This window comes from Antechinus flavipes, chromosome 5 (genome assembly GCF_016432865.1).
Source record: "Antechinus flavipes isolate AdamAnt ecotype Samford, QLD, Australia chromosome 5, AdamAnt_v2, whole genome shotgun sequence".
Classification (NCBI taxonomy): domain Eukaryota; kingdom Metazoa; phylum Chordata; class Mammalia; order Dasyuromorphia; family Dasyuridae; genus Antechinus; species Antechinus flavipes.
The window spans coordinates 283675485-283745861 of record NC_067402.1 but is presented as its reverse complement, the minus strand read 5'-3'; the positions used below and the strand labels follow the sequence as shown (position 1 = coordinate 283745861).

Below are 70377 nucleotides of genomic sequence, written 5' to 3'. Positions count from 1 at the left end.
CCACCTTTTGGGACCTCCAGCTGGAGAGGTACTCGGCCGCCGTGAACTTCTTGGCGTTGGCAGTTAAGCGAGGGTTGGCTTTGGCCAAGCGGAAGGCCCGGATGTTCCTGTTGATTTCCTCCATGACTTGGTTGCCCACAGTAACACACTTCTGCGCAGCAGAAACCAGGTGGGGCGCCTCCTTGCACAAGACCGCCAGGGCCGCCCGAGCCTTGGCCCCCTCCTGGTTGCTCACTCGCTCTCTCGCCGCCAGATTGCTGGCGCGTTCGATGACAGTTGAGGACAGGCTGGTGACGGTGGCCAGGGCCCCCAAGCCGATCCCAGAAGCCGAGAGGATCAGGCTTCCTCCCACCGTCACGGGCGCTAGCGCCAGCCCCAGGATGGTCATCACGCCCGAGACGACGCTGGTGGAGCCGGCCACCACGTTGGTGATGGCGCATTTCTTGTGGGTCTTCTCGACTTGGTCCGCCACGGCGTGCAGGCCTTGGATGCGCTCCTCTAGCTGCATCCTCCTCTCGGGAAACTCTTTCAGAAAAACGATGATGTCCTCCAGCGAGAGGCCGTCATCTTGCAGGTCGGGGTCAGCGTCAGACAGCTTGTCCCTGTACAGGCCGTACAGGGCCTCGTGGAGCTCGAGGGCCTCTTTCCTGTGAACAAGGGGAGTTAAATGATTGAGGAGAACAATAATGACATTATATATGTCATCATTTATCATTATGTTCTAGAATTGAAAACCAATAATATTTTATTAATTTACAGTTGTATATGATAATTAGTATATTTTATCATTTTCTAATTATGTACTATAATTGAAAACCAATATTTTATTAATTCACAGTTATATATTATTATAATTAATATAGTTTATAATTTTCTAATTATGTGCTAGAATTGAAAACCAATATTTTACTAATTTACATTTACATATTATTATAACTAATATATTTTATAATTTTACAATTATGTACTATAGTTGAAAGCTAATATTTTATTGATTTACATTTATATATTGTTATAATTAATAAATTTTATCATTTATAATTATGTACTGTAATAGAAACCAATATTTTATTAATGTATAATTATATATAATTAATCTATATTCTATGTCATTATATACTATAATTATATATAATTAATCTATATTCTGTTATTATATACTATATATAATTTATATAATATATTATATTATGCAATAAATAATATTGTATTAATTTACAATTATATATAATTAATCTATATTCTATGTTATTATATACTATAAATATTATATAAATTATATAATATATTATATTATGCAATAAATAATATAACAATATAGATTATATAGTTATAATTGATAATAATTAATAACAATAGCGTGCATTTATATAGCATCTCCCATGTGTCAGGTGTTATGCTAAGCACTTGGCTATTATTTTCTCATTTTATACTCACTACAACCCAGAGGGATAAAATGTGATCCCCATTTTACAGATATGGAAACTGAGACAAATAGTAACTAAGTGGCTTGCCCAGCTGGTAAGTATCTGAGCTTGAAGGTCTTCCACTTTCAGGCCTGGCCCATTACCTACCGGGAGCTGCCTCGCTGCCCAAATACTAAAAACATTGGTTTTCTTTACCCAGATCTCGGAATTTCCGAGTCTGAAAGAAGTCTCTCAGAAGTGGGGATCTTCCCGAGTGCTTGGAGGCACCATGGAACAAGGGAAAGGACACTGGATTCAGGTTCTGAAGATCCAATTTTGACCTCTTCAGTAACTGGGCCGAGCCTTAACGAAGCACCAAACATGTGTCAGGTTTGGGTGCCCGGTCAGTATTATTCATTACAATCAGAGGACTCATTCATTCTACCTACAATGTATGTGCACAGTCCTAGGTCTCAAGGAAGCTCTAAAAGTGAATGTCACAGTCCCTCCTGCCGGCTGTAAGACCTAGTGCTGAAGGAACTTTAACAGTCCTCCGGTCCATCCCCCCCTTTTCACAAATGAGGCAATTGAGTAACCAGTCCCTAGGAAGCAGGGAGTCCTGTGACTAGAGCCAGTGTGCTTCCCATGGGGATCTCTGTCTAACAGGAGAAGGGAGCCCCCCAGGGAGGGGTCCCCGTCACGGACGCCAGTGCCCTGGGCCAGTCACCTCTCTGAGGCAGGATTCGCCAAGAACTTCTCCAGAGCCTCATCTTCAGAGCTCTCCTTCAGGCTCGGTTCTCTCACGCTTTGGGAGTCTGCCGGATCCTCAGGGGTCGCAGATGGAAGGTAGTTGTTTTCTAGTGGAGGAGGAAAGCGATGGTTAGCGTTCTCCTTCCTCCATCTCTCCTCTCGGTGACTTTAGCTAACATCTGTCTGAACCTGTGTCTCCAGCTGTGAAACGGGACAACGTACTCCCAATAACTGCTTGTATCTCCCCGCAATGTTGTGAGGAAAGAGCTCAGTGAACCCTAGGGAGCTAGAGCAGTTTAAGCTGTTCTTACCATCCCTCATTTAATCCTGCAGGACCTCAGTTACCCACACTGAATGAGGGAGTTGGACTGAATGGTCTCCAAAGCCCATTCCACTTCTGACATTCCATGTTCTAAGGGTTCCTCCCCCCTCTGACGTTCCATATTCTAAAGGTCCCTCCCACTTCTGACATTTCCTGTTTTAAAGATCCCTCCCACTTCTGACATTCCATGTTCTAAGGGTCCCTCTCAGCTCTAACATTTTCAGTACTAAGATCCCTCCCAACTCTAACACCCCCTGTTCTAAGATTTCCTTCCAGCTCTAACATTCCATGTTCTAAAGATCCCTCCCACTTCTAACATTCCATGTTCTAAGAGACCTTCCCACCTCTGATATTCTATGTTCTAAGGATCTTTCCCACTTCTAATATTCCGTGTTCTAAGGGTCCCTCCCACCTCTGACGGTCCATGTTCTAAGGGTCCCTCCCACCTCTGACATTCTATGTTCTAAGGATCTCTCCCACTTCTAATATTCCATGTTTTAAGAGTCCCTCCCAATTTTAACATTCCATGTTCTGCCATTGTGACATTTCCTGTTCTAAGATCCCTCCTAGCTCTAACGTTCCTTGTTCTAAGGATCACTCCCCTTTGTAACATTCCCTGTTCTGACTCCCTTTCAGCTCTACATTCCCTGTTCTAAGATTTTCTCCCAGTTCTAAAATTCCATGTTCTGAGGGTCCCTCCCACCTCCGACATTCTGTAATTCTGTGACTCTGCATCCAGAGTGGTACCTCTCAGGGTGGGTACTCTGCACTCTCTAAAAAATGCAGGAAACATGGATTTGAATCCTAGCTCTGACACCTGCCAGCCACGTGGCTCTGGAACAGTCACTGTACGCGCCCAGATCGGGCTTTCCTAATGTGTAAACCAGGGGAAATGTTTGCTCTTTCTCCGCGATGTTGTGAGGCAAGAGTTTTGGAACTTGAAGCTCTAAGAAATGAGATCACAGTCTCCAGGGGACACTCAGAATAATAGCTCTCATTCCTCTAATGTCCCAAGGTTCACAAAACAATTGCCTCACAACTCTGGGAAGGAGAGAGAACAAACATTATTTCCCCTGGTTTTACATTAGGAAAGCTCGATCTGGACACGTGCAGTGACTATTCCAGGACCACGAGGCTGGCAGGCGTCAGAGCTAGGATTCAAATCCACGTTCCCAGAGTTCTTTCTGCCACTTTGATATCTATTGAGTGATGGTGATATTGGGGTCCAGGAGGACCACTTGTGGGATCTTTGTGACTTGACGTCTCTGGGGCTCATCAGACGAGAAATTTAAATGATAATTTTAAGGCCCTAAAACCCTTGTTAATATAGAAAAAGGAAGTATTGGGGGCTTGAGGATTTTGTTTGAGTGAAGAGTGAAGGTAGCTAGCAGAGTTGACATCCGTCCATCGCATAACACCTGGGCTTTAGTGTGCCCGTCGTAAAAATGAGGTTGGCTAAGATGGCCTCGGATGTGAAGCTGGTCTTTGGACAGCTCCTTCTCCATCCTCCTGGTACCTCCACTGGCCTCCCTCGGGGCACTGGCTCTGCCGAGTGCTCGCCCCAGGACCTTGCCTCGGCACTGCTTACTGGCCTGATGTGTTGGAGCTTCACACATCCTGAGCTCGTAGGAGACTCTTACCTAGACATCTTCCATCCTTGAGTGTGTATGTATGTATATATGTGTATATACACAAATATATATGTTTTATATATACGCGCACATTTATATATATTATATATGTTATATATCATAGTATATAGTATATACTATAATATATAAATTATGCAAAATATATAATATAATATAAAACTATATTATGTATAAATATAAATGTAAATATATTATATATAAATTATATATTTTGAAGTCTTGATCTCACAGATCCTACCATTCTGAGACCCTTAAGGAGAGGATCTGTGAGACTTTTAAAAGTCTTTTTTTTAAAGACTTTTTAAGTCTTTTAAGACTTTAAAAAAACATATATATATATATGTATGTGTGTGTATATATATATACATATAGTGTATACACACACACACACACACACACACACACACACAAAGGTGTTACAGTTTCCAACACAGCAAATATCTATAGTTAAAACTCACATAAAAAAATCTGAGCCAGAGTTCTCAATAATTTTTGAGAGTGTAAAAGGGTCCTGAGATCAAAAAGTTTGAGAACCATTGTACTAAGTTTTCTCATGGGTGAGAGAGGCCATATGGACAGACTAGCCCATTTCTGACTAAGAAAGATGGACAAACTAGCCCATTTCTGACTAAGAAAGATGGACAAACTAGCCCATTTCTGACTAAGAAAGATGGACAAACTAGCCCATTTCTGACTAAGAAAGATGGACAAACTACCCCATTTCTGACTAAAAAAGATGGATAAACTAGCCCATTTCTGACTATGATAGACACTCCTCCGATCCAGGAAAAGGGACAGGAAGAGAACTTTGATAAATAGGTTGAGAATTCTATTTTTTGTCTGGGACTGGATACATATTGCATCTCCAAAGAAAATTACAAGACTCTTGAGGGCAGGAAATAATTCGTTTTTTTTTTTTTTTTTGTAACCTCAGCATCTTGCACAGGACCTTATTTAAGCTGTTTATCACATGCCCGTTGAATTAAATTAAGTTGAAATGAATACGGGTTCAACACTGCTGTTCAGACACCATTCCCCCCCCCCTTCCCGAGTCCAAACCCTCTTGCCAGTTTTTCAGTTCATTGGGGTCCTGCTTTCACAAAAACAGATAAACCCAGGATTAAAGGGTGATAGCCTTCATTTCTAGGACTCGATAATGTCAAATCATTCTAGATTTGGATAATGATGAACTATTCCAAGTCTAGATGGTATTGAATTATCTTGAGTCCGAGAAATGCTGAGTTATTTCAAATCTGGATGATGTTGAACTATCTCAGCTCTGGATAACGTGGAATCAAACCAGGTCTGAATAATATTAAATTACTCCAGATCTGGAGAAGACTGAATCATTCCAGGTCTGGATAATGTTGAATCGTCTCAATTATGGATAATGTTAAATTATTTCAAGTCTGAATAATGTTCAACTATTCATGTTCCGATAATGCTGAATTATCCCTGCTCTGGATAATGTTGTGCAAACGGAGGGAAAAGGAAAATGATACCTTGTTTGCATTTCCAGAACTTTGGAATAATGGCGTCAAGAAAACGTTCCATCATTTTTTTTTTTTTTCCTGATGAGGCTTGACTAGGGAAGTTGAGGGTGGAAGATATATTTCTCCCTTAAAAAAAGAAGACATATTTTAAATCAGCAAATTCTCTAATTTATGAGCAGGGATGTCACAAAAATTGATTTGTAAGGCAGTTGTTTGGAATTTTTGAAGGACATTTTCCTTTAGAAGCAATATTACAATGGTTAGATTCCCAGGCTAGACCCACTCCCAAATCCAAATAACCGGTCCTTTTCCAATATATCATCGTAGTTTATAGGCGACATTGGGTTAACAAAGATTCTTCCAATGGAACGTAAAATCAGGTCTGGTCCAGTTACTGATTTGACAGAAAGTAGATATTGCCATCATTCTCTGAACAGCCTAAATGTGCAGAGGCTCATGGTCAGGTTAGCCCCCTTCCATCCCAGTAACTCATGAAGAAGGAATAATGCTACGCTAAGGAATTATGTTCTATTCCATAGAAAGAATACTCTAACAAAATCTAGTTAAAAAGCAGAGTACACAGATGTACAGAAACATAACACCTAGGTGATGTAGTGGTTAGAGTGCTAGACTGAGTGAAAAGGGGTTGTGACTGAGAAAAGTTTAAGAAGCCCTGCAATTTCCAGTCCACATATTTCATTTGATTTTATTTTAAACTACTTTATTGATGCCTCTTGTTTTGAAAACCCAGTCATTTCTGAAATACTTCCCTCCACCCTAGCCCCAAAACAAACCCTCTGTTGCAACAAAGATAAGACAGTTGCCCTAGTTGTAACTGAGCCTCCGAGTCTTATTTTCCCAATTAAAATGTAAGCTCTATAAGAGAAGGATTCAAGGCTAGGTCTTATATCTCCAAAGCAGGCACTCAAGTCACTGCACACTCTAGATGCTAGAGATTATTATCTACATTTTACAGTGGAGGAAGACGGAGATGAAGTAACAGAAAAATGGAGAGAGACAGAGATGGAGAGAGAGAGAAAAAAGAGAGAGAGAGAGAGAGAGAGAGAGAGAGAGAGAGAGAGAGAGAGAGAGAGAGAGAGAGAAGGGGAAAGGAGGGAGAAGGGAAAGGAGGGAAAAGGGAAGGGAGGGAAAAGGGAAGGGAGGGGAGAGACAGAGACAGAGAGAGAAAGAGGCAGAAACAGAAATAGAGAGAGACACAGAGACAGACACAGAGAGATGGACAGAGACAGAGATAGAAAGAAAGATAAACAGAGATAGAGAAATAGAGAAAGACAGAGAAGAGAGAGACACAGAGACAGAGAAAGGAAGAGAGAGAGAGAGAGACAGAGACAGAGACAGACAGAAAAAGAGACAGAGAAACAGATAAGAGGCAGAAAGACAGACAGAGATGCAGAGAAAGAGAGACAGAGAGAGGGATGGAGAGATACAGAGACAGAAAGAGAAACAGAGACAGACAGGCAGAGCCTCAGCCCCCTGGAGATGCCTCTGGAATGTATCTGGGGCTGGGGCTGACCCAGGAAGCCCAGATGGTTTGTGTTCAGGCACCAGGATAAATTGCATCTGAAATGGTAAGCCCCATAAGCTCTCCTCCCCACCGCAGCAGCAGTTTCTGCCCTTCCTGATTTCCAAGGGCCTTCCACAGTCTGCTAACATCTGGCTTCCCACAGGGCTCTGAGCTCAAGGTCACCAACATTCTAAGAGATTGGGCTAGACAGCATCTGAGCCCTAGCAGCTCTATGTCTATAATCCAATCAATTAGCAAGCACTGAATAAGCACCTACTGTGTGCACCCAGCACTGTGCTCCACACTGGGGACACAAAGACAGAAACTCAACAATCTCTGCCTTCAAGGAGCTTTCATGCCCCTGGGAGAGACAACAGGCCCATCTATAAGTAAATAGGAATCGGGAGTGGGACACAACCATGCTTTCATTGGTATAGTAGTAGTAATAATAGCTAACAATTATCTTCTGATTTAAAGTCAGCAAAGTGCTTTCATCATGTTCATATCTGAGTCTCCCAATACTCCTGGCTATTATCCCCATTTTATAGCGAGGAAATAGGCTGAGAAAGGAAGCGTGACCCACCTAGGAACTCGGTTTGTGTAATGTCTGGGCTAGCTCTCTGGAGGATCTCGGGACCAGCCCTGGTCTTAGTGGAGGAGGACAGGAGGCAGGAGAGCCACCAGGAGGATGGTCGAAGATGGAATGACTCATTTCTAGTCCTCCCAGCCCTTATATACCTTCTTGTAATTACATCATTACGGCACACTGAGTACGTGGGAACTAGAGAACCGTGACATCACCATACTGAGTACTAAGTACATATGGGAACTAGAGAATCATCATCTCATCAGTTCCACTGAGTTAACACCTTGTTTCAAGTATACGTCTCCAAGTTCTGGCTCTCTACAAGTTTGAACCCAGTCTTCCTGACTGCCAGGCTGCCCACTATGCCAGAGTGCCTATCTTCAGCCGTTGATTGAGATAATGACATAATGACAATAAATTATTCTGAATCCAGGATTCTAGGTGTTTTGTGGTTAGTTTTGGGTTCGGTTTTAGCGTCAGAGAGTTGTCTGGCCCACTAAAGGGTCAAGCACTTGCCTGAGGTCACTCAGACAGTAAATGTCAGAGTCGGGACTTACACACACACACACACACGCCATGCCCAGGGGATTCAGACTTCATTCTGCTCCTGCGCAGGTGTTGTTAGTTCCATGTTATTTGTGAGTATATTTGAGAGAGTGATTGGCCCAGGATCGCAAAGCTAGTAGAATTTGAACCCAAGACTTCCTGACCACAAATCCAGAGTTCTATCCATTCTCCCTTGCCTCTATTGGTATTAAAGGGAGCTCTGGAAGCCCTCCAGGGAAGCCCCCCACAGCCAATTGCTTTTAGCTCTGCCCCTCCTTAGAGCCTTCTAAATATATTTGGATTCAAGTGGCAGCTGCCTGGAATGCTGTCTCCAAGGAACCGGCAGGCCGACGGGCAGGTGGTCAGGCGGGCAGGCTGGGTCCTTTCTAAATATAACTGCAGCAGAACAAGGCCAGAGTTCATCGGGACCCAAGAGCCAGTTACTTTCTCTGTCCCCACGAAAAAGCCAGCTCAGGCCCTGAGTGGCTGAGAGAGCTAGACCCTGAGCCTTCTTCTGAAGGGGACAATGGGGAGCAGTGAGAGGATTCCCCAGCATGGGAGGGACGGGGCTCAGATTCTGAATCCAGTGCTATCATCCTTGACTTGGAGCAAATAATTCTCATCTCAGCCTCTTTATCTATGAGGAGGAGGGGTTGGTAGGAACAGAATCTCCCGGAAAAAGCACCGAATCCAGACAGAGGATCCAGGATTGAATCCTGTGTGACTTCAGGCAAGTGACTCTCCCTGCCTGAGTTCCAGCTTTCTCATTTTAGAATGAGATACTTGGGCCAGACATCTCTTTCAGTTCAAAATCGACACTCCTTTACAACAGGGGTCCCTTAATCCAGAATCCCCCCGCCCTCCGAGGAATCCTTGGATAGATTTCAGGGATCTTAAATGGGAGGGAAATGACATCTTTATGGTCACTGATCTCTATGTCAGATGAACACGTTCTTCAAAAATGTGACCTGAGAAGTCTTTGTAAAAATCCTCAGTTTATTGAGTATGACAAATATGAATGACATTTTTATATCTAAACATTTAATGCTTTTTCTCAGTAAAGTTTAGACTTTACATCAACCTTTCATTATTAAATTAGATTGGGAACTTGCTTTATGTTTTATTTAAAAGGAAAGAAACCACATTTATCTGTAAGCTAATTATTTGCAAACTAAAATTAAGAACTAGTATATTTTGAGAATGTTACAATCTTAAGTGTCTGCTCTAAATATTAATGTTATAATTAATAGTTTTAATAAGGATATTAATTATATAAATATATAATTGTATCAGGCCAAATGATTGTACATCATTATTATCAAGAGTATTGTTATAATTCATTATTTATATTAGTATTATCTTCATGTTATAAATCTTATTAATTATAAATCAAAATTTTTTCTTTTTATTTTCAAAACATATGCATAGTTTCCAACATTCACCCTTGCAAAACCTTGCATTCCTAGTTTTTCTCCCTCCTTTCCTCCCACCCCCTTCTTTAGATAGCAAATAATCCAATATATGTTAAATATTTCTTCTATATATATTTCCACAATTACCATGCTATACAAGAAAATGCCAAGAAAAAAGTTTATTCCTTTCAGTCTCTATTCACTTTTCTCCAAAGGTCTATCACACCTGACTTTTCTAAAATTCTATTTACCCCCTTCTTTCTTATTTATTCTTGTTGTTTGATTTATCTAGTTCTGATAGAGCAAGGTTGAGATCTTCCACTATTATAGTTTTACAGTTTATTTCTTCTTGCAGATCTTTTAACTTCTCCTCTAGGAATTTGGATGCTATTCCACTCGGTGCATATATGTTTAGTATTGATATTACTTTATGACATATGGCACCCTTTTTTAGCAAGATGTAATTTCCCTCCTTATCTCTTTTAATTAGGATGAATCAAATTTCAATGTTCCTTTTCACTCAGCAGCTTTCCTAGATTGAGTGCTGGAGGTCAGTCCTAGGTCCAGTCAAGCTTTCTCAAGATAGGATGGCCCCTTCATCATCCTCTTGTATTTGTGTTTTCCTCTATTCTCTATTACATACAGCCTTCTCTCCCCCCCATTGGATTGATTGGATATAACTGAGAACTCTAAACCCCCATTCTACAAATGAAGAAACTGAGACCCATGATTAAATACCTAGTAAGTGACAGGAGTAGGAACTTTGGATTTCCAGAGATACTTAATTTTGTGTCTCAAGCATCTCCCAAGGGCTACTCTACGAAGTGATTGGAGGGTTGTAATCAGTACTAGTGAAAGGACTTTCCACATCCAGAATTCTTAGATTAAAAATCTCAATTGTTTGTCCTTATTTATATTATTTTTTATCATCGTTATCATGACAGACAAACCCTTGTATCCTGGAAGATAGTTTCTCCTTTATTAGATACTTTTTAAATTGAGGACTCCTTTTCTAGAATAAAAGCCAAAAAAAGCTAGGTTGTAGCTTCCAAAGGAGTCTCTAGGGAGCACCGTGGCCCATCGAGGTCTGGGCCTCGAGTTAGGAAAACCTGAGTTCAAACTTGACCACAGACACTCATTAGCCAGGTCACTTACTTTCTGTCTGCCTCAGTTTCCTCAGCTGTCAAACAGCATTAATAATAGTGCCTATTTCCCAGTGTTGTGAAGATCAAATGAAATAACATTTGTAAGGTACTTAGCATGGTGCTGGGCACATAGTAGGGCCTTAAAAAATGCTTCTTCTCTTCCCATTCCTGAACTGAAAAAAGTGACTTAAACACTTAGCTGTATGACCCTGCAAGTTACTTCACCCTGTCTGCCTCAGTTCCCTCATCTGCAAAATGAACTGGAGTAAGAAACAGCCAATCACCCAGCATCTCTGCCAAGAAAACCCCAAATGGCGGAGCAAAGAATCATTCCTGACTGAACAACAATAGCTCAACCTCTCTTGATTGTTATGAAAAACAAATGAGATAATACTTGTAAAGAGCTTTGCAGGCCTTAAAGGAGCTATGTAAAAAAATTAGTTATTACAAATAATATTAATTTTGTCCAAAAAAGTAAATATAGAGAGTGGGGATTGACTCCTAAGCTCACATAACGCAATGGACCTGTCTTTCCCCGTGACTCCGACCTTACTATCTCACATTTCACTGGACCATTGTACAGTGTGACTTGTATTAACAAGTAACCCAAAAATGGACTTTTCCCTCTCTGTTAATGGTTTACTAAAATGCAATATTAATTACATCTTTGGGAACCAAAAATATTTTCCAGCCTCTGTAGCTTTCCAATTTACCAACATTTTCAATAAAGAGCACATCTGTTCCGAAAAGTGAGATACGCTGTAAAACTTTTCCAGAGGGAGGAAGGTATTCTTAGCCAGGGGAGAAGACAGAAATGGAAAGAGCGTTTACCAGTCACCAACTGGCTCCCGTACTGGGCTAACCAAGCCCCGACTCCCATAAATTTGTTTCCCTCTAGCTGGGGATGTAGCTTGGGTGCTATCCAACTTTCTTAGAAACTCTTAGGGCTGAGTAGTTTTCTTAACTCACTCCCCTAGAGCAGCCTCTCACTGCTTTACTAGCCACCCCCCTCCCTCTTGCTCATACTTTCCCCACAGACCCCTGCTAATACTAGGCGGTAGGGGGTCCAGGCTTCCCAGTTAACAAACCCAAGGACCCCTGGTATCAGACACATGTTCTTACCTCTTCAGGGGCTGCTCACCAGTCAGTGGGAGAGGTTACAGATCTGGGACTGCCTCAGAAAAAGGGACGAAGAGCAAACAAAGAATATCAGTTTTCTTTTCGTTTTTTCCCCGGTCCACAGGGAACTGCAATGTTTGTGCAGTCACACCCGGCGGGGTCAGTTGGTGCTCTCGGAGAGAGATTTTGCTCATTTCTGGGATGGCCTTAAGACTACTTGCCCAGTGGTTATAAAGATCTGGCTTTGTGAACAAGGAAATGTGTCATGGTAACCTTCAAGAAAAAATAGGTATTGGTCAGTAAAGTGAGCTCCGATCTTATCTCACGCTCCCTTTCTCGAGTCTTCCTCTCCAGGCTCCCGGGCAGCCCACACATATGGAGCTATAAACAGTGTCTGCCGGAGAGGTACTTAGACTGTTGGTGGTCAGTGCTGTGAGCCCCCGCAGCAGAGGGGAATAAACAGCCGGCAGAACTGTAATAACGACTCGGTTCTTTTGCCTGGCAATGGACACACGCTTAAGTCTTGGCTACTCTTCCCATTCTGGGAACCTCAGAATCGGGCACCGAACTTGAGCACACATTTGGTCCGTGCAGCAGAGCTGACTTTGGATGAAGGGTGGAATATGGTGTGGAGGGAACACTGGGAATAATTTCCAATGGCTTTTCCAGCTCTAGGTCATATTTGAGTAGCTCTGTCTATCTTTCCCCCTAAAAACTCGAAATTCACAATTTGTAATTTATTCCACTGGCAAAAGATCCTGTTTCAAAAGCAGGGAACCAGGAGACAGAGCAAATAAAATAATAATTATTTTTTAATAATAGCTTTTAATTTTTCCAAATACATGCAAAGATAACTTGGTAAAATAATTTTATTATATATATTCATATATATGATCATATAAAATAATATTTATATAATATGTATATATATATATAATATCACACAATAGAGTGTGATATTTGTGTACTTGAGATTTGTATCTCTCACATGTAGGCCCCAGATCTGAGGTTCTCTATGGGTCAGTCCCCACTTAACTCACAAGCCCTCAGAGATGTATATACTTTTTACCTGCTACCTGAAGAACAAAAGCAGCTAGATGGCTCAGTGGATAGAGCAATGGTCCTAGGACAGGGAAGTTCAAATGGACTCAGCTAGTAAGCTGTATGAGCCCGACCAAGACATTCGATCCATTGAAGAAGGAAACGGCGAACCAGTCCAGTATTCTTTGCCAAGAAAACCCCATATGGGTTACGAAGAATCATACATGACCGAACAACAACAATTAGGGGAATATATACGTTCGAAACAGAAGAAACAGATACAAATAACATATAATAAACTAGAAGAAATCAAATAGGTATTGATGAAAGTGACAGTAAAACATCCGAGGTAGCGGTCTATCCGTCCTACGGTTTATCTCACCACAGTTGAAGGAGGGCACTCACATCGAGAACTTTTCTAACTGGGGAACACGTGTGAAGGAGCTCTCACTTAAGGGTCCGTGTATGGCCAAGATGACGCAGACTCTAACGAACTTTAAAATCTGCTGATGGCTCAGGCTGCTGGCAGTGCCCTGCTGCTCCCCGGTGAGCGGCTCACCTTACCCTCTGTGAGTCACATTGATGGGTGGGGCCTCTTTGTGAAAGGTTCCATCTCTGTCAGGTGTCAGGTACCTGTTCCCTACAGACTATTGTATTTCTTCTTTCTTTCTTATTGTCTCTGCTTAGCACGCGGAGGCTAAAGTTCTCTCTGCTACCATCTTCTGGGCTTGAATTCTTCTAAGTTTACAAGTCACACCACCTAGAATAGGGCGGCTGAAAAAACCCCAAATGCCAGCCAGAACTCCCCAGCAGTTGAGTAAATCTGTTGCTTTGATTCTGGTTTGAATTCAGAATCAGTGGTCCCAGCTATCTATCTGATGTAGAGTTAGAAATTCCTTGTATTTGGAATTATGCAAATAAAGGGACTAAAATGTCCTTAACTTTTGTCCCATAGATTTCACTTATAAATATATCCACTATCACTGCCCCCCATGAAGTCATTGTCCAAAAGAAAACCCCTTATACAGCAAAATATTTATATAACACCTTTCCCACTCTGTGTGATAGCAGAGAATGGGAAACAAAGTCAATGACCATCGACTAGGGAATGGTAAACAAGTTGTGGTGTGTGATTGTTATGGAAATCTTACTGTGCTGTAAGAAAATAGAGAAACCTGGGAAGATTTAACATGAACTGATGCAAAGTTAAGTAGAGCCAGGAAAACAAAATACAAAATGACTACCGCCACCCCTGAAATAAAAAAAATGAAAAAGTCATGAAGAGCAATTTGGAATTTTCAATATATCAGTTAGTTTTGCTAGACTCTTTTCTTCCTCCTTTAAAAATTTTTTTTTCCCTATAAAGATTGACTCTGAAAGGGGACAAAGAGAGGAAATGTCTTATAGGGGCAAATTGAGGTGATTTAAAAACAATAATGAAAAATCCATGGGAATCGATTTGTAAAAAGAAATTTCTTGTGAATTTCATTTAACCTCTTATGGTGATCTTGTGTCCCACCCCCAAACCAGTTTAAGGTTTTTTTGCCCCCAGAAACATGGGAAAGGCTATGAAGTCCACTTTGCTCAGATGACTCCAGAGGTTCATTTGGAAAGGAAATTGAGTAAGAACCAATACTAAACAGAAGAGCTCATTGGCTTTCCTTCTTTGATCCACTTTCTTGCCTGTTTCATAGTTTAGAGAATGACTGACAATCAAACCCATGACATTGGTATTTTATTCTCATAGAATAAAACCTCTCTTGCTCCCAGAAACATAATAGAGGCTGAGGCTATGAGGTCCACTTTGCTCAGATGATCTTTTAAGTTTGCTTGGAAAGGAAATTGAGTAAGAACCAATACTAAACAGAAGAGATCATTGGCTTTCCTTCTTTGATCCACTTTCTTGCCTGTTTCATAATTTAAAGAATGACTAATAATCAAACTTTGATATTTTATTCTCATAGTATAAAACCTCTCTCTCTTTATACAGAATATTATTTTAAATTCTATTTGATAATTTGTTTCTTTGTTGGTGGACAATTTTTTTTTAGATTATACATGTACATTCATTTTTTAAAATGTATTTCCATATGAATCATGTTGAGAGAAAAAAAATCAGAACAAAAGGGAAAAGCCATAAGAAAGGAAACAAATTGGAAGGGAAAAAACAGTAAAACAATATATTTCAACCGACATTCAGTCTCCATAGTTCTCTCACTGAAATCCAGATGGCATTTTCCGTCCAAAGTTTATTGGAATTGCTTTGAATTACTGAATTGCTGAGAAGACCTATTCCATGGTTGATCATCACACACTTTGCTGTTGTTGTGTGCGATGTTTTCCTGGTTCTGCATCATTTCTTATAGAACAGTAATATTCCATTATGTCCATATGCCATAACTGGTTCAGCCAGTCCCCAACTGATGGGCATCTACTCATTTTCAATTCTTTGCCACCACAAAAAGGGCTGCTACAAACATTTTTGCCTCTTTTTTTTCTGATTTCTATGGGATACAGATCCAGTAATGACCCTGCTGGATCAAAGGGTATGCACAATTTTATAGCCCTTTGGGTATAGTTTCAAATTGCTCTCCAGAATGCTTGGATCCGTTCCCAAGTTGGTAGACAATTATTAAGTTTATAATTTAGACATTACAATTCAATGGCAGAGAACTCTGGACAGAGAAAGATCTCAGTAATAGAACAATCTCAATAACAATAGAAGAATCAGACAGTCCCTGCCTCAATGAGTTTAGGAACGACTTTGGGAGGTTTTAGGGCAAGTCTGTTGGTCCTTAAGATGGGAATGAGGCTTCATTAATATAATTTCCACTGATAAAATTCTATCAGATTAAGTTTTTTAGTCATTTGACAGAGCCAAGGACTTTAGTGATAGGAAGTTTCTTTCTGTGTCTTCAGAGCTGTGGCCATAATGGTTACAGGAGCAATGGCGGTTACTACTCTGGGAAACAGGAGAGGGGCTGTTTCCTCTAACAGCCTGGACTGGAAGCAAGACCATTAATTTGGCACTGCCCCTCCCTAGGGCTCTTGCCCTTGTCCATTATCCATTGGTGGGTAAGTGTTAGGGATGGGGTGGGATTTTTTTTCTTAGTGATTGCTCTTCTTAGTGATGGCTGCAGGGCCTGGGCTGGAAGTAGGACTGGTAGTCTGGAATTTGTTATTCCCAAAGTTCTGGAATTGAAGGGCTTGAGTTATATCCCCTTGGGTCTTAGGGGAAGGTGGTTTGACTTGCCTGGTACAAGCTCCTTCCTGTCTTTCCCTCAAGATGTTTTGATGTCATCCTTGACATTTCAGAGTGTGTAAATTTACCAGATGCTTTTCTTTCTTTCTTAAAAAAAATCGCAATCTGTTGAAATTATTTATTTGTTTTTTAACATTTTTGAAATTTTATTTCATTTTTAATATTTAAAAAAATTGAGTTCCAAATTATCTCCCTTCTTTCCATTCTCCCCCACTCACTGAGAAAGCAATTACACACATGAAAACAAGCAAAACATATTTCCATATTTTAAGAAAGAAAGCCAAAAAAAAAAAAAAACCTGAGAATACTAGACTGACATTTTCATCTAGAGCTCATCTGTTCTCTTTTTCATGAGTTCTTTGAAATTGTCTTGGATGACAGAATGTATTGATCAGAGTTACAAAGTCTTTTTAAAATAGTATTTTATTTTCCAAATACATGTATAGATAGTTTTTAACATTCACCTTTGCAAAACCTTATGTTCCAAACTTGTTTCCCTCTTTCCGCCCCCTCTCCCAAGCAATCTGATATAGGTTAAACATCTGCAATTCTTCTAAACATATTTCCATATTCATCATGCTGTGCAAGAAAAACCAGATCAAAAAGAAAAAAAAAAAGACACAAGAAAGGAAAAAAACCCAAACAACAATAACAAAAGAAGGGTGAGAATATTAAGTTTTGATCCACATTCAGTCTCCATGGTTCTCTTTCTTGGTGTGGACGGCATTTTCCACCACAATTCTACTGAAATTGCCTTGAATCACTGCATTGTTGAAAAGAGCCAAGTCCATCACAGTTGACCATCATATGATCTTGTTGTTACTGTGTACAATGTTCTTTTGATTTTGCTCATTTTACTTAGCATCAGTTCATTTAAATTTTTCTAGGACTCTCTGAAATCAGCCTGGTCATCATTTCTTATGGAACAATAATATTTCATCACAGCCATAAACCACAGCTTGTTCATCCATACCCCAATTAACGGGCAACCCCTCGATTCCCAATTCATTGACATCAGAAAAAGCTGCTATAAATATTTTTGTACTTCTAGGTTTTCTTCCTTTTTTTCTTTTATCTCTTTAGGATACATGCCAAGTAGTATTTTAGGGTCAAAAGGCATAGTTTTTGGATAAATATGTATACATATATTGTATTTAACATATACTTTAACATATTTAACATGTATTAGACTACCTGCCATCTAGGGGAGGGGGGGAAAGAGGGGAAAAGTTGGAACAAAAGTCTTTGCAAGGGTCAATGTTGAAAAATTACCCACGCATATGTTTTGTCAATAAAAAGCTATAATAAAAAAGGAATAGTGTTATAATCATTTGGGCAGAGTTTCTAATTGGTCTCCAGAATGATTGGACTAGGGTTATCACTTCACAACAGTGAATTAGTGTCCCTATTTCTCCATATATCCCCCAGCATTTATCATTTCTAATAAGTATGTGGTGAAGTTTTAATTTTCATTTCTCTAATCACTAGTCATTTAGTGTATTTTTCTATATAACTATTGATAGCTTTGATTTCTTCTTCTGAAAACTGTTTATTTCCTTTGACTATTTATCAGTTGGGAAATGGCTCTTATTTTTATAAATTTGATTCAGTTCCCTATTTATTTGAGAAATGAGGACTTTATCAGAAACATTTTCTATAATTTTCAAATATTATTTCATTGTTCTATTGTACCAGTTAGAAAATACATCACTCTCATTTCCTTTCTCAATTTTCCCTCTACCCCTCTTTATTTATTTATTTTTTTAAGCTCTCCAGGAATTCTCATTTCCGGTTAACAGTTAGCTTTGAAGCTTTGGTTGTAGTTATTTTCACATTGCTGTCTTTTTTCGGAGTTTGTGTCTTGATCTTTCCTACCACGTTGTAGTTTTTTTTAAATTTGTTTAGTTATTATTGTCATTGTTTCTTCATTTTTTTAGCCTATGTTAAAGGTTAGGCTCTGCTCACCTTGGGTAGAGGAGACATTGTCCCAAGCTTCAGACTTTCTGTTATGTGGTTTTCAGAGCTAATTCAGAGGCTGCGGGAAGTTTTCAGGGCTTCCGTGATCAGGATCATTCCATTGACCCAGGATCAATCATACTGGGACAGATGTGGTCACTGCTGTCTGGTTTATGCTCTGGACTTTATCCAGGAACAGTCCCTGTTCCCCTAGAGCTTTAAGCATTAGCACTCCTCTTGATCCTGGAACTGTGACCAGTCCCAGCCAGGTCAGAGCTGGGAGGGGGCTTAGAAAAGGGATGTCAGAGCTGGGAGGGAGCTTAGAACAGGGGATGTCAGGGCCGGGAGGGGGCTTAGAACAGGGGATGTCAGAACTGGGAGGGGGCTTAGAACAGGGGATGTCAGAGCTGGGAGGGAGCTTAGAACAGGAGGTGTCAGGGCTGGGAGGGGACTTAGAACAGGGGATGTCAAAGCTGGGAGGGGGCTTAGAACAGGGGGTGTCAGAGCTGGGAGGGAGCTTAGAACAGGGGATGTCAGAGCTGGGAGGGAGCTTAGAACAGGGGATGTCAGTGGGGAATACATTTTACAGATTAAGAAGATGAGGACCTTGAGAAAGGGAGCAGGTTGGCTGAGTCACAGAGAGGTAATTTCAGAGCTAGGATTGGAACGGGGATTTCTGGATTCCCAGACTAGTATTTTTCCACTCTAGGGGGCTGCTTCTCTGACAGAAAGAACAGCCAGAGGCACAGTGGGTGCCTGATTAGAAGGAGGTGCTAAAAAGTTGGGAGAGGGCCCAGAAAGAGGAGTTTGGGGGCCAAAAGCACTTGGCCCATTTCAGGCATCGCCCAGGGCTGGCCCGGGATGGCAGGTTAAGAAGTGACTGTAGGAAGTGGGGAGGGCAGAGGGGGGCCAGGACTTAAGAAGCTTTTGTGTTCCCTCTGAATACCATCCTGGGCGCAGGGCAGGTTCCAGCGAGAGCTTATTTCTGTGGGACAAAGAGAAATCCTAAGCCAGATGAAGACTAGAGGCAAGGAGTCAGCTGAGCGACCCCCTAATGTTGTAGCTTCATTGCCTGAGAAGAAACCTCCTTTGTTCTCATTGGGAAACACTGTTCAGGAAAGCTGGCTGGCCTCCCGGGCCTAGGACTGAAGGTCAACTGAGCATTCAGCACTGAATTTGGAATCACCTGTGTGAGTGTGGGCAGGCCATCTTCCTGTCTAAGCCTCCATTTGTTCATTTGTAAAATAAGAGAGAGAGCCTAAATCAGACCATCTTAACCTGAGATCTGTGAAATTCAAATGAATTATAGCGATTTCAATATAAACTTATTCTTCTTTTAAAAGCTCTAATATTGCTAATTCAGTTTCAATTGATCAAGGATGGACAGAAGCAGCTACACCCAAAGAAAGAACATGGGAAATGAATGTGAACTATCTGCATTTTTGTTTTTCTTCCGGGTTAGTTATACCTTCTGAATCCAATTCTCCCTGTGCAACAAGAGAACTGTTCGGTTCTGCACACAGATATTGTATCTAGGATATACTGTAACCTATTTAACATGTAAAGGACTGCTTGCCATCTGGGGGAGGGGGTGAAGGGAGGGAGGGGGAAAATCGGAACAGAAGTGAGCGCAAGAGATAATGCTGTAAAAAATTACCCTGGCATGGGTTCTGTCAATAAAAAGTTATTTTAAAAAAAAGCTCTAATATTACTTCCAGCTCTAAATCAATTATCCTTGTACCAGCCATTCTAAGAATATAACCAAGTAATCAGCCTGAGGTAACAGCTTCCATGAAGTTTTAGATTCTCAGAGTTGGAATAAAAATAATCTAGTCTATTTCTCTTCTTTCTTTCTTTCTCTCTCTCTCTCTTCCTTCCTTCCTTCTTTTCTTTCTTTCTTTTTCTTCCATCCTTCCTTCCTTCCTTTCTTTCTTTCTTCCTTCCTTCCTTCCTTCCTTCCTTCCTTCCTTCCTTCCTTCCTTCCTTCCTTCTTTTCTTTCTTTCTTTCTTTCTTTCTTTCTTTCTTTCTTTCTTTCTTTCTTTCTTTCTTTCTTTCTTTCTTTCTTTCTTCCTTCCTTTCTAAAATAATAGCTTTTTATTTTCAAAATACATGCAAAGAGAGCTAAACTTATTCTATATGCATTAACAAACAAAATTCTAAGAAGGGGTTCGTAGGCTTTCTCAAGCCACCCAAGGAGGTTATGTCCCCAAAGAAGCTAAAAGCCCTTAGTCTAGCCTACCCCTTCCCCAATCTGGAGGGGCGGGTCAGCATGGCCTTCAGGTGCTGTTCTGTCCTTAGCTTGGCACCCCAGGTGACCCCTGTCTACAAAAGGGAGACAGGAATGAACAATGACTCACATCACTTCAGGCAATTCAGAACAACTACCAAGTAAGGACTGGGACCTGAAGCAGGGAAGGTGCTTGCCAGGGGCACCTTGGTGATGCATCAAAACAGACCCAAGAGTTCCCAGCCTTGGCTCGGGAAGAGAAACTGTATCCTGCTCAGAGTAGGTGGCCAGGCTTTCCACCTGTACCTGAGCTCGAAGTCTGCTTGGGAAGATTGTTCTGACTTGGACATCCCCCAGCCAATGAGAAAGGGATTTCCAAATTGATTTCTTTGCTGAGTTGGGAAGATCAATCCCTCCTAGGAAAGGGAGCTTAAGTGTATTGCAAAGATCCTCGGGATATGGAATCACTAGAACGAGGTTCCCTTGGCAAGACCCTTCGGAGTCTAATTTCTTATGTGTAAAGTGAAGATCACTCTATTTATATATGGAAAGTTAGAGCTGGTAAATCAATTAACCCATTCCCCTCGAAGTAAGCATATAAACGCTCTGCCCCTTTCCATTTATCTGGTAAAAAGCTTCTCCTTTGTCTGCTAAGGGTGAAAGAAGCTGGGGCACAAGCTTGGGTGTCCCGAGAAATCTGTTTGAATTGGCTAAAGACTGATAAATTGATAAATAAAAAAAATTTATTTAAAAATAAAAAAAAATGGTTAAATTGGTCATGCCCTCTGAGTCCTGTAGAAAACTGCAAGCTGGTTGGAATGAGATTTGGTGACGGAGAAGGGAGCCCCAAACTTCTCCCCTTGGGAGGGAAGGGCTTCCGTCTCAGGCTCCTTCTCACCACTAACGGCACCGTGAAGCTGGTGAACTTTGGAGATCCGGAGGGTTTTGGCTTTTGTCCTAGCAGCGGCCCCAGAATAGCTAATTGCACTGTCTGCATCAGAGGCCAAGGACAGGTTTTTTTTTTTTTTAATAACTTTTTATTGACAGAACCCATGCCAGGGTAATTTTTTACAGCATTATCCCTTGCACTCACTTCTGTTCCGATCTTTCTCCTCCCTCCCTCCACCCCCTCCCCAGATGGCAAGCAGTCCTTTACATGTTAAATAGGTTGCAGTATATCCTAGATACAATATACATGTGCAGAACCGAACAGTTTTCTTGTTGCACAGGGAGAATTGGATTCAGAAGGTAGAAATAACCCGGGAAGAAAAACCAAAATGCAAGCAGTTGATATTCATCTCCCAGTGTTCTTTCTTTAGGTGTAGCTGCTTCTGTCCATCCTTGATCCATTGAAACTGAATTAGCTCTCCTTATCGAAGAGATCCACTTCCATCAGAATACATCCTCAAACAGTATCGTTGTTGAGGTATATAATGATCTCCTGGTTCTGCTCATCTCACTTAGCACCAAGGACAGATTTAATGGAAATTCAAGACTACAAATAGCCCAGCAGGAAAAAAAAAAAAAAAAAAAAAAGGGACAACCTGCCTAAGGGGAAAAATCTTGAGAACTCCAGCAGAGACTCCCAGCATCTGTGAGTTACCGCTTTACCACTTGTACTTGAGTCCACTCTTATGTCTTTCTGACAGAGTTTATTCACAGGAGAGTGTTCCCTGACTTAAGGATTTAAAAAAAAAAAAAGCAACCATAGAGACGTAATAAAATACTTCTTTCTAAAACTTAATGAAGCCTGGCTGACCGGGAGCAACTGAAAGTCACAGCGCATCGATGGGGGCTCATGAGCTATATGACAGCAGAGAAAGATGCCCTAATGCTTCAGGGCTGCCCCTGGGCCCCGGGGGAGAAGAAGGAGCCCAATGTGCGAGTGTGGGAGGGATTGCATAAGAAGAGAAGTTTCACAGAATTTGAGGGACTTGTCCAAGACCTGACCGCAGCTACTTCAGCTGCTTACTTCGTGACTCCATTTTGGAGTTTTCTTGGCAGAGATACTGGAAGGGTTGGCCGTTGTACAGATGAGGAAACTGAGGCAAATATGATAAAATGACTTACCCAGGATCACACAGCTGGCTAAGTGTCTGAGGTCAGATCTGAAATAAAAAAGATGAGTCCTGATGCGTCCTCCTGACTCCAGATCAGTGTTCTATCCACTGCACCTCTCTCTCTCTCTCTCTCTCTCTGTCTCTCTCTCTCTCTCTCTCTCTCTCTCTCTCTCTCTCTCTCTCTATGTCTCTGTGTCTCTGTCTCTCTCTCTCTCTCTCTCTCTCTGTCTCTCTCTCTCTATGTCTCTGTGTCTCTGTCTCTGTCTCTGTGTCTCTGTCTCTCTCTCTGTCTCTCTCTCTCTCTCTCTCTCTATGTCTCTGTGTCTCTGTCTCTGTGTCTCTGTCTCTGTCTCTCTCTCTCTCTCTGTCTCTCTCTCTCTATGTCTCTGTGTCTCTGTCTCTGTCTCTGTGTCTCTGTCTCTGTCTCTGTCTCTCTCTCTCTCTCTCTCTCTATGTCTCTGTGTCTCTGTCTCTGTGTCTCTGTCTCTGTCTCTCTCTCTCTCTCTGTCTCTCTCTCTCTATGTCTCTGTGTCTCTGTCTCTGTCTCTGTGTCTCTGTCTCTGTCTCTCTCTCTCTCTCTGTCTCTCTCTCTCTCTCTCTCTCTGTCTCTCCTGGGGGCTCTGGACAAACTGATTCTTTCTTCGTCTACAAAATGGACCCGACTAACCCCCTGGCTCCTCTAGGGAGAGAGAAGCATTTAACAAGCCAGAGAATGTTACACAGATAAGAACCTTTACCCTAGAGCGGCTGGGAAGTTTAGTGAGAGAAGTCGGACCTCCTTCATTGGCAGCTGCCTCGGAGCCTTTCCCCAGCTCAGATCCGCGATAGTTGTTCAACTTTAGCCCCCGAAGGTGCAGGTTTGTCAAGGTCACACAACCAGCGGGGGCCGGGGTTCGCCAACTCTGAGGTAAGCGCTTCCCTCTCCCGTCCTCCTGCTGCCTGTGGGACAAAACTCACGTTTCTTTGGTGGGCCCCCCCTCCCGCCACGGTGACCCTTCCTTTCCTGCCCTAGAGACTCTGCTGCAGTCAGCGGTAGGGTCTGCCATCCCCCCAGCGAGCCCGCAGTCACCGCCCCCACCTGCCGGCCCTTCCTCCTGATGCTCCTGTCACGGACGCCGCCCTCCTGTCTCTCTCACTGCCCCGTGGGTGCCCCAAGTCCTCTCTCTTAGCTTCAGCTCTATGGTCTCTCTGTCTGTCTGTCTGTCTGTTTCTCTCTGTCTGTCTCTCTGTCTGCTTGTCTGTCTGTCTGTCTGTTTGCCTGTCTGTCTGTCTGTCTCTCGGCCTGTCAGCCTGTCTCTGTTTGCCTGTGTCTCTGTCAGTCTGTCTGTCTGCCTGTCTGCTTGTCTGTCTGTCTGTCTGCCTACCCTGTCTCTCTATCTGCCTGTCTGTTTCTGTCAGTCTGTCTGTCTGTCCGTCTTCCTTTATCTCCCCTTAGGACTGTCTCTGTCTCCCCTTCCCTCTCTCTCTGTCTCCCCGTCTGTCTCTCTCTCTCCCTTCCCCTCCCTGTCCCCCTGTCCCTTTTGTCTGTCTGTCCTTCCTCTCCCCGCACACATTCACGGCCACCACCAGATGGCAGCAGACCCACCCTTGCAGTCCCCCGGCTGGGAGCCCGGACCCTCCGGCCAGCACTTGGGGACCCCCCCCCGGAGTCACAGAGTGACCTGCAGGGTCAGGGTGTGTTTTCTGCGTGGGGGGGGGGTTCCCACAGACTCTCTGCGCCTGGGAGGCGGGTGGGGTCACCCTGGTGGGCGCCCCATGGGCTTTACAGCGTGTGACCCTGAGGTCAGCCCCCGGGGGGGGGGGGGCTCCTGCTCCCAGGCCCCTCCGAGGCTGGAGGGGAATGACTCTCCCAGGCGCCCACGGCCGGTGGTGGCTGAGGGAAACCAGGCCCGTGGCTCCCCTCAGTCCCCAGGCCAGAGCGCCGGGGCGGGAGATGGGCCTTGGGTGTCAGCCCTGCTCTGTCACCGGGAGTCCCTTTCCCTGCCAAGGCCTCAGTTTCCCCGTCTGTAGAAGGAAAGGCCGCCTCCGAGTGAGCCAGGCCCGAGAGCTCTGTCCCTGCAGCTCAAGGCCGGCAGGAGCTTCTCGTTTAAAACGGTATTTTTAGTTCTCTGTATTTCTCTCCGCCCCCGCGCCCGCCCCCAGTCCTGGGGCGCGCCGGGACACCTCTCCCCATCCCCCACGCGTTTCCAGGGGAAGCTTGGCGGGAGGCGACCGAGGTGAGGACGCGGGCTTGTGGTCTGGCAGGACGGTTGTCATGGAGACTGGGCAGGTGCAGGAGGCCGGAGGCTCTGGGGCAGGGGGCGCCCTCCGGGTCCTGGACCCAACAGGGAGCCGAGGGGAGCCGGCCTTCAAAGTTCGGGCCCCCAGGCTCATCTCGGGTGGAACTGAGGGCCGCTCTGGCTCCCGGCCCAGCTGCTTGTGGCTGCCAACAGTGGGCTGAGTTGGGGGGGCCGGGAGGGGAGGAGAGGGAGGGGACAGCCAGCCGGGGCCCACAAGCTAAATCTGGGGGGGGGGAGCCAAAGGCTGGTCAGGGGACCCGCCGAGGTGGTAATGATGCAGCTGCTGGGGGGGAACCTGGGTTCTCTCCCTGTCCTCTCCCCTCCCCTCCCCTCTCCTCCCTTCCATTGCCTTCCCCTCTCCTCTCCTCCCTTCCTCCATTCTTTCCCTAAGGTGGGCCTTAAGCTCCTCGAGAACAGACAGAGACTCTCCATTATCCTTGTAAATAACAGCCATAGGGTCCCAGACCTACAACTGTAAGGGACCTCGGAGTCCAACCCTGCCATTCTACAGATGAGGAAACTGAGGCCCAGAAAAGCACGGTCTTACAGGGGGTGGAGGCAGCATTTGAACGCAGGTTCCACAATGCCAAAGGAGGGCCTCTTTCTCTTGTAACAGGCAATTAAAAATAGCTGCCGAGTGAACTCATCGTTAATCTTTCGGAGTCTTAATAATCTTTAATTCTTGTGGTGACAAAATCTCACTGGGGCAGGGAGAAGGGGGGAGGGGGAAGGGAAGGAGGGAGAGGGAGAAAGGGAGGAGAGACAGAGACAGACGGGAAGAGAGAAAGACAGAGAGGAGATAGGGAGAGATGGAGAGAGAGACGAGACTCAGACACAGAGAGACACAGAGGCAGAGACAGAAAAAGACAGACATACAGAGAGTCACAGAGAGAAAGAGAGAGACAGAGACAGGGAGAGACAGAGACAGAGACAGAGACAAAGAGACAGCAGAAGCAGGAGAGACACAGAAAGAGATAGCGAGAGACAGGCAGAAAGAAGAGACAGAGAACCAGACAGACACCAAGAGACCGACAGAGAGAAGGAGGAGGAGGAGATACCTGCATGACTATAATGAAAGTGGATCCCAAGTTGTGTTGAAAGAAGTGGAAATGCCTGAATTGGAGGAGAGAAGATGCAGTGGAGGATTGACAAAGTCTCTTTCGAGGGCTATTAAATAGAAAAGGAACCATTCTAGCTCCAAGTTTCCCCTAGGGGTAGAATCAGGAACAATGGGTAGAAGCCACAAAGAGACAAACTGAGGCTCAGGAAAACTGCCGGATCCCTGGAGCTGTCCAACGCCACATTCAGGAAGGGCGTCAGGGGGATCTCCATCATCAATTGGTTAGAGGCAAAGAAAGAAGTCCCTTCCACCTCTGAGATCTTGTGACCTAGAGTGACTTCACGTACACGGGTCTCATTTCCTCATCTGAAAATGACCTTCGTTCTGTCCCCGACATCCTGTGACCCCAAATGGCCGAGCTGGCTGAGATCAGAAGCCAAGGCATCCAACGCGAATTTCACCATCTTCTAGTCCCTGCTTCTCCCTCTTCCTATCTGACTCTCTCTGTCTCTCTGAATCCCCTTAACTTCCCTCTCCAGGGGAGCGTCCGCTATTCCCAAGACACTTTCGTCATTGCCAATCTAGGGGAGTCCCAGCATGATGGGATAGTCCCATTCTGAGGTTCTCAGAAGTAAAAAACAAACAAACAAACCTTGGATTCACTCTCACCTGCCTGGAGAATTTCCTCCGGATTGGTTCTCCACCAAAAAGAGTGGGTTGAATTGATAAATCACTAAGATATTCTAGGGTTCCTCCCAATTCGGACATTGTTCAGTGTTCTATGGCTTCTCAAGGTCGCTGAGCTTGGAGGATGAGAGAGGGCTGTAATTATGGCTGGAGCTACTAGCCAGACCTTCGGGGAGGGCGCTCCCTTCTCTGACCTTTCCCCTCCCGTCCCCCTCCCAGAGATCACTGGAAGGGCCCGTGGGGAGGGGAAGGAGGGAGTGAAAACTAATCCCTCGCCATAATTGCCCAGAACGAGGAGGGACAAAACGTAAAGTGACCAGAGCGTGGGCCCTTCCCTCCTGTAACGGGGGAGAAGAGTCATCTGTTCTCGAGCCTAGAAAGTACATGGTGTTCAGTGAAAAACTAAGGCAGTAGGAGCGGGGTTTGAGCCTTGACCCTGCCACTTACTTAGCTCCCTCTGGACCCCATCTAGACATCCTCATCTACAATTTAATCAGCTTAGATTATAACTGGAAGCAAGTTTGGAGATCATTAAGCCTTCTCGTTTTCTAAATAAGGAAACCGAGTCCCAGAAAAGTGAACTGGTTTGCCTAATATTACACAGGTCGCAAAAATGGCAGGGGCTGAATTAATACTACGCCCTTTCAGGACTCTTTTTATGGCTTCATTTGAGCCTCACGACAGCCCTGTCAACAAGTATCCTATCTCGGTTTTATAGATAAGTAACTGAGTCCCAAAGAGGTTCCATGACCTACCCTTGATCACAGAGCTAGTGTTAGAGGTGGAATCTGAATCTAGATCTTTCTGACCCCATCCTTTGCGCCATGTGACTTTGAAGGGCTTAGCTTCAGAGCTGGAAAAGATGTTGGAGGCCATCCAATCCAAACCCCTCATGTTACAGATAGGGAAACTGAGGCACAGAAAAGCTAAATGACTCTGTGGGATTATAGGCGGGAAGGAATCTTGGAAGCCATCTGGTCCAACCCCTCATGTTACAGATAGGGAAACTGAGGCACAGAAAATTTAAATGACTCTGTGGGATTATAGGCGGGAAGGAATCTTGGAAGCCATTTGGTCCAACCCTTTCACATTACAGATAGGGAAACTGAGGCACAGAAAAGCTAAATGACTCTGTGGGATTATAGGCGGGAAGGAATCTTGGAAGCCATTTGGTCCAACTCCCTCATGTTACAGATAGGGAAACTGAGGCACAGAAAATTTAAATGACTCTGTGGGATTATAGGCTGAAAGGAATCCTGGAGGCCATCTGGTCCAACCCCCTCATTTTATAGAGAAGGAAACAGAACAAAAGGAGTTAAATAACTTGTCCAGCTCAGACTAGTCATGGGATTGGTGGAATTTAAACCCAGGTCCTCCGAAAGCAGAACCAAGATTTTCTGTCCTGTGCTTCTCTCGGTTAGAAACCCCCCTAATTAATAAACCATGGGTGGAAAATAAAAGGCTGTGTAAGAGGCAGAGGGGGAGGGGAGATTTTTTTCCCTGCAATTCCATCCGCTTTTCCAGAACCTCTCTCCCCCCACATGCCTGATCCTGGCATACTGAGAGCTGTCATTCTGGTAATTATATGATAAAAACAGAGCGGGAGGCTCTGGGTCTCTATGGCAACCGCTGGGCAAGACCGCTCTGTTGTGGAGATGGAGAAATAGAACCAGGTTTCAGGGTCTTTCCATTTGCTTAAATGGTAAAAAGTTGTCGAGCCGTGCTCAGGGGTGACGGGCGTCCAGGTTGGGGGGCTCGGGAGCCAGGAAGCAGTGGGCACTGAGCCAGCTCTTTGTTAAACACATTCTCGGCCGGGACGGGCCCTGGAGGCTGCAGATATCCCGGCGGCCTCCTGGATCCTCTGGAATCTGGAGGCAGCGGATATCACCAGATGTTATTAAATTTCCTTCTGGGGTTCCTGGGCTCGGCTCGGCCATCCATCCCTGTCTCGCTCTGTCCTGCGCCGGAAGGAGCCCTCCATCTCCCCTTTCTTCCCCTAATGGTCCTTCTTGGAGCTAGAACTAAGAGGGTTCCTAAAAGTCATCCAGTCCAGCCCCCTGCCTTTGAGAGAAGAAGAAACAGATGTAGAAAATTATGGCGTCTGGATTCAGTAGTGGTCGGGACCTCAGAGATCCCTCTTTCTTTTTCTTTCCTCGCCTCTCCCAGACTGTAAAATAAAGGAATTGGACCCAGTAACTTCCAAAGCCCCTGCTACGTCCTTCCCCGGACTGCCCATTCTGGAGAAATCTCTGTTTTGAGACCCCGTTCTCGTGACTGGTGAATTCCCAGGGAAGACCACCATTTCCTGGGGGCCAACCATGCTCGCCTCCCTTTGGGCTCCCCTCCACTTCCCTCCCCTCTCTGGCCACCTCCCATTCATCACCAGCTGCCTTGGCTCCATCCAGTTATCCTTCTCCCCAGGCCATGGGAGATAGCACACACTGAGATAAATATAGATCTTAGACAAAGCTACCCAAAGACTCACAGCTCCGGTTTGGGTGACTTGCTCAAAGCCATCCAGCTAGCAAATGCGAGAAGTCAGGACTGGAACCCGTACCTTAGGACTGGCCTTTTGCCTTTCTTTGAATGCACAGTTCTTGGCAGGTGATAAATAAGCATTTGATAAATGTTCGATGACTCAGCTTAACTTCCCGCCCAGGGTCTGAACCTGGATCTTGGTGACAATAATAATAGCTAACATTTTGATAAATGCCTTAATGTCCTGTTGGATCCTCACGTTGACCCTGTGAGTTGAGGTGCTATTATTTCTCCCCATTTTACAGGTGAGGAAACTGAGGCTGAAGTTAAGTGACTTACTTAGAGTCATATAGCTAGTATCAGAGGTAGGAATTGAATTCAGGTCTTCCCAGCCCAGTCCAGAAGACAGCGAAATAGTCACTTAAATGCTTGTTAATTATTTGGTTCTCCTCTGGGCTCTTATTCATTGGAGCGGCCAGAGGAATGGTGGAAAGTCCTCTATTTAGAGTAACAAACCTGGATTTGAATTTGGACCTGCTATTTTTTTCATCCGTGTGACTCTTGCATTCTTTTCTTTCTTAGCCTCAGTTTCCTTATTTGTGAAATCGGTGGGAGGTTGGATTAGATGATGTCCAAAGACCTTTTCAGCTCCAATCTATGATCCTATAACATATGGATCTCTGATATTAAACAGTCTTGCCCGCACATAGTAGGTGCTTAGCAAAGTTTTTAGAACGGCCGGGTGAAGGGAAATGGCTGGTTTTGGGGGGTGGGGAGCCTTCCTTCCCCTGTCCCCTTCAGAGTTTTAAAACCACTTCAGGAAGGTCAGTGAAGAGGTTCTAAATAAGGTAAGCAGGTCTTGTGGCCCCAAAGTCGGGGCCAAGAAGCTGGAATTCCAAGCTCGGAGGCGTGGTGGGGGCCTTTTCTAGTCCCCTGGCCGGGGGGAGAGTTGGGTTACAGGTTTCTGGCAGGGGACTGGCCGGTGCCCTTTCTGCCTGCCTCGGGAGGGCGTTAGCCCCAGACTCACTGCAGCCCTCCCCCCAGCCCGTGGCCCGAGCTCAGGGCGCTCCCACAATGGCACCTGACCCAAAATAACTTCCATGTGAGCAAGAAAGAAAGAGATTATAACCCAGACTGGGATGACAGGGAAAGCAAGGCTGGGGCTGTCAATTGATAGGAGTGGCCAGAACCAAAGGGAGGGTATAAAGGGCCCCGCAGGCCAGAGCCGTCCCAAACACAAACTCGAGACTTGGGGACAACTGACACTTCTTGCTCATTTTCTTTGGACAGCGCCATGGGGCTCAGTGATGGAGAGTGGCAACTGGTACTGACCGTCTGGGGGAAGGTGGAGGCAGATATCCCTGGCCACGGACAGGAGGTGCTGATCAGGTAAAGGGAAGGGCGGACGTGGCCACCCACCCACCCACAGACTGGCTGGTCAAGTCCCACTGCCTTGAGTGAGGGTCTCCAAGCAGCCCCCTACCCTTTCTTGCCATTGGGTCAAGGACTGGTGAGAAGAAACGGGGTCTGCACCCAGAATCGAGGGATAATTGAGAACTGGAAGGAGGCTTAAGATAGCCTCTAGTGCATCTCCCTACTCCCCTTGGCAGACAGGAAACAAAAGCCCAGAGAGGGGAATAGCTCCTTCAGGCCCACAACCATTCGGTCGTAGAGTCTAGATTCAAACACTTATCCTCAGTCTCCAAATCCAGAGTTTCTGGACACTTTCAAGATCGTTTAGAGCAACTCCATTTAACAGAGAGAAAAAATGAGGCTCCAGCTGGCCCCAAACCACACAGAAATCTGGCAGAACCAGGTCTGATTGAAGTGTTTTCCAATGCAATATGTCAGGAAATCATAGGTAGGACTGGGGACCAGACCCAGGAGTCCTCGCTCCCAGACATCGAACTCTACAAATACAGGAAGCCTAATTGGAAGAGAGATTGGAGGCTGTCCTCGGGGCAGACCTTCACAAGGACCCAAGTCTGAAAAAATATGATGGGCAGGTGGGAAATACTGTGATTTATCTGATCTCCAGAGTGGTTGGAAAAGCGATTCTTCTTCCTCTTCCATTTTGCATTTTACTTCTCAGTTGATAAGCCCCTGAAAAATCAGTGAGCGACCTCAGCCTTTTGTAAATTAGTTTCCAGGTTCTTGAGTCACTCATTGGGTGATTTGGAGCACGTTACTTCCATTCCCCGGGTCTCAGCTTCCCCTTTCTGTAAAGCCAGTGTCAAGGATCAGACTATTTTCTCAGTGGCTTCCATTATAATGGCAGGGACACGTTGACTTGGCTCCCCATTGGACTTCATTTGTCTTTTGCTTCTAATTAACCTTGTCTTGTCTTTATGGTTGGTCTTCACTAATCTGTCACTGGAACCACATTAGTTTTCAAAGCTGGAGTTTTCCTTCCCTTTTCCTTCTTCCCAACGGGTCCTCTGTGGGCCAGCTTGGGATCTAGTCGACAATCCCTCAGCTGTAAACATTCATGCTCTTTAGACATGGGAATTATTAATACTGCTATTAAAGTGAGTAGGAGTGTTCCAATTTCCCATTTAATTAGTTGAAATTTATATATATATATTATATATATGTATAAATATTCTAAGGCTCCTATTATGACATTTATTATAACACTTATATTATAATATATTACATATATTATAACATATAATATAAGTATATAATATTATATATATACCTTAAATAGATAGTTTAATATGTTTACATATTACATATCTAAATGCCTTAAGCAATTAGTTTAATATATTAATATAGGATATCTATATGCCATAAGCAAATAATTTAGTGGGTTAATACATTATATACATATGCCTTAAGCAAATAGTTTAATATACTTATATTTGATGTCTGTGATATATAATGGCATATATATGCCTTAAGGAAATAGTTTAATATATAAATATATGAAATAATGCCTCAAGCAAATAGTTTAGTAAATTTATATATGATATATATGCCTTAATGAAATAATTTAATATACTAATATATGATGTATGTGATATATTATGGCATATATATGTCTTAAGCAAATAGTTTAATATATTAATATATGAAATATGCTTTAAGCAAATACTTGTATGTGCATTTGTGTGTGTGTGTGTGAAAGAGAGAGAGAGAGAGAGAGAGAGAGAGAGAGAGAGAGAGAGAGAGAGAGAGAGAGAGAGAGATCTGTCCTTTGGAAAATATACACATATTTATTTATTATTTAGAGGTGGAAAGTAATTACAGGACCATAGATTTAGAATCTGAAGAAACTCCCAGAAGCTAGCTAATCAATTTAACCCCTTCATTTTACAGATGAGGAAACTGAGGTAGACAGAGGTTAAATGACTTGCCCTGCGTCATACTACTACTAAGTGTAGGAAGCAAATTTGAATTCAGGTATTCCTGACTACAAGGCCAGAGTCCTTTAGAGGTTTGCTTCAGAGGTAATTGAATCCAGCTCTTTCCCCAATTTTACAAATGGGGAAAAGGAGTTTCCAAGAGGATAAGTGATTTGCCTTAGTGTTAACCAGGCAGTAAAGGGCAGAGAGGGGAACTCAGGCTCTCTGACTTTAAATGCAGGTCACCCGGAAGCCAGTGCAGTGCGGGAAAAATCTCATTAACAGGTAACCTAGCTGTGCCCCTTGTCCTTGGACAAGCTATTTAGGCCTCACTTTCCCCATTTGCATCATGATACTGTTGGACTAGGCTTGAAGATCCAGTGAGCATTCTCATTGCCTGCTCAAAGAGCAGAGCATCTGTTTCTGGCTGGAGCACATCACTAAGTTTTCTTTCAACAGGGGGACAAAAAATCAGGAGGTTCGGTGCCAAATCTTGGTTCTGGTCTTTATTATCTGTATGCTCCTAGGTAACTCAGATCTGGACCTCAGGTTCCTCCCTGATAAAAAGGAACTTGTGATGTTCTTTCCAGACCCTCATGAATGTCCCTTTAATCTTGGTGGCAGTTGGAAAATCTATTCTCTCTCTTCCTTCTTGGCCAAATGTTTTCTGTGTTTTTCCTCTGAACTTCTCTTGATGTCTGGGTCATTTCCCTGATAGGAGGGTGGTTGGCCAGACTTCAGCTTGATGGGGGCTTTCAGAAAATAGGAAGAAAACGAGTCTTTGTCTTTCTTGGAATCAAAGCAGAAAGCCCACAAAAGTCATATTGTCGCGGGGGAAACGAGGAACCCAGACACGGGGGCTGGGCAGAAATGTGAGGACCACAGCCCATCTCCCGCACCTTAGCGAAGGTTCTTAGTTCTTGGTTTCAAGGAGCTCCCAAGCTGATGGTCATTCTCCTCTCTAAGTCTGTTTCCTCTTCTGAGAAATAAGGGCCTTGGATTAAACGATTTCTCGTGTTCCTTTTAGTTAGAACATTTTGTGTCCCTTTCCGCTCTGATGTTCCTCATTCTAAGGTTCCTCCAACTCTGACAGTTTCTGTCCAAGGTCTCTCCTACTTCTGAGATTCTAATATTCTAGATTCTAAGGTTCCCCCCCCAACTCTTACACTGTTTTAAGTTCCTTTATAGCTCTGATAGTCTATGAATCTCTAGTCCTGGTGAGTGTGGGGGATGGAATGGGGGAGTCTTTGAACTGTTCTGGAGTCTCCTCCCTTGCCCGAAGAGACTGTGCCTTCTGAAAGGACATGGCTCTGGCGCCCAGACCGGGGACCCAGGATTGCGATCCTCTTGGAAACATTTTCTTCTCCCAGGATCATATTGAACACAAGAGGCGGGAGGCTTTCCAAAGGGCTTAAAAGTCCATGCAAAGCCCAGGAGAGGACAGCTCTGGAAGACCGCCGAGTTGCTGGGGTATCATTTGTTTGTTCCGCATCTCAGATTATAATGGCAAAGGAGTCATCGGGAATGATACCCTGGCTCTGGCTCTGGAGGAATCAAGTTCAAGTGTGTCTTCTCTTTGAGGGTGGCTATTTGCATTTCTTGGGGTCAGAGGTAAAGAGAGGAGACAGCTCGGGTTCCCAAAAGCATAGCTCTTGAACCTTGACAATATCCATTCTAGGCTTATTCCGGGCTCGGCCACTGGTCTTGCTTCTGGACCTTGGACAGATCATAGGAGCAAAGAGTCTAGATTTCAGATCCTTTCATTTGGCCGATTTTAGATCTCAAGCTGGAGGAGCCATCCGTTCTCACCCTCTGTGTTCTAGATGGGAAAATGGAGGCCAAGAGAGGCCAGAAGATAAGAGATGCAGAAGGGACCTGCCAGACCATCTCCTCCAACCCCTCATTTTAGTCCCCCAGCTAGTGAATGTCTGAAACAGACTTCAGATAGGGAAAGTCACTTGCCTGGTCATGCAGGGAGTAAGTAACGGTGAGAATTTCTGACCCAACTCATTGGATTCCAAATCCAGGCTTCCTCCCACTAAACCATTCTATTTCACTCGCCTCAGTTTCCCTTGTTTGGAAAACAAGATTATTGCTTGTTTTGTGTTTTAGAAACCTGGCTAAAAGACCCAAGATCCTAGAATTTGGGAATTGAGGATGACCTCAGTCTGAGTTTTGCAGTTTCCTCATCAGACGCAAGGAAAATGACCAGTATTTGCCCATTCACTTGCCTCAGTTTTCCTCATTTGAAAAACAAATTTATTGCTTGTTTTATGCTTTAGAAACCTGGCTAAAAGACCCAAGGTCCTAGAATTTGGGAGTTGAGGATGACTCAGAGATCAGCTAGTCTGAGTCTTGCAGTTCCTCATCAGATACAAGGCTACCGGGGCCTAAAGAAGGAAAATCAGCAATTTCCAGGACCACTGAGATCTTTATCTCACAGGGGCTGTTAGGAGGTTCTTAGGAGATAATGGATGGAAGCACTTTGCACCGTAGAGATGTCACGATGATGATGAGAATGATGAGGATGGTATTATTGCCATGTTTAATATTTCCATTCCACCCTCAATATTCCATAGTCAATATTGGAGCTCAAAGGGACCTCAGATACATCACTCCGTTCAATCTCATTTTGTAGGGGAGACCAGTTAAATAACACGGCCAAAGTTGGCGAGCCGGTGGGGAGAAACAAGATTGCAACGTTTGGTGCTTCCGGTCCAGCCCTTCCCCTTTCCCCCAACCCTTCAATGAACATAGGGATTGTCGGTCCCGTCCTCCCCCTGCTTCCTGTCCCTACGATGAACATGGGATGGTAGATTTCAAGAGGGAAGTGACCTGAGAATCATTGAATTATTTTATAGAGCAGGCAACTGAGGCCTGGGGAAAGGAAACTGCTTATCCAAGGCCACCCGTAGGATCATAGATCCTCCAAGGCCATCTAGTCCAGTGCTCCCATTTTACAGGTAGGGACCCCGAGTCATTGCATCTCCACCAGATCCCTTGGAAGGCTTTCTTTTCTGTGTCGGTAGAAGGCTAGAAATTTCTCGGGAATGGGGGCGGGGGGTGTCTCTCTGCTGCCTCCCGTCTTGCCTGTCTTTGTTTCATGGGTGGCTGGGAAGCTGACTCCCCCACACTGGCTCGTCAGGAGGACTTTCTTGCCAACTACCAGGGAGACAGGGGATAAATAACAGGAAAAAATGATCTGGGATTGAAAAATCTTTGAAGTTCCCTTTACTGAGACGAGGATGGCTGGATTCCGCTCCGACTAGAGACTCCCTCCCGGCCGGCAAGCGCCCTCCCGGGTCCGTAGCCCGTGGTCCGTGCCAGCCTCACATTACCTTGTTATGTCTCAGAGGCACCAGCTGTGGGGTGAGGGGCGACAGGGAGGCAGCTGTGTTTATGCCGGGATCATTCAGCAGGCAGGGAAGCAGGTGCTCTTATTAGCCAAGTCCTTCCAGCACATCTTCAAAAATAGGCCTGAGCCCTCCCAGGATGGGGTGGAGTGGGCTGGGGAGGGGCTGTGTGGGGCCTGAACATGAGCAGGGTGAAAGGCTTGAGAGTCCTGGAAGGGCCTGAAAGGGACCTTAGAGGGCGGCTAGAAGCTGGGGATGTGGGCGGCCTGGTTGCCTATAAATTCTAGAGAGGATTCCTGCAGAGAGGCAGCTTGGATGAAATGGGCTGTGAGGTCCTGTCAGCTCCGAGGTCCGCCAGCCTTTCCTATGTCCAGTTAGGAAGTGGAGGCTCAGAAAGCCGCTGAGATTTGCCCATGATCCCCTGGGGACCTAGTGGGTAAGCTGAGTCTGGAGAGGAGATGCCTTCGACTTTTATAGTGTGTGTGTGTAAGAGACAGAGACAGAAAGACGAAGAGACACAGAGAGATATAGAGACAGAGACAAAGAGCGAGGCAGAGAGACAGAGACAGAAAGAGGCAGAGAGAACAAAGACAAAAAATGAGGCAGAGAGACAGAAACACAGAGACATAGAGACAGAGACAGAGAGAGGCAGAGAGAAAGACAGAGACAGAAGCAGAGACAAAGAGACAGAAAGTGACAGAGAAACATAAACACAGAGAAAAGAGAGACAGAGAGAGACAAGGAGACAGAGACACAGGGAGATAGAGACAGAGACACACAGAAAGAAAGAGAGACAGAGACACATACAGAGATGGAGAAAAATAAGAGAAAGACAAAGAGACACACACAGAAACAGAGAGAGGCAGAGAGGCAGACAGAGAAACAGAGAGAAAGAGAAAGAAAAAGAGACAAGGAGAGAAAGATAAGGAGAGAGACATAAAAATAGGGAAAGAGATAAAGAGAAAGGCTGTGAGATAGAAAGAGAAATACAAAAGTGCAGAGAGAGACAAAGAGAGACCGACTAAGAGAGAAATGGGATTGGGTTTTGTCTCTTTTGTGGTTTCTGTTTCCAAGGGAAACAGGAGGCATGACAAAACAGACAAAAACTCATAAAGTTCCCTAATTATTTGTCTTGCCTCCCTCTGCCCTCGCCAGGAGGTGCCCTAGGCCCTTGTCCTATTATTTTTGGACCAGGCTCCCTCTGGAATGAGAGACCTAATCCCTTCCCCTCCTTACGCTCTGGCTTCTCCCACTGTCAGAAGAGCAGGATAAGAATAGTGGCTGCCTGATAATATTAGTAATGAGCTCGAGACCCTTGGGTGAAAGGTGCAGGATGAAAGCAGGCAGTGACGCATGTGGCCTGTGGATGGGGGCTCCATAGGAATCAGCTAACACTGGACACAGTTGCCGGGAGGTCCTATCTGGCCCGAAGCAGAGGCTCGGTGCCAAAAGCAGAAGATTGCGGAAAAGTTCAGGATTCTGGAATGTGTGTGTGTGTGTGTGTGTGTGTGTGTGTGTGTGTGTACGCATGAACAATAGCTGTGTGGCTGTCTCGCTGCCATTCTAATGATAATTGTGTATCTCTGTATCTTGGTGTCTAATTATAACTGTATGTGGGTGTCTAATAATAGACTCAGAGAAGCTCCAAAATACAGGGTCCTCCAGTGCCATGTAGTCCAAGGGATATCTGAACAAGGACCCGTTTTACATCTGTCTATCCATTTATTCGTTCCTTCTACAAGTAGTTATTAAACATCTACTGTGTGTTCAGAGACCAGAATCAGAAAGTTCTGAGTTCCAGGACTTGTACGCAAATTGTTAGACCTGGAGAAATCTTAACTTGTTCTTGTTCTTGTTCTTCTTCTTCTGTTCTTCTTGTTGTTGTTGTCATTCTTGTTCTTTTTCTCTTTTTCTTCTTGTTGTTGTCATTCTTGTTCTTTTTCTTTTCTTGTTGTTGTTGTTCTTCTTCTTGTCATTCTTGTTCTTTTTCTTTTTTTCTTCTTGTTGTTGTTGTTCTTCTTCTTGTTGTTGTCATTCTTGTTCTTTTTCTTTTCTTGTTGTTGTTGTTCTTCTTCTTGTTGTTGTCATTCTTGTTCTTTTTCTTTTCTTGTTGTTGTTCTTCTTCTTGTCATTCTTGTTCTTTTTCTTTTTTTCTTGTTGTTGTTGTTGTTGTTCTTCTTCTTGTTGTTGTCATTCTTGTTCTTTTTTTTTTCTTCTTGTTGTTGTCATTCTTGTTCTTTTTCTTTTCTTGTTGTTGTTCTTCTTGTCATTCTTGTTCTTTTTCTTTTTTTCTTCTTGTTGTTGTTGTCATTCTTGTTCTTTTTCTTTTCTTCTTGCTCTTTTTGTTGTTGTTCTTGTTGTTCTTTTTTTTAGGCAATTGGGGTTAAGTGACTTGCCCAGGGTCACACAGATAGGAAGTGTTAAATGTCTAAGGTCAGATTTGAACTCAGGTCCTCCTGACTTCAGGAAATGTTAACTTCTCAAGTCTCTAGGTAGTAAAGTAGGGATGACTCGCTAATTTGGTAGAAGGAGTTTCCATGCTCGGGGTTCCGTACATTGATAGAGTCACATTTAGGTGGGCTGAGGAAAGTGCTGGTCATTGTTAACTACTAGAAGCATGGAACCCAAGCCTCCAATATTCCTTAACCTTAAACTCTCCTTGGGAGGGAGACAACATGTGTCCAGATATAATGGAGTGGCGCTTGCTGACAGACGAAGCTTAAGGCTCTGCGTTGGGTAAGAATACCCAGCCTCCCGAGCCAGCCCATTCCACTGCTGGACGGTTCAGACGTTTGTCCTTACGCAGAGTTGAAATCCGGCGACTGGGCGGCTTCCACTTGATCCTGCCTTCTGGGGCCGAGCAGCGCCAGCGGAAACCCTCCCCCAGAGTGATCCGTCCTTAAAGAAGCTCTCCTGATGTTTCTCCAGGCTCGAGGAAGTCCTAGAGCAGACTTCATAAATCATCCAGTTAAGCCTGTACAGGAAGAGGCAGCCCCAGGAGGAGAAGGGCTTTACCTCGGGGAGCATAAAAAAGTAGCAGGATTTGAAATCCAAATCTAGGACTTTCCCCAGGATGGCGACTTTAAAAGTGTAGAAATGGTGTTTTAAATTAGATATGAGTGAATAATAATGATGCATCTGTTCTGATATTAATAATCATGGCTGTGGGAATATTTATGTCTGAGACCAAAGCTTGGGAGTTTGGAGAAGAGAAGACTCAGTGAGAAGGGGCAATGGGAGATGTGGGGGGACTGGATTTGGAATAACCAAGATTTCGAACTGACTTTCTATTCTATCTCTTTGTCTGCGAAATGATCTGAGGCTTATCGTTTCAGCTCTGAATCTCAGTTTTCCTTCTCTGAAGTGGGCCTATCTGAGATAATAATGGCTGTTCACAGCTCTAGAGCCCTTCACAATTTACCTTTCTTCCTGACAACTCCATGAACACCAGAGAGGATACCAGTAATCAATCAATCAGCAATTATTAAGTACCTACTGTGTCCCAGATATCATGCTGAGCTCTTGTGATCCCAAAACAAGTATTATCCTCAATCTAATTTAATGCAGCAAGGACTTTCTAGGGACCTCATTTGTTTCAGTTATGGATTGTACCTGGATCTTTGCCCCAGGGGAGAGCTTCCTCCTCAGGGTGATTCAGAGACTCCTGTCCCCTTACTTTCTGATTCCGATGCTTCCAAGGTCCTGTCACCAGGTACCCAGCCAATTTCCAGGCTGACACCAGCCAGACCACATTCCCCCACCCATGTGAGAATATTTTTAGTTACAGCTCCATGTGGGCCTGAAGGTGGACAGAGCCCCAATCTCGAATCCTCCTTATCCCCATTTCCCCCCTCTGTTCTCCTTCTGTTATCTTAAGAACGTAGTCAAGCTAGTCCCAGGATGGCTCCCAACATGCCAGTGGAGATTAGAACCAGACCGGTGGCATTCTTGGCCGGAGTGACTCTGCGGCAGTTCTGGTCGGAGGGAGGGGCATCTGCTGGGGGGGACCCCGACTCAGCCTGGCTCCAGGCTCCTGACTGCCCTTTCATAAATACTAAAGGTTAACAAATCGCACAAACAATAAAACTTCTCCAGGCCAGCTTTATGAGGGACTCGTCTGCAGGCCTATCTTAGCATGTGGGCGCCTCCGCCGGACTGTCAGGAGTGACGCGGCACATGTCCCTGCATTCCCTTCGACAAACACCTACTCACTTGGTCATGGCGCTAAAGCGGCGCGCAGAGAGCACGGAGAACCCGTAGTGTGCCAACAGTCACTCGGGGCTGGCCAGTGCTTTCTGTGCCCACAAGCTAACATTTGTATGGAGCTTAACGTGAACATGAACAAAGATAAATTTCATGCACACACATATGTGCGTATGTATATAGAGATACATGTTTCTATATACATGCACACATTAAATACAATCAGCAAACATTTGAGTGGCTAGTTTAATAGAAAATGAAATACAATATAAATATAAAATTGTATATACATACCTATATATGTATATACATTATATACATTTAAGTGTCTAATTAATTTAATAGAAAATTAAATGCAATATAAATGTAGAAGTATATAAATATACATACACACACATTAAATACAATCAGCAAACATTTGAGTGACTAATTTAATAGATAATTAAATATAATGTATAAAATCATGTGTGTATATATATGTATGTGTATATATAATATACACATAAACAGCTATACATATTAAATATAATCTAGAAGCATATTAAGTGCTTAATTTAAAATAAAATTACAGGATATAAAATTATGTACCTTATACACATATAGTCTATTGCCAGCCCATTTTACTTCTTTCTTCCCTCCCTCTCTCCCTCTCTCCCTTCCTTCCTTCCTTCCTTCCTTTCTTCCTTCTCTTTCTTTCTTTTTCTTTCTTTCTTTCTTTCTTTCTTTCTTTCTTTCTTTCTTTCTTTCTTTCTTTCTTTCTTTTCTTTCTTTCTTTCTTTCTTTCTTTCTTCCTTCCTTCCTTCCTTCCTTCCTTCCTTCCTTCCTTCCTTCCTTCTTCCTTCCTTCCTTCCTTCCTTCCTTCCTCCTTCCTTCCTTCCTTCCTTCCTTCCTTCTTCCTTCCTTCCTTCCTTTCTTTTTCTTTCTTTCTTTCTTTCTTTCTTTTTCTTTCTTTCTTTCTTTTTCTTTCTTTCTTTCTTTCTTTCTTCTTTCTTTCTTTCTTTCTTTCTTCTTTCTTTCTTTCTTTCTTTCTTTCTTTTTCTTTCTTCTTTCTTTCTTTCTTTCTTTCTTTCTTTCTTTCTTTCTTTCTTTCTTTCTTTCTTTCTTTTTCTTTTTTTCTTCTTTCTTTTTTTCTTTTTCTTTTTTCTTTCTTTCTTTCTTTCTTTCTTTCTTTTTCTTTCTTTCTTTCTTTCTTTCTTTCTTTCTTTCTTTCTTCTTTCTTCCTTCCTTCCTTCCTTCCTTCCTTCCTTCCTTCCTCCTTCCTTCCTTCCTTCCTTCCTTCCTTCCTTCCTTCCTCCTTCCTTCCTTCCTTCTTCCTTCCTTCCTTCCTTCCTTCCTTCCTTCCTTTCTTTTTCTTTCTTTCTTTCTTTCTCTTTCTTTCTTTCTTTCTTTCTTTCTTTCTTCTTTCTTTCTTTCTTTCTTTCTTTCTTTTTCTTTCTTTCTTTCTTTCTTTCTTTCTTTCTTTCTTTTTTTCTTTCTTTCTTTCTTTCTTTCTTTCTTTCTTTCTTTTTCTTTCTTTCTTTCTTTTTCTTTTTTTCTTTTTTTCTTTTTTTCTTTTTTCCTGCCTTTCTCCCTGTTTTCTTCATCTCTCTCTCTCTCTCTCTCTCTCTCTCTTCTCTCTCTCTCTCTCTCTCTCTCTCTCTCGACAATTGGGGTTAAATCACTTGCCCAAGGTCATACAGCTAGTAAGTATCAAGTGACTGAGGTTAGATTTTATTTCAAGCCCTCCTAACTCCAGGGCTCTGCTGCCTAGCTGCTCTGGAAAAAATGGATCATAAAGAGGGAGTGACTTGTCAAGTTCACAATGCTCATGTAGCAGAGTTGGGCCCTGAACTCACATTCCAAGATAGCCAAAGTACCTTAAGTCCCATGATCCCCACCCCCGGCCTTTCCCAAACTTCATGGCCCTCCCTGTTCCTCCCTGAACCACGTCTCTCCTTTGGTTCCCAGACTCTTTAAGGGCCATCCTGAGACTCTGGAGAAGTTCGACAAATTTAAGCACCTCAAGTCTGAGGATGAGATGAAAGCATCTGAAGACCTTAAGAAACACGGCTCAACAGTGCTCACCGCCCTGGGGAACATCCTGAAGAAGAAGGGCCAGCACGAAGCAGAGCTGAAGCCTCTGGCCCAGTCCCACGCCACCAAGCACAAAATCTCCATCCAGTTCCTGGAGGTCAGAGCCGGGGCCGACTTGTAGGGATGGAGAAAAGAGCACTGGGAGTGGGACGGGAGGGAAGGACCGGGCCAATCCTACACGACACAAGCACTTGCAGTGTTGGGACAATTGACTTCAAGTTGGAAGGGGTCTTATGGGTCATCTAGGGTAACCCCCTCATTTTACAGATGAGGAAACTGAGGCACGGAGAGAAATGCCCAATGTCAAAGAAGAAGGAAGTGTTAGATTTTTCTCTGGCCGCAAGTCTGACACACTTTCCTTTCCTCTTAAAGATCATTTAGGCCAATCCCCTTATGTAACAGATGGGGAAACAAATTTCTTACCCAAGGTCGCCTAGTGACAGAACCAGAATTCTGCAGGATCATAGAATTAAAACTAGTCGGGGCTTTAGAGGCTACTGAGTCCACCCTTCCTTATTTTACAGGTGAGGAAAATGGGACACGGGGAGGTGAAGCAACTTGCCCAATTTGAACTCAGGTCCTCTGACTTCAGGTCCAGTAATCACCCCACTATTTCCCACTGCCTCTTCTTGCTTCCAACACACTTAGATCTCTCACAATTTGGGGTCCAGTGGAGTGGAGCTAGATCTCTTAACTCCATAATCCTGATGTTCTCACAAATGAGAGGCAGCGAGGCTCTCACAGACTCCACCACAAGCAGTCGATACTAGTCTCGTGAGGTCACCCGCGAAGCTAGATAGCCCGGCGAGCCATAAGTATTTTATTGCTAGAAACCTGTTGGACAAGCGGGGGCCCTTGGGCTGGAGATGAAATGGACTGTGGGGCAAGACGGGAAGGCCGGTGAGTGCAGTTACTTCTCCTTGTCCCCTGTTTCCAGAGGGCTTGTTTTTAATTTTTAATGAAGGGACCAACTTGTTGGACAACCCTCGTGAATTCTGCCCATCTGTTCATTCTCTCCAGTGATTCTTCCCAGAAGCCCCAAGTCCACCATAATAGAACAAGCATGGGTCAGGAGCCCTGCCTCAAACACTTAGCCACTGTGTATCCCAGACAAGTCCCTTCTTTTTGAGTCTCAGTTTCCTCATCTGTCAAAGTAGCGGTGATAATGATAGTCACACTAAGTGTTTCCCAGGGTTGTTTTAAAGGGAAGTACTTTGTAAGCCTTAAAATGCCTTAGAAAGGGGCCTGGTGACCGATTTTAGGCTATCAACGCTCTTTCCTGAACTCCTGTTTCCTCGCCTATAAGCCAAGGTTGCTTATATCTACCCGAAGAGAGATTACAGTGCCACAGAATCGGGAAGCTCTGGGTTCAAGTCCCATATGTGGCCCATTCTGATCAGGTGACCCTTAATCTTTCAATGGCCCCACTCCACTCTCTGAGGTTAAATTTCAGAGACCGTGTTTATTGGTGTATTGACTTTCCTCAATGGGAGTACTCTACGTAAAATAAAAATAGAAATGTCACATACATGAATATACATATACACAGAGGGACGTATACATGTGTATACGTATATATTCACATGTATATTTCTTGCTATATCCAACCCCTTCCGTCCATCCATGTATTCCACCAATGGATCCTGATAAGTGAAGAGGTTTTATAAGTATCGAGGAACATTATTTATTCTCCGGCTTTTAGCAGATGTGATTAATTTTCTGGACTCACGCGCGTGAAAGGAAGACGAGAGCTCTTCCAGATATGCTCCCCTAAATTAGGGCTACTGGATCAGTCAGCTGTTCGGGTTTGTCACATATTTAGAAGCCCAGAATTGGGAGCCGTATAGGGACAGCGGAAGTCACGTGGCCCAACTTTCCCCTTCCACAGTTAAGGAAAATGAGACAAAGGGCGAGTTTGCCTAAGGTTGCAGAGATAGTAGTGGCAGGACTGGCCACTGGACTCAGGTGTCCTGAATCCTGGTCTAGTGCGATGTCATGAAGTAATAATAGCTTGCATTTAATGATTACAAAGGGGGGTTTGGATATTATCTCCTTTAATCCTCACAATTCAGATGTGGGCACGACAATAATACCCATTTTATAGATGACAAAACTGAGGTAGAGAGGTGTTAAGTGACTTCTCTAGCTAGGGTGACAAAGCCAATGAGGGGATGAGACAGGATTGGAACTCAAGTATTCCTTATTCCAAGTCCAGTATTATCCACTGAGCGACTTAACTGGGAGGCAGATCGTATTTCCGCCGTTTTACAAATGGAGAAACTGAGGCATGGATGCATGAGACTTGGAACCAGAAAGGACCTTAAAGGACATCTAATCCAACTTTTCACTTTGTAGATGAGGTCACTCAGAAGCAAAGAAATGGAACGCCCCATCTAAGGTCATACCCGTAGTCTTGATTTGGAATCCAGGTCCTTCTGCCTGTAAATCCAGTGCTTTCCCTACATTGTATTGAGAGGCCATGACTTGGCAGGATCACAGAGCTAGCAAGCTGCAGGGGTGGGATGTGAACTCACTCCTCCTCGGTCCAGGTTGAGCTCTTCTCACTACATAATATTAGTCAGCCAAGTACAATCGGAGTGCCTTTTATGTCCCAAAGTGGTCCGTCACTCATCCGTGCCTCAGTTTCTCCATCTGTAAAATGAGGGAAAAAACTCCCTTCCCTGCCTGTCTACCCAGCAGCGGGGATACAGAGAAAACATCCCGCCAAATCCCCCAGACTCCCAAGTCTAACAGGAGCTGGCAAATATCGTGCCATGAGATTGGCAAAGCGCTTTTACATCTGTAATCCATCCCGCCAACCCTGAAAAGTAGGGGCTAACGTTGTCGTCCCCATTGTACAGCTGAGAAGCCTGAGGCTTAGAGAAGCCTATCCACTTGCTTAGGACCGTCTGACTAGTAGTAATAATAATAATAGTTAACACGTGTGTAACAGCTCCCACTATGTGCCCGGTTTCTCGAACCCAGGCCCGGCCCTCCATCCCTTGCTCTTGCTTCGCCCCCTTTTCTTTCACGGTGCCGGGACTTGACGGAGCCGCTATTTCAGTCTGGTTACTGCCCGTGGCTTCCCTTCCATTTCCTCTGGGCAAAATTGGTTCCATATGTTCCTCCTGAAACCCGAGAACCCTCCCCAGGAGGCCTCTCCCCGCTCCCGCTTCTGTCCTCCAACCCTCCACTTTCCCTCCAGAGTTTGAATGCGAGCATCTGGTCCCGTCCCCTCCCTCCCCTCTGAATTCCGCTGGTCTCGCCCCCGACCTCCCTCCTCCTCCCCCCGGATCTCTAACGGCTTCCACGCGGGCGCTGGCTGGCACCGTGCCTTCAATGACCCTGCTTTCCTTCTCTCTCTCTCTCCCCCCCCCTTCTCCCTCTCTTTTTCCGCCCTGGCAGTTCATCTCAGAGGCCATTGTCCAGGTGATCCAGAGCAAGCACCCTGCAGACTTCGGCGGGGATGCCCAAGCTACCATGCGGAAGGCCCTGGAACTTTTCCGCAACGACATGGCGGCCAAATACAAGGAGCTTGGGTTCCAGGGCTAGCGCAGGCTGAGCGTCGGCGGGCAGACTCCTCCACTGGCCGACCCTCTCTCCCGCCCACCCCCCAGGTCCAGTAGCTAGCTCCTCTTAACGTAGCGCCTTAGTTTTGGGTTTGGGGATACCCTACGTGACTGAGACATGACAGTGAAGGCCAGAGGGAGGCCATCGGGGACGCTCCGTCCGTTACTCACTGGCCAGAGTAATGCCGCCAAGGCCCTTCGTTTCTCCCTGGCCTCCGGAAGCGCTCGGAAGTGAGTAACTGGCCCCCTTTCCAGGAGGCGCTTTTGTGGATATAACTCTTGGCTCCCTTTCTGGGAGGCCCCGGTAGTTTTCTCCTTACTGGGCAGAGAGAACGGAGGGCTGGAGAGAGAACGGGGGAAGGAGTGCAGTCATGTGGTTCAGCCTTCCTCCTTCCCACCATCTGGGCTCCTAATGGCTTCCATCCTGCCTCTGATTAGCCCTTCAACTGTAGAGTCTTTCCTTTCCTCCTTTTCTTTCTCTCCCCCAAGGCTGTCACAGCCAGTGCCCCCAGCATTCCTTGGGGAATGGCGGCTCTGACAGATGGTTCCTGAAAGAGCTAGAGACACTTGAGACACTGGGGGTGGGATGGGAGGAGGGGAGAGAGAGAGAGAGAGAGAGAGGAGAGAGAGAGAGAGAGAGAGAGAGAGAGAGAGAGAGAGAGAAGAGGGAGAAGGAAAAGGGATTGTTCTCAGTTAATGGGTGTGACTCTCCTGATCTTAATAAAGGACCTGCAACCAATTTGTCTGTCTGGGCCTGGTGCTTTCCTCCCTCAGAGAAGATGAATGAGAGCTGGGAGGAGGGAGATGACAGAGCAATGGACAAGGCCGGGAGCTGGTGGGCAGGCAGCGCCATTGATGTTAGTCCCAGAGAACCGTGTGTGGGGGTAGAAAAGTCAGCATAAAGCAGGCTGCCTCTTAAAAGGAACAAACATGTTTGAAACCCGTGTGCCCGAGAAGGATCCAGACCAGCTAGGAGCCAAGATGGTGCTTGGCAGCTGGGCAAACGAGACGGGCTTGTATGTTGGGGGTTACAGGTCCCCAGGCTGGGGAGGATTTCCTTACACATTGGGTCTCATTCCCCCAGGCTTCCCTTGCCCTCAATCCTGGAGACTCGGGGTGGGGGGATAGTGTGGGGTGGGGGGATATGTAGGATTATGGGGCAGGAGCTGGAAGGTTCCTGGATCTAATCCCCTCATTTTACAGATGAAGAAACTATGACCCAGGATGGAGTAGTTAATTGTTCAATATTACACAAAAGTGGTAGAGCAAGGATTCAACCCTGGAGATTCTGACAAATTCAACATTCTCCCTCCCTCCTGCCTTCCCTTCCTCCCTTCCTCTTCCCTTCTTCCCTTCCTCTTTCCTTCCTTCCTTCCTTTTTCTTTCTTTTTTCTTCCTTTCTTTTCTTTCTTTCATTCTTTTTCTTCCTTCCTTTCTTTCTTCCTTCTTTTCCTTTCCTTCTTTCCTTCCCTCCCTCCCTCCCTCCTTCCCTCTCCCTTCTTTCCCTCCCTTCCTCTTTTCCCTCCTTTCCTTTCTTCCCTTTCTCCCTCTTTCCTTCCTTCCTCCCTCCCTTCTTTCTTCCTTCCTTCTTTCCTTCCTTTTTTCCTTCCCTCCCTTCCCTTTCTTTCTTCCCTTGTTTCCCAAGAAACCCATAAAATCATGGGTCTTATGAAGTCATGATCAGTGAGTCATTGGCCAAAGTCCCATTCTTTATAAGATACTGATTGGCTGTAGCCCGTTGCCAGTCATCTCCCAAATTGGAGGCAGGGTGGAGCTATGGAAAGACATTTAGCTCTGACACTTAGTCACTTGTGAAACCATGGGACCTTTTTCCTCATCTGAGCCTCAGTTTCCTTATCTGTAAAATATAGGGCTTGCATTCAATGACTTCTAAGGACTTTCCAGGTTCGGAGCTATGAAACTGTTATCTGATGAATTATAACAAATACAGAAGCCTGGACAAATTCAGCCACCCCTGTGTCTGATCCCACATCCTCTTTCCATGACTGAGCTACCTAGATTTAATCCAGTCCCGAGCTGGCTCTTGCCGGAGGTCCTGCCTCTGGTAACCCCCTGGGCCTTCGGCTTCACTCAAAGCTTCCCCAATTGGAATTTCCTGGATAACTCCAGCTGGGATGACATGAACTGGTCTGGAGTCTAATTGGATTTTCTAGTGACCCCAGCATTGGGCTGCTCTCCAGGGCCGTGAGCCAAGGCCAGTATGGGATCTCCCCCTACTAAGGAGACTGAACAAATTCCCATAACACTGGATCACCGGGCACGGTTTCTGAGGAAACAGGCGGGAGACAGACCTTGGGATTCCAGTTATAACAATCCCAAGAGCTGTTAGTGGCAGAAATGGAAGACTTTGACTTCCGGACCCAAAGGACCATTCACCTTTGAGTGTGATTCACCTGACAAAAGGCGTCCCAGTCCCTGCCCTCAGGGAGTTGATCATCTAATGAAAAGCTCCTCCAAGTATATAAATAACCATGAGAGTAGGGAGAATGAGATGTGGACAAAGGAGACCCAAACAACACGCTTTCAGAAAATTCAAGGGCAAATCACTTTCTGTGGGGGGAGTCGAGCTTTATGGACTAGGAGGCATCCGGTTGGGTCCCCACGGAGGAAGCGTTTGGAGATGGCTTTAGGGAGTGTGTTCTACTCAGGAAGGGCTGGGCAGGCAGGTTACATGCTATGCACCTGTTGTATACCAGGATCTGACACGAGAGACACAAAATTTATAAGACAGAGCCTCTGCCCTTGTGGAGCTCACAGGGGAGGAAGACAAGATGCCCTGACAGCTGATAATAGACACCAGGCTGTGATGTTGGCGGGGAGGGAGGGGGAGGGGCGTGAATCAAAGGCCTATGGGAGGTCCAATGGAGAAAGGTCATTTATTACCCAATAGCCTGGAAATAGAGAATAACAACTGGGATATCGGGAACATAACAGAGAGGGAAAGGGAGAGGAATAAAAACCTTCGACGACCTCTCCCATCCCGGGTTTCTGGGTTAGGCTGGAGGTTTCTGAGACAGAAAGGGTTCAGGAAAGGGAAGCAGTGGGGATCTGGTGCAATTCTTGGAAAACAATTAGAGAATGTAAAAGATAGAAGGGACCTTAGAAGGTGTGAAATTTGACAGAGAAAGACCTTAGAACAAAGGATGTGAGAGTGAGAACAGAGTAGGTCAGAGTTGGGAGGAGCCTCAGAACAGGGGGTGTCAGCTGGAAGGGCTCATCTGAAGGAACTGTAGAATCTGAATGTTGAAGAGGCCTTGAAGCCTTCCAGACCATTCCTTCTCCTCCTATTTCCCCTCTTAGCTCTCTCTCAGGGCCTCAGGTTGGCCACCAGACCAGCTGCCAAATTCTCCATCTCCTCCTCCTCTTCCTCTTCTCCCCTCTTTTCTCTTCCCTTCCTTTTCCCTCCATCTCCTCCTTTTCTCCTCCTTGTTTCCCTTTCTCTTCCTCTCCTTTTCCTCCCCTCTCTCCTCCTCTTCCTTTTCTTCCTTCCTCTTCCTCTTCTCCACTCTTCCCTCTTCCCCCTTTCCCTCTCCCTCCCTCCTCCTCCTCCTTCTTCTCCCTCCCCCTTCCCCCTTTCCCTCCTCCTCCTTCTCCCTTTTCCTCCCCCCTCCCCCTCCCCCTCCCCCTCCCCCTCCCCCTCGGGCCCAGCCCCGCTCCTTCCAGCCCACCCAGCCGGGGCTGCGGCCCGCGCGGGGTCCGGCCCCTACTCCGGCCCCTGGAGCGGCGCGCGAGGCTCGGTGGGTGGGGCCGGCAGCGCCGGGGGCCCGGCAGACCCGCCACAAAGGACAATAGCCGCTCTGGCTCCATTTTGCCAGGCTTGGGGGCGGGCCCAGCCGGGCTGGGCAGCTGCTCCCATCTGTCCGTGCGGGCCCGGGGAGGGAGCGATCGGGGCGGCGGGAGCGGGCGGCGAGGACGGCTCCGCCGGGCTGTCTGCGCCCCCGTGTGGCGGCCAAGCCCCTCGCAGCTCGGCGACCCGGGCTCGGGGGCAGGCTTGGGTCCGGCGGCCGCCCGGGTCCCTCCAGCCCCTCCCCTTGGGCCGGGCAGCCTGAGGAGACGCGGCGCGCGGGAAAGGGCTGGGCCGGGGCCCGCTTGGCCGCCTGAGATCCGAGCCTCGGTTTCCCCTTTGGTCGCTCTCAGGAGTACAGATGTTCGAGCTGTACGCCCCCTCCTGACTCTAATCTCAGAGCCGGAAACTGAGGCAGACGGAAGTTGTCCCCCAGAGCCGGGAGCCCCACAGCTGGCCGTCCGATACAGGAACCCAGCGAGGGCTGGTGTTATCGTTAACCCCATTTTCCAGATGAGAAAACTGAGGCCTGAGAGGTGATAGGATGTCGCACACGGCAGGGCTGGGAGCCAGATTTAACCCTCCGCGTGCTGTGCGTCCCCGCTTCCAACCGCCCGGGCAGCTCCAGCCCAGCGTCCTCCCCCCATGGCTCTGTCTGGTTCCCTGAGACACACGGGGAACGTCGTGCTTTGGGGAAGCTCAGCTTTAGGCTCTCTTGTCCCCGTCCCATCTGGAGCCTGCTGGGAGGCGGCGTGAGGAGGCCGAGAAGGCCTTGAAATAGCCAGCGGGAGCCCCGGAGGGTCCGGTGTCTGCCGGGAAGGAAGCACATCCCAGAAGGAGAAAGCCACCTTGGGCGTTTATCGTCGAGGGCCCTTCCCCTTCCCCCCTCTCCCTTCCCCCTCCCCCTCTCTCTTCCCCCTCCCCCATCCTCCCCTTCCCCATTCTCTCCTCCCTCTTTCCCCCTCTCCCCTCCCCCCTCCCCTCCCCCTCTCCCTCCTCCCCTCCCCCATTCTCTCCTTCCCAGTGTGCCCCACCCAATGGCCAGACCAGCCCTCCTTGTGGCGCATCCGGGTCCTAAAAGTCAAGGACAAGGATGTAATCCCCCTTCCCTCAACCTTCCTAGGGGGTCATAAAGAACATGTCGTTATAAAATGAACAATAAATAATAAAATATATAATAAATTATAAAATAAAATTCCCCCGCCCCTTGTCTGACGCAGACCCTGACCTCCCAGAGGTCAAGACGGCGGCCCAAAGCCAGTCATCTCATGAGCCTGAGTGAATGTCGGGGTCACGGCTGGGGTCACCGACCGCAGGGGTCTCCTAGGCCAGTTTCCTGAATGAGGGTGGAGCCCCCGATAACGGCATTTCTGCTAAGAAGAAGCCGTTACCATTTGTACCGCCATGATCCGCTGCCGGGCTCCTTGCCTTCAGTCTCCCGGGCCCACAGGGCAGCCGAGCTCCCGCTTGCCGGAGCACAGGGGCTGGTTATTTGGCCTGGGAGACCAGTCTCCTCCTCTCGCCCTGACGACTGCTACTCATGGGCCCGATCCCTCTTCTGAGCAGCAGGAGACCCTCCTGGGGGCTTTCCCCCCCTTAGAGACTCCTCTCTGCGGGAGCTCGCCATGTCGGTGCCAGATTGGTGCGGACTCCCGACCGGCTTACCCGGCTGCAGCCCGGAGCTCCTGTGCTCAGCCCGGGCCTCTGGGACTGCAGGCAGTCATACCCAGGTGGGCACGAGCTGTCTCCTCAAGTCAGTCCCATCACAGCCCAGTGCCAGACCGGAATACATGCTTAATAAGTCCTTCCTTCCTTCCTTCCTTCCTTCCTTCCTTCCTTCCTTCCTTCCTTCCTTCCTTCCTTCCTTCCTTCCTTCCTTCCTCCCTTCCTCCTTCCTCCCTCCCTCCCTTCCTTCCTCCCTCCCTCCTTCCTTCCTTCCTCCTTCCCTCCCTCCTTCCTTCCTCCTTCCCTCCCTCCCTCCCTCCCTCCCTCCCTCCCTTCCTTCCTTCCTTCCTTCCTTCTTCCCTCCCTCCCTCCTTCCTTCCTCCCTCCCTCCCTCCCTCCCTTCCTTCCTTCCTTCCTTCCTCCCTCCTTCCTTCCTTCCTTCCTTCTTCCTTCCTTCCTCCCTCCCTCCTCCCTTCCTTCCTTCCTTCCTTCCTTCTTCCCTCCCTCCTCCCTCCCTTCCTTCCTTCCTTCCTTCCTTCCTTCTTCCCTCCCTCCCTCCCTTCCTTCCTTCCTTCCTTCCTTCCTTCCTCCTTCCCTCCCTCCTCCTTCCTTCCTTCCTTCCTTCCTCCCTCCCTCCCTCCCTCCTTCCCTCCTTCTTTCCTTCCTTCCTCCCTTCCTTCCTCCCTCCCTTCCTTCCTTCCTTCCTTCCTTCCTTCCTTCCTTCCTCCCTCCCTTCCTTCCTTCCTTCCTTCCTTCCTTCCTTCCTTCCTTCCTTCCTTCCTTCCTTCCTTCCTTCCTTCTTCCTTTTTCCTTCTTTATATCCTCCTCCCTCCTTTCATCCTTCTTTTTCTTTTTCTTCTTTACTTTCTTTTTTCCTTCCTTCTTTCTTTCATTCTTTCCTTCCTTTCATTTCATTCATTTCCTTCTTTTACAGATGGAAGAAGGGGAAAGGATCAGAAAGGGACTAAGTATTTAAATAGGAGCTGCCATGTGCCAACACTGGCTACTGTACACTTATATCTCATTGGATAGCCCAACAACCCTATGAGGTGGGTGCTTTCATTACCCCCATTTTACAGTTGAGGAAACTGAGGCAAACAGAGGTTAAGTGACTTGTCCAGCCAGTAAGAGTCTGAGGCCATATTTTAGCTCGGGTCTTCCTGACTCCAGCACTCTGCTGGGTCTTACCATCTGCCCCCTCCCTGCCTCAAATGGGGAAGCTGAGCCCCCCAAGAATAATTCGCTCAAGGTCATCGAACCCAAGAGGGGCAGCACCGGGAGCAGACTCTCGGTCTCCTGACTATGGGCCCAGAGCTTTTTATCTGACCCCCGATGCCTCGCTTGCTATCTCCTTCCCTAGGGTCTTCCTGGCTCGTACCTCCTGTCCCTTAAATAGGTTCCTATCTCCACACCTGCTATTCTGGGTACACTGGGTACAGAGAGTGACCGCTGGAACTCTCTGCCTGGCAGGGATGTCCAGAGGTGACCCGCGTGGGCCCGGGGGCTACGTGATAGCGATCCTGCTCCCCCCGGGGCCGCTGGGGCACTCTGGGACATCAGGAGTGTTCAATCTGTCTGTCAGCCTCCTGTCACCCTGTCCTTTGCAAACGAACCAGAATAAGGTCAGGGTTTCTCTCCCCTGAGTGAGCAGGCCATTGTGTTTAATAAACGCGTTTCTCTCTCTCTTTCTCCTTCCCCCTTTCTCTTTCTTCTTCCTCCCTTCCTTCTCTCCTTCCCCCCGCCTTTGTTCCTTTTTCCCCTCCTTCCTTGCTCCCAGCTCTGACTTCCCATGTTCAAGTCCTCCCCCCTCCCCGGTCCCCGTTCTGGACTTTCGGGGAGCTCCCCCTTCCAGGCAGGATGGGGTCTAGAAGCTTCCGGTTCCCAGGTTCTTTACCCCATTTTTAAACAATTCAGCGATTTCCTTTAGTGAGATTCTCCGAGGCTTGATAACATTCTCTCCTACCCGACACTCCTGTGGCACGTGTGAACATCTGTGCCTCCGTGTGTGTGTGTGATTGTGTGTGAATGTGAGTGTGAGTGTGAGTGAGTGTGTGTGAGTGTGTGAGTGTGAGTGTATGTGTGTGAGTGTGAGTGTGTGTGAGTGTGAGTGTGTGTGAGTGTGTGAGTGTGAGAGTGTGAGTGTATGTGTGTGAGTGTGTGTGTGAGTGTGTGTGAGAGTGTGAGAGTGTGAGTGTGTGTGAGTGTGTGTGTGAGAGTGTGAGTATATGTGTGTGAGTGTGAGTGTGTGTGTGAGTGTGTGAGAGTGTGAGTGTGTGTGTGTGAGTGTGTGTGAGTGTGTGAGTGTGTGTGTGTGTTTAAGGTTATTATTTTACCTTTTTTTCTCTCTAATTTCAGCCAATTGCAGAAATGCTACAGCCCATCGTGGGGAGAGGATCCTCCACAAAACAAAGCTGTCTGAAGCTGAAGATAACAAGATGCTGGAGGGGGTGGGGGTCGTGGAGGAGGGAGGGAGGAGACAGAAGGGGAGACTGAGACAGAGGAAGAAGGAGAGAAACAAAGGACAGAGACAGGAAGAAAGAGAAAGACAAATGCACACACACATACATGCACACACTCACATATATGGATAGACACACACGTGGGTACACACACGTGCACTGTACACACGCACACATACACATACAAGCACAGATTTAGAGCTGGCTGTACATGGACACACCCATTTATGGGAAGCAGTGGGGGGTGCACCGTAATGGTGATGGTGGTGCTTTATCAGTCACTGATAGTTGAGTGAGTGGCTAGTGATGAGCCTGACGTCAGGAAGATCTGAATTCAAATCCAGTCTTTGACACTTGCCAGCCCTGTTTACCTCAGTTTCCTCATCTGTAAAATGAACCGAAGAAGGAAATGGCCAGTCCTTCCAGCATCTTTGCCGAGAAAATCCCCAGAGGGGTCAGGAAGAATCGTTCGTGACTGAGAAATGGCTCAACAATAATCCTTGTGTCATATGTTTTGATTGGTGAGGAGAGAGAAGATTCAGAGACAATGAACTAGGACTATGTCCTGTGAGGGCCAATGGGACCACTGAGGTGAACTTCCCCTTTTCGGGAGTCTTCTTTAGTCTCTCTCATCTGCAGTGTCTCTCTGTCTCTATCTCTCATTCTCTTGGTCTCTATCCCTTCCTCTCTCCCTTCCTCCCTCCCTCCCTAGCTCTCCTTCCCTCTCTTTCTCCCTCGCTGTCTCTCTGTCTCTGTCTCTGTCTCTGTCTCTATCTCTGTCTCTGTCTCTCTCTCTCTCTTTCTCTCTCTCTCTCTCTCCAGATTCCAGAGTTGGAGCCCTCTCAGGTGCATTATCCACTGCACCATCTGGCAGCCTTTCTCTCCCTTTCTCTCTACTGTCTTCTTCCCTCCCTCCCTCCCTCCCTCCTTCCCTCCCTTCTTCCCTCCCTCCCTCTCTCCTTCCCTCCATCCCTCCCTCTCTTCCTTCTTCCTTCCTTCCTCCTTCCTTCCTCCCTCCTTCCTTCCTTCCTTCCTTCCTTCCTCCTTCCTTCCTCCTCCTTCCTTCCTCCTCCTTCCTTCCTTCCTTCCTTCCTTCCTTCCTTCCTTCCTTCCTTCCTTCCTTCCTTCCTTCCTTCCTTCCTTCCTCCCTCCCTCCCTCCCTTCCTCCCTTCCTCCATCCTTCCTTCCTTCCTTCCTTCCTTCCTTCCTTCCTTCCTTCCTTCCTTCCTTCCTTCCTTCCCCTGCCCTTCCTTTCTCTTCCTCCCCCCCATAGCCTCTGTCTCTCCTCTCTGTCGGTAGCCACCCCCCATCACCCCCAGTCTCCCCAGAACAGTGGAGGATGAGCCCCCCGTGGTCATGAAGCCCGAATCCCTACTTTTTCTAGCTGACTAGAGGCCAGAAGTCACTTTCCTTTCTCTTTGTTCCCCAGCTAGCCTGGGGCTTCTGGCTCCCGGGCCGGCTTTCTCCCCACTGAGCCCGGTTTCTTCCCCCTTCCCCTGCTCTGCCTGCCAATTACTTTCCATTTTAGGGGAGATTAAACACTCCAAAGAGCTTGTCTCGTGTCACTAGTTTTCGATCCGGGGCTCAGCCTGGAGGCGGCGCCCCTGGGGTGCAGCACCTCTAGGTGAGGGGCTGCCGGCTTGGGGTGGGGGTGGGGGGCGGCGTCTGGGTGGGGTCGCAGCCTCCAACAAAGTTTGCGCGGCTGAGCTGGCGCACGGGGCAAGCGGAGCCGCGGCCACCGGTGACATCAGATTCAAGGGCACTGGGGGAGGATTAAAGGAAACTGAGTGTGAGTCATCTCCCTGGGCTGGGAGCCGGGAGCCTGCCCTGGGTATGGGGGGAGGGGTCAGAGCGCCCCTTCTCTCTGGGCGTCTGCTTTGTGTCTCTCAGTACTCGGGGGGGAGGGAGAAAGGGAGTGAAAGGGAAGAGAAGGGAAAGCTAATGCTGACGGGATACAGGAAAAGGGGAGGGGGAAGTGGAGGAGGCTAAGAAAGTGAAAGGGAGAGGGACAAAGACGGTGGAGGGAAGAAAGGAAGGAAGGAAGGGGGAGGGGGAGAGAGAAAATGGGAGAGAAATGCAGGGGAAAAGAGGGAGAGAGAGAAGTAAGAGAAAGGGAGAATTCAGAAAGAGGAAGAGGAAAAAAGGGGGAAGGGGGAGAAGAAAGAGGAAAGGAGAGAGAACAAAAGGGAAGAGAGAGACTTGAAGAGAGGAAGAGAAAGGGGAGAGACAGGAAAAGGAGGGAACAGGGAGTGGGAAATGAGAGCAAGTGAGAGAAAAAAATGGAGAGAAGGAAGGAGAAATCCAGGGAGGAGGGAAGAAGAGAGAAAGGAGAGGAGAAAGGGGGGGGGGAGGAAGAGAAGGAAACTAGAGGAGGAGACAGAAAAGGAAGGAGAAAATGGGAAAGCGGGAGAGAGACAGGAGGGGGAAATGGGAGAAAGGAATAAAAAAGAGAAAGGAGGAGAGGAGAAAGAGGGGAAAAGGAAAGAGAAGAGGAAGAGGGTAGAAAGGAAGGAGAGAAAGTGAAAGTGAGGACAAGGAAGGGAAAAGGAAATGGGAGAGAGAAGGAGAAAGGAGAGAGGCGAGGCTGAGAGAAAAGGGGGAAGGAGAGAGACAGGGAGAAAGGAAAAGAAAGGGAGGAGCCAGCCAGACCCACACACAAAGTAGCAGGGAGGAAAGTGCTCTGCCCCATGCGGAGGAAGCTGCCTACAGACTTGCTGGGCAAATTTAGAAAGAACCTTTCTCTATTTCACTCGCACAGTTCAGTGTCGATTTTACTTCTGCCATCTTTCCTTCTCTCAGAAACTTGGAAACCATCGGGCAAAGCTTTGCCCCCTGCCCTTCCTCCTCCTCCTCCGGTTCCCCAGGGAGCCCTCCCTGACAGGACACCCTGTTCCAGCCCCAGCCCGGGCACAGCTCAGCCTGGCACCTGGGCACCTATCTCCCCTGCGGGCCCTCCCCTCCCCCAGCCCGCCTCCAGCCTCCGGAGGAGAAGGTGTGAAATAGCTGAGGCTCCCCCCCCCCCCCGAGGCGCCCGGGGCTCGGCTCAAACCGAGGGGGTGGGCAAGCCCTCGTTGGGCGCCTCCCTTGTGCCAGGAAGGGACAAAAGGGCCGATACAGCCCCGCCCTCAGCCCTGTGGGCGCCGAGCTGGAGGGAACCTGAAGATTGAACAATCGGTCGGCATTTAAGTGCCTACTATGTGCTAGACCCTGGGAATGTAGGGCAACGCTATTTTATGGGAGGAAGTGAGGACCCGGAGGGGGGGGGGGATCAGTGCAGAACAAGAAGAACTTGCACCCAACCACCTCGTGCTGGAAGGGCTCACCCTCGTGGGAGACTGAGGCCCGTTATCTTCTGCAGGACTTTCGGTGTCGGGGGGGCTCTGAGCATCTCAGCCTCCAGTTTCCCCTCAGAACTCCTTCCCTGGGTCAGCCAGGAAACAGGAAGCGCTGCTAAGTGCTCAGATACAAATGAAGGGGGAGGCAATAAGCGAGCACCTTGGGTATACACTGGTTAAGTGGGAAGTAGTCAGCAGAGGGAGCGTGCCAGAAATGAGGCACGGGGAAAGCTTCCTGTAAAGGGGGGACATTTAGCAGGGACTTGAAGGCAGCCGGGGCAGCCGGGAGGCAGCGAGGGGGTCGGGAGGCACTCTGGGGATGGAGGATGCTCACGGGAAATGCCCTGAGCCAGGAGATGGGGCAGGGCAGGACCTATGGGAAAAGCGGCTTAAGCTCCTGGGACGCGGCCGGGAGGTTTGAGGTCTTCTGCAACTACCGCTTTCTTGCTGCGTCATTTTGGGCCAATCACGGCCCACGCGCATCCTCAGTGTCCTCCTCCACACAATGAGGCAACGGGATGAGAAGTCTCTGCTCCTCCCAGCTCTAGCATCCAGAACCAAGGAAATGTATTGTTTCGGCCTTTCCCGCCCTGTTCAAGCTTGGCACTTAGATTTATCTGCACCAGCTTATCCTTACATTTAAAACTGAAAAAAAGCACCTACTCTGATTCTCTGATCTTGTAGCTGGGAAAATGAGCTCTAGAAAAGTGAAGCGATGAATTTCCCATTCATTGATCTGTCCATTGCATAGCCTTGTGGTGTACGTCATAATGAGGAAAATAGATCAATTCACATAAACACTGACAGTCACAAAACACATATATGTGGATATTTATTTATTTTTTTCATCATTGCCCATGTGGGTGCTCTGAAAGCCAGCCCGGGCTCATTGTGGATAAGCATCCTTGCAAATGCAGAGCTTGCAAGCCCCTACCGATGTGTTTCTTTTGCCAATCAACCAGAAGACGCATTATTTCAAACAAAAGATCCTTAATCAAAAAATGTAGTAGATGGTAATATATAGTAAGTATAAATACTAAATATAGCAAAAATAGTGACCCCCCCCCAAAAAAAACTACACATACATGCATACCCTCCCTCAGGTTTCTATACCACCAGTGGAAAAGAAGTGGCCAAGGAACATTTATGAAGGGGGCTTAATTAAAATGAAATATAAAATAGATTTTGCTCAATTTATTATTCATTTTCTTTCTTCCTTTATCTAATTATTTATTTTTCCTTCTTTTTTCTTTCAGTTAAGGAGTCAAGTACGATCCCTCTTCTCCTTCCTGTTTATTAGACTTACAAATTTTAATTACAATTTTTTCTGAAAAGGATTTCTTTCCCTTCTCTTCTTTGTTAATTCTCTTATCTGTCTCTGTATTTTGAACTTTTATCTTTGATTTATAGCCTTATTTACTTCTTCTTTAGTGTCTGTATTCTTCATGGAATCAAAATTTTTAAGTTACCTATTTTGAGGTTTCTCTTTTAAACAGTTTCTATGTTATTTCTTTGTAAATCCTTCCTTTTTTTTTTTTTTTTTTTCTGTTGTGCTTTTCTGTTAAAGATCTCAATTTTGTAGAAGATAGAAAATACAGAAATATTGGCCACGGTAAGTATTTTCCCATGTCTCTGATTGTGTAGTTCATGACTACCCCTTGACCTTCCCATGATCATTTCTCTCCCTTCCCCCCTCTCCATTTGCATTGAAATCTCTCTGGGTCCTTCTCACTTTTCTGGGTGTCAAACATCCTAATTCTCCTCCTGATGCTGTCCATGGATGTGGTGATACTTCCTTGCAGATTATATGCAATTAAAGGTTCCCATCTCCCATGATAGAAATCTCTCTTTCACCAGGGAGCACATGAGAAGGAAACCAGAGAAAACAAAAAGCTGGGAGAATTCATACTCTTAATTTTCCTGCAACAATCCAGTCCAATATCACCCTTTTATTTGTCTCTGACGCAGCTGCCTTTTTCAGATCCGCTCTAACCCACTATTCTCGGATAATATCTCTGCTAGATCTTTCTATTATTCTTTATTGCCATCTGCTGGTTTTCCACAGCTGGGTGGCCCCTTCCCCCTTAGGGGCAAGGGTGTATCACTCTCCTTGATCAATAGCCCCAGGGCTATTTAGCTCTCGATCCTTTCAGACCCCAGCCATATGCAGTCAGTCAGCTTGCTCCTAGGAAAGCTTTTTGTCTGACTTTTAAACTGAATTTAAACTGACTTCCCCCTGCTGTCATTCAGACTAAACTTATAGCAAGAAAATCCTTTTCATTTGTGTCATTGCCTGAGTTTGCAGCCTGAGTCACTGAAAATCATCCTGGTACTTTCACTGAACAAATTGTTAAAGGAGTTGGGTGGAGATTCAAACCATTAGAGTCCCAGTCATCATACAAATTATTAGGAGGAAGACTAGAAAAATGGCCTGGTTGGGCTGGTAAAGTTAGAAACCTTTGCCTTCCTCCTCCTAATACCCAACTTGCCCCACCGTGGAGCTGGCAACTTTTGTCCTACTTCTCTCCAGCAAAGAAAACTGCTGTACGTCCTACGCATTATTTCATTTGTTTTCCACAAAGAGTTTTGCAGCATAAACATTATTCATCCCCATTTTCACAAATAAGGAAGATGGAGAGGAAGTTCTACTCGCCAAGAATCACAAGCAGGTAGAGACAATAATTGAACCCATTGTCTGAAACCGAGTCTAGGACTGTCTCCACACAATATGATTTTATTCCACCGTCATCCTTTTTCTCTTTATTGATAGAGTGAACGTGCTATGGGGGCAAGAGTCCTTCTTTTGCCTTCCTTTGTTATCTTTCCCAAGCTGGTTACTTAATAAAGAGCTCTGTACAAAGATTGCTGGGGTTTATTCTGAGTTCTTCCCTCTAAAGGCTGAATGAACCTGAGTAAATCAATTCTCGCTATACCTCAATTCTACTATCTGTAAAATGGGCACATTTGACTCCTTTTTGCTCTTCTGGGAGGAATAATGAGCTAAGTGCTTTGAGCTCCTTAGACGAATGGCTGTCCCATCTTTACTTTCCTGGAAGGTAAAAGGATTTGTGACTGGAGCTTTTCAGACATTAGCTCTGTGCATCACTCTGAAACTCTAGCTAGTTAGAACCATAACTAGCCCAGGGAAAATGGCTTCCAAAAGCTCAATTGATCTGGCAGATTCCAGCCATAGTCAGTCAACCAAGTAGCTAAAGAAGGCCTGCCAAATCACTCCATGAGGGGGCCTTATCTTGTGGTATTTTGGGCCACCCCTCGGTAGGTCCCCAGTCTCTTCTACCCCAACCTTTGCAAGGCTTAATATTAGACTCAGTATCCCTTCCCTCCCTTAGGTTGATTATTTGCTTGTTTGGCAGCGGTTAAAGTGGGCCACCACTCACCCTCTCCCTAATCTTAAATCTCTTGTTATTTTGCTCAATTGTCCCCCTCGATTTTTTTCTATTGAAGGCTGATTTCTCCCTGCCTTCCATTCCTTCAGTGAAATGATTTTAATTGTACCTGATCCCATAGAAACGGTACTTTCCCCACCTCACACTTCTCAGACAGGAAAAGATAATGATAAATGTTGGAGGGGATGTGGGAAAATTGGGAGACTAACGCATTGTCGGTGGAGTTGTGAAATGATCCAACCGTTCTGGAGAGCAATGTGGAACTATGCCCAAAGGCTATCCAACTGTGCATACCCCTTTGACCCAGCAGTGCCATTAGTGGGTCTTCATCCCAAGGAAATCATAAAGGAGGGGAAAGGATCCACATGTGCAAAAATGTTTGTAGCAGCTCATTTTGTGGTGGCAAAGAACTGGAAAAGGAGTGGATGCCCATCAATTGAGAAATGGCTGAACAAGCTGTGGTACATGAAGGTAATGGAATATTATTCTATAAAAAATGATGAGCAATGAACCACTGAGAAGAACCAAGTCTTTCATAGCTGATCATCACAATGATCCAAGGCAATCCCAATAGACTTTGAACAGAAAGTGTCATCAGCATTCAGAAAAAGAACTATGGAGATTGAATGTAGATCAACATGTACTATCTATGTTCATTTCTTTCTTAATTTCTTTTTTTGTCTTTTTATTTCTCCCATGGTTTTTTCCTTTTGCTCTGATTCTTCTTTCCCAACATGATTCATAAAGTAATGTATATTAAAAATAAATAAATTTTTAAAAAAGAAATGGTATCTTTCTCTTTCCTTCTCCTTCCTTCTTAAATCCCTGACCTATTTGTCTCTAATCAATCAACAAGCAGATATTTAGAGCTGTCTATTATCTATCTATCCATCCAATCATTTATCTCCCAATTCATTCCATCCATATTTATCTCTCTTTCCTCTATCTGCTCTTCTGAGGTGTTAGAGATAAAAGATTTTTAAAAATTGTTCTTGCCCTCAAGGAGTTTATAATTCATCAACATTTTTAAAAGTTTAAGTTAATTGTTTAAAAATACACTTTTCTTTATAAATCATGTTGGGAGAGAAAAATCGGAACAAAAATGGAAAACCACGGAAAAGGTAAAAAAAAAAAAAAACAGAAAAAGAGAAGTGATCATAATATATTGATTTATATTCAATCCCCATAGTTCTTTTTCTGGATGCAAATGGCCTTTTCTGTCCAAGGTCTTTTGGGATTGCTTTGGATCAATGAACCACTGAGAAGAACCAAGCCTTTCATAGTTCATAGCTCATAGCACGTTCTTGCTATTACTGTGTACAATGCATTCCTGGTTCTGCTTGTTTCACTCAGCATCAATTCATGTAAGAGGAAACAATATTTACGCATGTAATCAGCCAGTTCAGCCAGAAAGAAGAGGAATCAGAGCCAGGATTGAAGTTCAGGACCAAAAGTCAGACCACTCATTATCCAGTAAATTCTGATACATTGTTAAGTTATTTTTCAACAATATTCAATCGTCCACAATCCTATTTAGGGCTTTTTTTTTTTTTAAAGCAGAGATTCTTGAATTGTTTGCCTTTTCACTCTCCAGATTATTTTACAGATGAGGAAATAGAGGCAAGGTTAAGTGACTTGCCTAGGGTCACACAGCTAACAAATATCTGAGGCCAGATTTGAACTCAGGATGATGAGTCTTCTTGATTCCAGCAGCAGTACTCCATCCATTGTACCACCTGAGTCCACAGGTCCACAAAATCTCTTCAGCGGTTGTGTGGAGGATGCTGGGAGAAGAGACATTTATCTTTTCCGAGCAAGAAGACCCTAAACCTTGCTAGCCCCAGAAGTGAGTAGAAGACGCCATCCTGCCTTTGTGATTTGAATTGTTGCTCATCCCTTAAGATCCCAATCAAGTCTCATTTCATCATGAGGTCTTCCTCGATGGCTCCTGCCCACCCTGATCTCCTTTGTATTCCCATACCCCTTGTTTTTGATGTGGGAATCAGGATAGTATAGAAGGAGCTGGATTCATAGCTTTCTACCCCTGTAAACCAAGACAAGTCATTCCCCCGAGGGAGCCTCAGTTCCCTCCTGCCTTCCACGAGTCCCCTATAGAAAAATCAAACGCACACAAAGAACAAACACCTTCCTATTTTTCCATCTTTCCCATAATTCCCCAAAGCTAATCAAAGGCTCAACCCCTTCCATTTTCTTTAGCCCATTTTGGTCATGGGTTGATTTTTGAAGTTGAGGAGGAAGCATCCAGCCAGTCTCAGGGTCCAAGACCATTCCGATGCACTCTAGCGTCAGAAAACATAAGCCCCTGTTGACACAGGAAGTCAATGAGCTAGCTTGGCTGAAATTGTAGGTCTCCCCTCTCCCATCATGAACATCTCCAAAATAATAATTCACATTCGGGAGAGTCACACATCCCTCCCCCCGGTCTGGGTCTCAGTTTCCTCATCTGTAAAATGAGACAGATTCTATCACGGGAGATCTGAGGTCTCTTTGACTCTATTTCCCCAAACTTATGGACCAGGAAGCCAAAGCTCAGAGAACGCAAATCACTTGTGTAGAACAACACAGCTCTTAAGTGTTGGGATCCAGAAAAGGAGCGGAGGTTTCTCCCAAGTCTGTGTTCTTTATACTCCATTCCCCTGGAAGTACCACCCAGACAGTCCTCCGGCTGCCATGCTACTTATCTCACAGGCACACTGCCAGCCAAGTCTCTGATTCATTGATCTGCCCCCGTAATTAGCACTTGGCTTGTTGTTGTTGGCTGTACTGTTGGCTGTTTTTCCACTTACATCCGTGTGGTCCCTTGAACTTGACTGTGACCTCTTCATAATCTGAGGGCCTAGAAGAGCCTGTTTCAGCCCTCATTAGCTGAGGGAGCAGAAGGAAATTACTTCACTCCTCTGAGCCTCAATTTTCTCACCTGTAAAATAGGAATAATGAGTCATACCTTCCTTCCCTATAGGGCTGTTGAGGGGGAAAGAGCTTTATAAACTTTAAAGAGCTATTAAATGACAGGTATTATTATTAATTATTCATCAGCACTAATCTTCCCCCGACATCCTCCTCTGATGGGTAGAGGTGAAGCTTCTCTTTCAAAAGCAACTCTCAAATGTTGGCAGATTCTATCGAGCTAAAAAGACTGCAAGGGTCATCTGAGCAACTGCTGTCCCAAGACCAAGTCCTGACCTTGAAAGAAGATTTTAGCAGATGGAGATGAGGGGGCTCATTCCCAGCCAAACAAAGCAAGCTATATACAAAATAAATCCGGGGAAGCTAGATGGTGAAGTGGTTAGAGCAGGGGTTCAAATGCGGCCTCAGATAAAACTTCCTAGCTGTGTGACCCTGGGCAAATCACTTAACCCCAACTGCCTCAGCACAAAACAAAACAAAAACCAAGTAATAGGAAATAATTAATAGAGGAAGATACTAGAATTAAGAGGGGTCGGGGGGAGACTTCTGGTAAAAAAAATCGTATTTTATTTATTTAGGGTAAGGTCAGCCCAGTTTTAGATACTTTAGGGAAGGAAGGGAAGGAAGCTTCCTCTTTTACCACATCGTTTTTTCTGCTCTTAAACCTTCAATGGCTCACTATTGCCAACAGGATAGAGATTACCCAATCTTGTGTGATCTTGGGAAATAAACATCAACTTGAGACTTATTTTCCACTAACCATAAGATGGGAGGTTGAACTAAGTGACTTTTAAGTTGGTTCTGCGTCCTTCCTGAGCCAACTTTCCCTGTTCAAAAGCTCCTCCTAGTTTTGTCACGATCTGTCCCATCATTCTATGAGTCAGACAGTAGGAACCCAAATATATGGTGGAGGTACAAGGGGAGTCCTTCTAGGCAACACTGGCTTCATACTTAGTGTTCTCAAGGTTCCTCTTCAAGTTTCAGGGACTCTGTACCGTTCTCTCTCTACATCTGACCACATTTGGGCTTTCTCCCTTAAAGAACTCCATCTTGGCTATTGGTGCCTTGAAAAAAAAATCAGTGGGGAAAGATGCTACCACTAGATGGCGACTTTGCGTCAAACATCCTTGTGACATCCTTTTAAAAAGTCCTGAGTGAATTTGGACAGAGGTTCCCCGGGGGAGCCGGGCTGAGAGGCACTCCCCTCCCCTCCCGCGTCAGGACAGGTAATTGGCTATCGGAGAATTTCGTTCGGAACTTTGGTCAGGGTCTGGGTGTCTCAAGAACTGGGCTTCCCTCAAGCCGGCTAACATAGGGTACCAGATCCTATGTTTAAAAACTAGAGCATAATACAGTCAATCAATCCACATTTATTAAGCACCTATTATGTGCCAGGCACTGTGCTAAGCCCTGGGGATGCAAAAGGAGGCAAAAGACAGTTTTCGCCCTTAAAGAGCTTACAAACTAATGGGATCCCAGCAAATATATACAAAGCAAGCTATAGGCAAAATAAATAGGAGATAATTAACAGAGGGAAGATTTCCCTAGGAAAAAAGAGGGAAGATGGGATTTCGTTTATTTCTTATTTTTTTATCCAAAATTTTATTTTTTTAAATAATAGCTTTTTATTTTTCAAAATACATGCAAAGATACCTTGCAAAATCTTGTATTCCATATTTTTCTCCTGCCCGCCTTCTCATGCTCCTCCCCTAGATAGCAAGTTATGCTAACCCATAGCAATATGGGTTAAACATATGCAATTCTCATGTTTGACATATATTGGATTACTTGCTGTCAAGGGGAGGGTTGGGGGGAAAGGAGGGAAAATTTTGATATATATATTCTAATTAATATATATAACATATATATAATTATATAGATATTTTATATAGGTGAATGTTGAAAATTATCCATGTATTTATTTAGAAAAGAAAAAGCTTTATTAAAAACAAAAAAATGTGCAATTCTTCTAAACATTTTCACATTTACTATGTGATAGTAAAGATAAATCGGATCAAGGGAGAAAGAAATGAGAAAGGAAAAAGAAACTAAGCAAAACAAAAACAATAACAAAAACAACAAAGGTGAAAATACTCTGCTTGGAGTCACATCCAGTCTCCATAGTTCTCTCTCTGGATGGGGATGGCATTTTCCATCTCAAGTCTATTGGAATTGTCCTGAACCACCTCATTGTTGAAAAGAGCCATCTCCATCACTTTGATCATCACATAATCTACTTGTTGCCTTGTGTGATGTTCTCTTGGTTCTACTTACTTCACTCAGCACAGATTTTTGTAAATCTCTCCAGGCCTTTCCAAAATCATCCTGCTGGTCGTTTCTTATAGAACAATAATATTCCATTACATTTATATACCATAACTCATTCAGCCATTCTCCCATTGATGGGCATCCACTCAGTTTCTAGTTCCTTGTCACTAGAGAAAAGGTGGCCGCAAACATTTTTGCACATGTGGGTTAAAAGATAAGGATTTATCTGAGATTCTATTTTATTTATATCAAGTCAAACTCCTTTGTGGGAAGTCAACCAAGGCCATTCACATAGGATTGTCTCTTTTTTATTCTTCTCAATTGTGTTATTGTGAAGATCTGGGCTGCTATAGAAAGTCACCTGAGAAAGACTGCCTGTTCCTTCCTTATGTTTGCATCAAGGATACTTTTAATTTATGCTTAGAACTCTTCTATAAAGATGAGAAAATGAGTATTTGGAGAATTCTTTTTTTCCCTTGGCAAAAGTATTTATGGTTTTTTTTCAGTTTTATAATATTTTGTTTTTCCAAATCCATGCAAAGATATTTTTCAACATTCAACTTTGCAAAATCTCATGTTGTAATTTTTTTCTCCCTCCCTTTTCCCTTCCAGATGGCAATTAATCTGATATAAGTTAAATTCTTATAAACAAATTTCCATATTTGTCATGATGCACAAGAGAAATCACATATTTGGATTAATTCTTGGTGACCTTTTTAAAAAAAATCTTAAAAATGAGTCTCCAAGAATCCTTAAGACTATTGCCTTTGGTGTAGACTTCTGTGTATTTTTGATGTGAGCCAGCCTCTCTTCCACTTTAGAATCAGGAAGATCTGGATCTGTGTGATTCTACAGAAGTCTGTGGACCTCAGATTCCTCCTAGGAAAAATGAAGGGATTAGGTCTGACGACTTTTAAGTTCTCTTAAATAATAAGAAGAATCAATATATTTTTGTTTGTCCATTTCCCAGTTTTATATTCAACCTCTTGTTTGAATACTTCATTTAGGGATTTAGTTATCACATGCTTGTCCCCTCCCAGAACTCCTTTATTTTTCTTTTTAATTTGGCATTCATTTTGGTCTTTGGGCTGATGGATGGTTAATCTGATTGCATCCAGATCGCCAATTCTAATGATCCCAGATCTATGCCAGTAATTCCCTGCTTATTAATATATAATCAGTTTCATTCTTTCTGATGTCATCGGACACTTGTCCCGGGCTTTTCACATTGTACCTTTAGACTCTTTTTGGAGGAAGGATTCCTTATTTATAGGTGTTATGCTTCTGAGTTTACAAGCTTTGGGAAACTTTCTGTTTTATAACCTGACCTGGTCAGATTGCACTTAGAGAATTGTGTTTACTTTGTATTTTTTATTATGTTAGCTTTCTTTTTTATTTTTTGCATTCTTAACACTTAGCATGGTGCCTGATATATAGTAGGCACTTAATACATGCTTGTTTTTTAAATTATTTTAATGATATATCTTTTTTCCAATTACAAATAAAGATGATTTTTTAACATTCATTTTTGTAAGATTTTTGAATTCCAATTTTTCCTTCCCTCCCCTCTCCCCCAAAGCAAGCAAATTGATATAGGTTATACATGTACAATTAATTTTTAACATTTCCCTATGAGTCATGTTGGGAAAGAAAAAAGGAAAAACCCACCAGAAAACAATGACAACAAAAAGTATATTTTGATCTGCTTTCAGTCTACGTAGCTCTTTCTCTGGATATGGGTGGCAATTTCCATACAAAGTCTATGGGAATTATCTTGGATCAGTGTTAATACATGCTTGTTGATTTGCCTTTGCTTGACTATAGTTTGGGAAGGAGGTTGATTTGTTGCAAAGTGTCCAAGGAAAGGTAAGCAGGATGCTGAAGGGCCTTGAGATCCTGGTGTTCAGCATCGGTGGAAGGCATGGAAGGCACTGGGTTATTTAGCTGGAGAAGATCTTTGGGAAAGAACACTAACTGTGAAGGACTATGACATGGAAGAGAGATTGGACAAGTTCTAATCGGTCTCGGAGGACAAGGCAGAAGCAATGGGCACAAGCTACAAATTGACAAAACTAAGTGGAATGAGCTTCCTCAGGAGCTCTCCTTCCTTGGAAGTCTTCAAGAGGAGACTGGCTAACCATGTATCAGAGGGGATTCCTTTTTTGAATGGATGGGATTATATGACCCCTGAACTTCCTCCTAAATCTTAAATTCTGTGATTCTGTAATTCTGATTTCTAACCACTCTTGGTTTTTCTGCAAATCTATCTTTGTGCTGAAATCGCTGATTATGGAGGTACCTGTTAAATAACGAGGAGGATTTAAATCAATTCAACAAACATTTATTAATCACCAACTCTTTGCAAGTCCTCATGACTTAACATTTAGGCCAACTTCATTCACTTCATTCCAAGAAAGTAGATATGGCCTAAACTTGAAATCCCAAAGACCAGGTTCAACTGTGTTTTAGGCGTCCCAATTTAAGTCAACTTAGTTCAGTTCAGTCTAAGATAGTAGTTCCAAGAGAAGTTCAACTATGCTTCGGATGCTCCCTGGCTGTGTGCCTCTAGGGAAATCACTGCCCCTCAGTTTCCTCATCTGTAAAATGATTTTGGATTCGATGATCCAGCTGTAGGTTTATAAACAGATTGGTTAAGCACCTACTATGTGCAAAGCACTGAGGATACAAGGATATAAATAAAATAGTCCCTGTCCCCAAGTAGCTTTCGTTTTATTGATAAGTCCATAAAAAATATAATGCTAAGGAAAATTTAGGAAAGGGAGCATGGAAAATTGTGGGGACCAGGGAAAGTTTCATTGAGGAGGTGAAAGTGAACTTTAAAGGAAGACCAGGACTTTGAAAGATGGAGATGAGAGAGCTGTAGGCTCTAAGCAGGGGGAAAGGCTAGTCCCTCTTCCTCACATAGTGGAGCCAGCTTTGGATTTAGAATCAGGAGTCCTGGGTTCAGAACTTGGCTTTGCATTTACATCCTGGTTCCTCCCCTGTAATAAGAGGCAGTTGGCCCAAATGACCCCAAAGCTCTAGATCTGGGATCCTCAGTATTTGAAGACAGCTCTCATGTGCTTCTAATACTCTTTATCTAAAGCATCTTCACTTCCTTTCACTGAGGCTCATGTGTAATGAGCTCCTGGCCAGCCATGTTCTTTAGGCAAAAACTATATATTTGTGAGAGAGTTCCAATTAAGTTTTGTGGTTAATCTAAACCTCATATGATTTCTATCCCTTTTGCCGCCAATTTCCCCCAAACCTATAAAACCAGAAAGTAGCCACCCAGAACTTGGGGCCATTTTGTATTTTTATCTTTTTCACTTTTTGATTTTTGAAATGGCTTATGGGAATTGGGCAATACAGATGACAACATCTCCATTTGACAGATGAGTGGATGCTACTCAGAAAGGTTGAGACAGTATGGGACTGTGGTAAGGATGCTGGTTTTGGACTCAAAGAAACTTGATTTGAATTAGTCTAGTCACTAAACCTAGCTGGGTCTCAGCTTCCTCAGTTGTAAAATGGAAGGATTGGATGTGCTAACCTCAAAGGTCTCTTCTCAGCTCTAGTTCCATGATGCTATGATTTACTCAAAGATTTAGAACTAAGTAGGGTCTCAGAGAACTTTTAGTCAGGAGTCCATGGCCATGGATGGGCCATGATTTTTTTTAAAGTAACCATATTTTAATAGAATAGAATAATTTAATTTAATAGAATATTTAAGAGAATAGTCCCTAGCTTTGTAATCCTCTATTTTATTTTATCCATGTTAAAACATGCTTCTGGGAAGTGTCCATAGACTTCACCAGACTCACCGTAGGAGGGGCCAGTTCAGAAAAAAAGGTTAAGAACTCTGATCTTGCCCAACTTTATTTATTTTATAGATCTCACACAGATCTCAGTGACAGCCCAAAAATCAGTGAACAATAGAACCAGAATATAAATTCAGGTCTTCTGAGTTTGAGACTGACTCTTTCCACGATGTGCCTAAATACAGGGGACTGGACAAAATGAACTTGTGAGGTCCCTTATGGAACTTTAAGTTCTCCTGTTCTATGAGGCTATGAACTTAGGATTCTTATCCGTTACCTTTTGATTTATAAATGAGGAAGCTGGGTTTAGGAGAGGGGAAATAGCCCTGCCACAGGAGGGAGCTGTGAGCCCAGGCTGGGGAATAGAAGGATGGAATCATAAAAGCCCTCCCTTCCTAACTCTTGCCTTGTCCTTCCCTAATTGAGGGAGCATCCTTGCTGTTTACTCCTCTGCAGACAGGGCAAGGAGGGGTCTGGGAAAGCCACATCAGGAGCCCAGACCCCAGCTGTGGCTGAAGAATGTGAGAAAGTCTCTCTTGGCTAAGCAACCCTGGGAAAAATACTGCCCCTTCCTGCCCCTGCCCCTCCCCCCAATCTTACAGGCTGTCTCAACTCTGGACAGCTGCTGGCCTTTGCTGGGCCTCTCGATCTAGGGACACAGGCTCCTAGTATAACCCCGGAAACCGAACTCCTCAAATTTCCCCGAGTTATCATCTTTTTACTGGTGAAGGATCATAGCATATTAAAGATGGAAAGGAGCTTGGAACATAGAACATGGAAGGACCTAAGCACCTAGAATGTTAGGAACCTTAGAACTTGGACTAGCAAGGCTGGAAGGAAACGTAGAACAGAGAATATCAAAATTGGAAGATACTTTAAGACATTGAGGGGGCCTTTAGAATATAGAACGTTAGAGCTAGAAAGAATCTTAGAACACAGAACGTTGGAGCCGAGAGGCTCTCTAGTTCATAGAAAGTCAGAGCTGGAAAAAAAAATCTTAGTACTTAGAATGCCAGAGCTGGGAAGTGTCTTAGAACATATAATGTTCCTCGTAGTGACCTTAGAACAAAACTCCAACAGAACATGTCAAAAATGGATGAGACTCTAGGACACATAATGTTTCCCTAGCTGAGGGAA

General features: G+C 45.2%; 2 protein-coding genes and 1 long non-coding RNA gene across 6 annotated transcripts in view; 1 reads left to right on the top strand and 2 right to left on the bottom strand.

Annotated features, from left to right (window-relative positions):
* Positions 1-13550, bottom strand: part of LOC127538114 (apolipoprotein L6-like) — a 14107-nt gene extending 557 nt beyond the window's left edge. Inside the window, exons 1-5 of one of the 4 annotated variants that reach the window (XM_051961652.1) lie at positions 13380-13550; positions 11960-12008; positions 5633-5749; positions 2134-2263; positions 1-647 (exon numbers count right to left, since the gene is read on the bottom strand). The exon at positions 1-647 is cut by the window's left edge and continues 557 nt beyond it. In XM_051961652.1, the coding sequence (XP_051817612.1) occupies positions 1-647; positions 2134-2263; positions 5633-5687 (832 nt within the window). In that variant the 5' untranslated portion in view covers positions 5688-5749; positions 11960-12008; positions 13380-13550. Of the gene's footprint in view, positions 648-2133; positions 2264-5632; positions 5750-11959; positions 12459-13379 lie in introns of those variants that run through there. The other 3 variants (XM_051961649.1, XM_051961651.1, XM_051961650.1) reach the window with 3 other exon arrangements.
* A 3113-nt stretch (positions 13551-16663) lies between these two features.
* On the bottom strand, positions 16664-26846 carry LOC127538113 (uncharacterized). The gene is made up of 3 exons (XR_007947677.1): positions 26512-26846; positions 23241-23442; positions 16664-22551 (listed from the first exon to the last, which is right to left on the bottom strand). It is a non-coding gene; the product is annotated as an uncharacterized LOC127538113 (long non-coding RNA).
* Positions 26847-30211: 3365 nt separating this feature from the next.
* Positions 30212-46181, top strand: MB (myoglobin). The gene is made up of 3 exons (XM_051961647.1): positions 30212-30396; positions 41858-42080; positions 45389-46181. Exons 1-3 carry the CDS (start codon positions 30302-30304, stop codon positions 45533-45535), a joined length of 465 nt encoding a protein of 154 aa, XP_051817607.1. The 5' UTR covers positions 30212-30301; the 3' UTR covers positions 45536-46181.
* The last annotated feature ends 24196 nt before the right edge of the window (positions 46182-70377 follow it).

Excerpts from the sequence above, each read along its gene's own strand:
- MB (XM_051961647.1), top strand. The coding sequence starts at position 30,302 with ATGGGGCTCAGTGATGGAGAGTGGCAACTGGTACTGACCGTCTGGGGG. Across the intron at positions 30,397-41,857 it reads GGACAGGAGGTGCTGATCAG|ACTCTTTAAGGGCCATCCTG; the intron begins GTAAAGGGAAGG and ends TTTGGTTCCCAG. Across the intron at positions 42,081-45,388 it reads TCTCCATCCAGTTCCTGGAG|TTCATCTCAGAGGCCATTGT; the intron begins GTCAGAGCCGGG and ends CCGCCCTGGCAG.